The sequence below is a fragment of the Quercus lobata genome, chromosome 5 (genome assembly GCF_001633185.2).
Source record: "Quercus lobata isolate SW786 chromosome 5, ValleyOak3.0 Primary Assembly, whole genome shotgun sequence".
NCBI classification, from domain to species: Eukaryota; Viridiplantae; Streptophyta; class Magnoliopsida; order Fagales; family Fagaceae; genus Quercus; species Quercus lobata.
The window spans coordinates 71,209,916-71,268,477 of record NC_044908.1 but is presented as its reverse complement, the minus strand read 5'-3'; the positions used below and the strand labels follow the sequence as shown (position 1 = coordinate 71,268,477).

The following is a 58,562-nucleotide window of genomic DNA, read 5'->3' as shown; positions in this document are numbered from 1 at the left end:
ATGAGCAAGATCCTTAGTGGTTAGGGACACCCTTTTTAAGATGTGGTCTCTAATGTTGAATTGCCTAGGCTTGACCAACACATCATGGTGCTTGGTCATCAAGTTCTTGTAACGTGCCGCCCTCACCTCGTCTATAAGATTAAGGCTTAGACGGAGCTAATTCTCACTTTCTTCATCCTTATAGTGGGCCACCCTGAAGTTGGTTAATCCAACCTTTGCAGGTATCACTGCATCATTTCCATATGCCAACATAAATGGAGTCTCTCTTGTGGAGTCCTCACCATCGTCCTATACGCCCAAAGGATGCTAGGTAACTCATCGGGCCATATCCCCTTTGCTCCCTCAAGCCGAGTCTTAATGATCTTGAGCAAGGATCGGTTTGAAACTTCTACTTGCCCATTTACTTGCGGGTGGAAGGGTGAGAAGTAATGATTCCTAATTTCAAGTTGTTCACAAAATTCTCTAAAGGTGTGTTGTTGAACTTTCATCCATTGTCTGAAACGGGGCGGAGTCAGTGGGGGTGGAGGGGGGGCACTTGCCCCCTCTTACTCCACCCAAAAAAAGTTCATAGTAACATCTTGCAGAAGTGAGCAAAAACTCTATTAAATGTTTAACCTGTTTGCCCCCTCTGATATAAAGAAAAAAACAAAATGCAATCCCTAAAATAGCTCTGTTACCAAAAAAGAAAAGCTAAAAAAGTTACACAACAATTAAAGGATTGACGCCACTGTTAACACATGCTACATCATTTTGGTTTTAAAAATAAACTTTTATCAAGTCCCAGATTTAAGCATGTCACTACCATTCTTGGAATGTTTATCCCAACTTTATTTTCTTTTTTATTTCATAAATTTTCAATTGATGGTAGGTCTTATATTTTAATATTTTATACAAATAATTATATATATATAAAAAAATAAAAATAAAAAATAAAAAAACTAACTAATGTCCTTAATTGTACTATAGTTTCAGACCCTAAACCTCCACTATCTTCTCACTCCTCCATCTCTTAGACATTTCAATTTTAAAATCTAGGTCTAGGTTTCTACTACAAACCCAAATTTAAATACTTTGAAGAATAGAGAACAAAAAATTTGAATTGTAGATTTTATTTAAAAGCAATCAAAGCAATAGACATGTATACAACATTAGATATCTAAATTTTAAGGAATCAAATTAGATATCTAAATTTTATGTAATTAGATTAATCTCTTACTTTAATTTTCTGTAACTATAAATTGGTTATTTTTGTTTTGATATGAAATATATATTTTTAATTAATTGAAAATATGGAAAATCCTGAGTATAATAATGAGTCCAAATCAAGTTCTAAATGAATTCTTATACAATTTTTTTTTGTTTTTTCCTTTTTAAAAATAGTCTTTAAATCTTGCCCCCTCTGAATTGAAATCCTGACTCTGTCACTGGTCTACAATAAGCACCCTAGGAATCCCAAAGCGGCATATGATGTTCTTCCAAACAAAGCTTTTGACATTTTCCTCAGTGATCTTTGCCAAGGTTTTCACTTCCACCAATTTGGTGAAGTAATCAATCCCTACCACTAGGAACTTCATTTGCCTGGTTCCTATTAGAAAAGGATCAAAGATGTCAAGTCCCTATTGAACAAAGGGCCAAGGGGCTATCATTAGGGTAAGGTACTCCGATGGTTGTCTAGGCACGTTGTTGTAGTGTTGGCATTTGTCTCATGCTTTGACATAGGACTTGGTGTCTGCTTGCATTGATGGCCAATAGTATCCTGTGCGAACAATTTTATGGACGAGTGATCTTGCTCCCGAGTGGTTTCCACAAGCTCCTTCATGTACATCTCTCATGATGTAGTTGGACTCATTCAGAATTAAGCATCTCAGGTAGGGCTAAGAAAAACTCCTTTTATATAGTACTTCATCCATGAGAACAAATTTTGCTACTCTGACCCTTAGCTTCCGAGCCTCGTCCTTATCAGCAGGGAGTAGCCCGTCCTTGAGGTAAGACACAATTTGCGTATTCCAGTTAGCTTCCTCTTCTATTTGTTGTACCTTGAGAACGTCTATGCTCGGAATGTACTGGACTTTGATCTGATTGTCAATCAAGTCATTTGTAAAGGCTACTCTAGCTAAGTTGTCAGCTTTCGTGTTTTCTTCCCTTAGGATCTAGTGGAACTATGTTGTTGTAAAGCCTTTGATGTAATGCTTGACTTTGCTCAAATATTTCTTCATTCACTCCTCCTTGGCTTTGCACGTTCCATTCACTAGTCCTATGATAAACTGTGAATCTCCTTGGACGACTACTGGTTCGGCTTCTAATACCTTAGCCAAATCCAAGCCTATGATGAGGGCTTTATACTCAGCTTCATTGTTGGTTGTCTGGAACTGTAGACGGAATGCATATTCTAGAAGATCTCCCTTGGGTGACTGTAAGATTACTTCAACTCCTCCTACATGTTGGATAGATGAACCATCCACATGGATGATCCATTCTCTTGCCCTTTTGTTTTCATTCTGCTGGTCATGTGCCGGAGTAAACTCTACAATGAAGTCCACAAGCGCCTGGGCCTTTATTGCTTCACTTGGTCGATACCTCACGTCAAACTCACTGAGTTCAACTGCCCACTAGATCAGTCATCCAGTTGCTTCTAGCTTATTCATGGTCTTCTTGAGCGGATGATCTGACAAGAAGTTGATGACATGAGCTTGGAAGTAGGGTTTGAGCTTCCTTGCTGCTCTCACCAATGAAAAGGCCAACTTCTCTATTGGTGGCTATCATCCTTTAGCTCCTCTTAACGCCTTGCTGGTGTAGTAGACGTGCTTCTGTGCCTTCCCTTCTTTTCTCACAAAAGTCGAGCTCATCGCGTGAGGAGAAACAGCTAAGTAGAGGTATAGTTCCTCGCCTGGCTTGGATGAGCTTAACAAAGGAGTTATGATGAAATACATCTTGAGATTTTCAAACACTTGCTGACATTCATCCATCCATTCGAATGCTATCCTTAACACCTTGAAAAATGGAAAACACTTGTCAGTATCTCTTGAGATAAACCTATTGAGTGCTGCTACTCGTCTAGTCAGGCTTTGCACTTCTTTGACATTCTTTGGTGGCTTCATGCTCAGTATTGCTTGGATCTTGTTAGGGTTTGCTTCAACCCCCCTCTGTGAGACCATGAATCCGAGGAACTTCCCTGATGAAACTCCAAAGGCAGACTTGCTATAAAGCCAAAGAAGAATAACACCAAAAGGTTCATCTCTAGACAAAGGCAATACCTTCATCCATATGTATTGATGAGGAGTTTAACTGACGATTTTTTGGCATCATTAGTTTGGCGTCTTCTGTGGGAAATGTTTGCAAAGCCATACTGTTTCCCTTTTCTTGACAAAAGAATTCCTTTCGATACCATATGGATTCCACAACACAAAAAATTCAAGCATTGACAGAGAACATTGAAGAATTGATACAATAGAATTTGGAGTTAAGGCAGATTGTCGAAACCCAAAGTGATCAAAGAAATGAAGAAAGGCAGGAGAACAAAAAATGATGAGGAGATGGCTGATCCATTGAATCATTAAAGAAGAACGCCGGAGGGAGAAAACTCCTCTAAGATGGAAGAGATGTTCCACAAAATGGAGAGAGAAATGGACAAACTAAGAAATGCAGTGAAGGAAAAATCTTTGTCCAACCTAGATGGCATGATCGGAGAATAGCTTCACCCTTCAATACAAAAGTCCTAAATCATCCATTACCTCCCAAGTTTCAGCTTCCACTACTTGAATCCTTCAATGGGTTGAAAGACCCTTTAGACCATATTAAGTCCTTCAAGACCTTAATGCACCTACAGATGACGCCAGACGAGATCATGTGTAAAGCATTCCCAACCATTCTAAAAGGCACGGCCAAAGTGTGGTTTAGCAAGCTATCACCAGATACAATTGCTAACTTTGTAAAACCGAGCGAAAACTTTGTTCGTCATTTCATCGAAGGATAGTGCCAAAAGAGACAATCCAGATATTTCCTTCTTCGAATGAGATGCTAGAGGGATTAGACAGCCTCATGAAGATCCCTTGGTAATTATGTTAAGGATAGAGGAGTATAACATTCATCGAATCTTGATCGACAAAGGAAGTTCAGCAAACATCCTCTACATGCTTGCCTTCCAACAGATAAAGATAACGAAAGAATGACTCCATCCATTCACATCACTTCTTGTAAATTTCATAGGTGACAAGATATAATACCTCAATGGGGTTGTTACACTAACCATCATTGTAGGAACTTATCTAGCCTAAATATCCAAGGAAATTGATTTCCTAGTAGTGGATTGGCCTTCCACATACAATGTGATAATTAGATAACATGCTAATGAAAAGCAAGGCTGAAGAAGAACACCTGGACGACCTCAAAAATACCTTCAATACACACTGTAAGTATAACATGAAATTAAATCCAACCAAATGTGTTTTTGGAGTTTCTTCAGGTAAATTCTTGGAATTCATGGTATCATAATGAGGGATAGAGGCAAATCTTGACAAAGTGAGGGCCATCTTGGAGCTAACATCCCCAAAAACAATGAAAGAAGTCCAAAGCCTGACAGGCAAGGTAGCAACCATGAATTGGTTTGTCTCACGAGCCATTGATAAATGCTTCCCATTCTTCAAAACCCATAAAAAAGCGTTTGAATGGACGGACGAGTGCGAATGAAGAAGCTAAAAGTTTATCATGTATAACCACCATTGCTAAGCCCATCCATCAAGAGGGAAGAACTCTACCTTTACCTAGTAGTCTCAATGGCCGCAGCCAATTCAGCCTTAATAAGGAAAGAGATCAGAGTACAAAGACCAAAGTTGCCTACGGGTGGATGGTCTAAACATAAAGTTTCCTACGGGTTGATAGACAACCAAAGTCGCCTACAGGTGGGTGGTCCAAACACAAAGTCGCCTACGAGTGGACAAACGACCAAAGTCGCCTATGGGTGGACAGTCGAAACACAAAGTCACCTACAGGTGGACGATTTAAACACAAAGTCGCCGAAGGGTGGACGAATGATTAAAGTCGCCGAAGGGTGGACGGTTTAACATAAAGTTTCCTAAGGGTGGACGGATGACCAAAATCACTTACGGGTGGATGGTCTAAACAAAAAGTCGCCTATGGGTGGACGGTCCAAACACAAAGTCTCCTACAGGTGGAAGGTCTAAACACAAAGTCACCTACGGGAGGACAATCTAAACACAAAGTCGTTTCCGGGTGGACAGACAACCAAAGTCACCTACAGATGGACGGTCCAAACACAAAGCTGCCTATGGGTTGACGGACGACCAAAGCCACCTACGAGTGGACAGTCCAAACACAAAGTCACCTACTGGTGGACAGTCCAAACACAAAGTCGCTTATGGGTGGACGAACGACTGAAGTCGCCTACAAGTGGATGGTCCAAACACAAAGTCGCCTATGGGTGGACGGATGACCAAGTCGCCTACGGGTAGACGGTCCAAACAAAAAGTCACCTATGGGTGGACGAACAACCCAAGTCACCTACAGGTGGACGATCTAAACATAAAGTCACCTATGGTTGTACACCGTTGGTAAGATAATCAATTACCTCATAAAGCCACTAGAGGTGTTACAAGAGCCATTAAAACCACCATTGGAGGCCTCCAACGGTTAGATAAGTCAGAGATCTACATAAACCACCTCAGAACCTAAGCAAAAGCTCCTTGGCTGGCACCATTCCGGTGATCAAGAGAAGAGAAACACCATTATTATTCTCTTGCTGGTCTCAAACTCATTCACGTCGAATTTTGCCTGGAGGAACCTATCGACTAACGAATTTGGCTTCATCACCTTTCATATTCCAACTGCGTCCATAAAGATGACGACAGGAATAGTGGGGCAACTAAAGAGGAGAAAAATCACCCTCATCCATCATATAGCAAAAGAAGAAAATTTTAACATCGTCCATCAACCCAGCATCATCTATATGAGGAATGATTACATCATACATTAAATGAGTTCCTTATAAATGATATAAGTAACGGTTAACGAGCCAGATAGGTAAAAGCAAAACCGAAAAATCAATGGGCAAAATACCATTGAAGTCTATAATGCCTCCACATTCATTACTGATGAGTGTTAATTTATCAAGATCATCCATCTCTTGACAGACGAATTAAATGTTATTCAATGTAAGGCGTAACGTACAGACATCAATGACGAACAAAGCCATAATAGAGATTCAATGCCTCAGGCAACTAAGGAGTAACGTAAGGGCACCAACGAATGAATAGCCTTTGGTAGACAATTAAAGCCAGCCATTAATACCAATGGTTCCATATCTCATAAATGAAGATATTCATTCAAACAATGAAGACAAGGGCTATAAAAACCCACACAAACCAAAGGCAAAGAGGTAGACAATTCTCATCCAAAAACTATTCCTAAGTTGAAGTCTTTTGTGATATACTTCAATTGAATTCGTTTCTAACTTAATCATCAAAGGGTGTTTGGCAAACACCACACCGATATATTTCTTTTTCTCTATTTCACACCTTATTGCTGGTTCGTCTTAGGTCGAATCCAACGCCTTCATCCATTTGTATTGACAAGGAGTTCAATTGATGATTTTCTGCATCATCAGCCATAAAGCTAGAGAAGAACAACACCAAAAGGTTCATATCTAGACAAAGCCAATGCCTTCATCCAACTGTATTGACAAGGAGTTCAATTGATGATTTTTTGGCATCATCAGTTAGTAACAGGGAAAAATCTTTTATGAGACAATCATAAGACCAATGTCCCATTGACATGTGGGTCCAATACACACATAAGACCACATGTCGGTGAGACATTAGTCTCATGAGATTGTGTTAGAAGATATTTTCCCTAGTAATTGATGTATATGAAAAAACGTGAAACTTTAAAAGCTTATACATAACAAATAAGCTAAGTGTTTGTTTGGATTGCGTTGAAAATGTTTTTCAGCCCGTTTACGTCTCTGTTAATGGGTCCCGTGCACTATTCACGGGACCCACAAGTACTTTTTTTAGCAAAATTTTCATTAAAACTGGATCCCATGATACTATTCACACAATTAAAAATTATTTTGCTACAGTGTTTTCAATTTTTAGCAATAAGCGGTATCCAAACAGACCCTAAATATCTAAGTGAAAACGTTTATGGGAAAACTTTCCTGGGCCCATATTTTTTTGGGGTCATTTTTCTCAATAACCTTATAACCACACTTTGAAAAGGTATGTGTACTAGGCATGGTTTTAAAAACCGGTTCGGTGAAAGAAACAATCGAGGAGCTAATTACCAGTTTTTTGGTCGAACCAGGTTCTGAACGATGGTAGAACTGGTGATGTCATAAATAATTTAATTATTATTTATTTAAATTATATAAATAATTAATAATTTTTTAATATACTAAAACTAACAAACCAATAGTAATAAATATGTTTCCTTTAAAAAAAAATACAAGTATATAACATCTTTTTAAAGAATTTAACATAATAACATTACAAAACAATCATCTTTAATGTTAGGACATGTGTTTCACATATTAAGAACATATGTCATGATTTTATGTCATTGGCTTATCCTTTGACAAAACGCACTTTACTTGTATTTAGGTAGATTTAGAATGTGTTAAATACTTCAAGAAACCATGTTTCAAAATCAAGTATTGAAGCCTTCAAGTTTGTTCAAGAAAACAAGCTGAAAGTACAGAATTACTAAAGCTCGACATCTAGCATGTGTCGAGGTTTAATGAAGCTGTTCAACCCGTGTGCTCGACCACTACTCGACACCTCCTATCTGTCGAGGTTTAAGAATTTCAAAATTTTGATATGATTTTCTTAGGATCCGTGAATGTGTCTTTAGGCCTTCTTTTCTCCTAACCCTAGACATATAAAAGGATTGTTTTAAGGGCCGTTAAAGAGTTCACAAGTTGCACAAGCATTAAGCAAACTCTGTTCAACAAATTGTGACTGAAGATGAAGTTCTTGCCTTAGTTCGTCTCTTTCTCTTGAAGAAGATGACGTGTATGTGCACCGTAGGGTTTTGTGACCAAGCATTTTTTTTATCTTCATCGTGTGGATGAATTGAAGAATTTTGTAGCCAACAGCCTTCTTAGTTGGTGATTGAAGTCGCGTACTGGGATCTGCACAACTGGTTAGTCACGTACTTGGGAGCTGTGCATCGAAAGGGGAACTGTCACTACAGAACAAGTCTAATTTGATATTGGGGTAAGGGTTCAACTGTAGGTTGGTAAGATACTTGGGATTCCTTGACTTGTAACCGCTTGTTGTGATAATAGTAGAGTTTCGGGAGTGGTGACTTGAAAATTCCCTGGTGGGATTTTTGCCGTTAGATTTTTCCCATTCGTAAATAAATCACCGTGTTATTTATTTTCCGCTGCATATTTAGTTGCTTGGTGATTTGTTGTGCTACCACGCTCTTTGCATGTTAATTTGATTAATTAATAAACTTAGTTAATTAATTAATTAATTAATTACAAGGGGTCAATTTGTTTTTGGCCTATCAAGTGGTATCAGAGTAGGCACACTCTGATTAGGGTTAATCTTTGTTGTGTTTTATCTGTTGACTCCTATTTGTCATGAATAGAGGACAGTCATTAATTATACCTCCTTTATTTGATGGTACTAACTGTTAAGTTCTAAAATCTTATGATTTTATATATTTAGAACTCTAATTTGTATTGTTGGCAAACCATGATCAAAACAATGTGTTTAGAATTGTTTTAGTCTAGCTCAACGTTGTGCATTTATGTAAAGTTGGAATCGAGTTAAAGTAGGAAAACATTGTGCCTTTCAGCCTGGCTCAATCGATCGAAGCTCGGGCAGAAAGATTTTCTACAGACTTTTCCAACTCAGCCCTAAGTGTTTTAAAACATTTTTAGGGTTTCTTATTTGTCCTAAGTATAAAAGGCAAACCCTAGCCACGTTTTAGTGTTGCTCATAATTGCGGTTTGTGTAAATCTCTTGTGAGATCTAGAGGAGCTTTCCTTTACACAAACTTAGGGTTTTCAAGGAGAAGATTTATCTATGCCTTGACGATCAATTCAGTTGCTACCATTGAAGTTTAAAGAAAACACAAGCGGGTGTGCTTGTATTTGGTGGTGAATCCAAGAAAGAAGGAGTCCGTGGATTCGGAGTTTGCACGTGGTCGTGTCAGTAAGTTCTACTGGTTGGTAGCAATAAGAAGTCGAGCATGGGGGCTTGTAAGTCTTATTGTATGAACTTCGATTCTTTTAAGATAGTGGATTCAAGTTTACCTTGAGGATAGCTAGGTCAAATCCTTCCCAGGTTTTTACCTGTTTGGTTTCCTGGGTGATCATATCTTGTGTTATTTATTTTCCGCTGCTTTGCATGATTTGATCTTTGTTATTGTGATAACCTAGACTTGTTTAATTGGACCTAGTAACAACTTGGCTAATTACCTAGGTTAAATCAATTGTTTAAGGGGTCTAAAAACCATCACTAACTATGCATACTGGAAAGTACGCATGAGAGCTTTCTTGCAATCTTTAGATGAGAAGGTGTGGTAAGCTATCGAGATTGGCTGGACTAAGCCAAAGAAAGCGCTGGCCGATTGGGATGAAGCCAAGATCAAGGCGGCAAACTTCAACAGCAGGGTATTGAATGCTTTATTTAGTGCGGTTACCAATAAGGAGTTCAAGAAGATATCCTCTACTGAAACTACTAAAGAAGCATGGACCATCCTCCAGACAACCTATGAGGGTACAAAAGTTGTCAAGGATTCAAAGCTTCAGAGACTCATTAAAAGCTTTGAAGAGATAAAGATGGAGGAGGATGAGTCATTCGATGAGTTCTATGCCAAGCTAAAGGACATAGTGAACTCGGCCTTCAATCTTGGGGAAACCATTCCTGAACCCAAGATTGTAAGGAAGGTGCTTAAATCTCTACTTGAGAGATTCCATGCCAAGATCATGGCGATAGAGGAATCAAAGGATATTGACAAGATTCCTTTGACTAAGTTGGTTGGAAACTTACAGACCTACGAGCTAGGGTTAACAAGAATAGGCAAGACGGGTAAAGGCAAGAGCATGGCACTGAAGGTCAAGACCAGTGAGACAGATGAGTCTTCAGATGATGAAGATTCTAAGATGAAGTCCTACATCACCAAGTAGTTCAAGAAGTTTATGAAGAATGCCAATGGAAAGGGCTTTGACAAGGACCGTAGGCAATCTAGTTCTTCTCAGTTCAAGAGTCAAGACAAAGGGAAGAAAGATGCTAGGGATGGTGATCAGTACACTGTTCCCACAGGACCTAAGTGCTTTAGGTGTAAAGGCTTTGGTCACATGAAACATGAGTGTCCTACATATCTTAAGAGCATTAGGAAGAGCAAGGCACTTGCAGCTACTTTGAGCGACACCAAGCTTGAGGATGATTCCGACCATGAGGATGACGGAATCTTGAATGCCTTCACTGCCACTATTAATCCTACTGATGGGATTGTTGAAGATGTGGTTGAAGAAGAAGAATTGGTGGAATCCAAGTTTGAGAAGATGGATGATCAAGATGACATCCATACAGCCTATGAAAAACTGTACAAGCTTTCTGAGAAGCATGAGAAACTGTATAAGCTAACCACCAAGAAGCTCAGTGATGTGGAACTTGACTGTGAGGAGCTTTCCACAAAGTTTGATGAGGCTAATCAAACTATTAGAGTACTGAGGTTCGAGAACAATTTCTTGGCTGAGAAGACCAAGAAGCTTGAAGCGGAGCTGTTTCAAGTCAGAGCTCAATTTGACAGAGCTCAATTTGAGAGGACTTCAAGTACGAAGCTTAATGAGATGCTCAGCATTCAGAAATCTGCTTCAGATCGAACAGATTTAGGGTATGGTTTCTCTTCCTCGAATATTGCTTCTACTAGTACTACTGTTTTTGTTCCTCCTGCTAAGAATGTTAAAATTGAGAACAATGAGATTAAAACTGAATTAGCTAGTGAGAACTTAGACAAGGGTAAATCTATCTTAGGAGCACCCCCTGAAATTGAGAAGAAAGATGTAAAAAACCCTAGGGCTAAAAAGGCTAACTCTCAAAAGTCTAAACAGAAGAAGCAGTATCTTTGTCATCATTGTGGAGTTATCGGTCATACTCGACCAAATTGCTATAAGTGGCTAGCCACTCAACAAAGCAACGGCATGATAGCATATGGGAACCAAAATCAGTTTCAATCCTCTCTTGCTCCTCTTGGAGATCTTCTCAAAGCCCTCATGTTCCTTTCAAACTTGAATGGTTTTAACTCTTCCCCCTCACCGCCGGTTCAAGGGTTTGCTAGACGGAAAGGTTCTTCCAAGGTGTGGAAGGAAAAGGGCTCCAAATGATTTTATCACTTTTCTCTTTCTCTCTTCTTGTTTTTGTGTGTGCATTACTTGTGTGTTTTGCCTTCAAGTTTTGAGTCAGTCTAGTTTTATTCATTGTGTTGTTTTGTTTAACATGTTTTTGTTTGGTTATTTTTCTGTTTTGTTTTTTTTGTTTTGTTTTTTTTTTTTTTTGTATAAAAATTAAAAAAAATTGAAAAATTAGAAAAATACAAAAACAATGTGTGTTTTGTGTACATTGGTACTTGTGTACCTTAGATGGCCATTAAAACAAAGTTTTCTAAACTTTGTATCTTTTGTAGTTTAGATGAGCATTTCTATGCACAACTAAGTAAGTGAGCTTTGTGGCTTTTGTTTGTGATGAGTAAGATTAAATTATCTCTTGTACTTAACACTCGTATCACTCTTTTTGACGGGTAGAACTAAAAAAATCCTAAGAGAAAGGCATAAATAACCATCTCACCATTTTTGCCCGTCAATCATAATATGACACTTGTATGCTTCGGCATAGCAAAAGTGCAGTGTCAATGACATTTGTGTACTTCAGCATAGCAAAATTGGAATGTCAAATGCTTACCATCATTGGGTATTTCTTTTCTATCTCTTATACGCCCATGCATGATTTGCTTAAAAGAAAAATATGCAAAGAAAAATAAAAAGCAAAAAGATCAAAAATACTTAAAATATGATTGCAAGCGTGTATTCTAGGAGATGTGAGAGTTATAGGATGCACCTTGAAGGTGATAGTCCCCATCAAACAGTTATGATTGTGTGTGAGTTAAAGTGATTTTCTCATATCTCAAATCGTCATAACAAGTATACACTTATGAAATCTTGCGATGTTTTTCACACACAACATGCAACATTCTTTGCTACTTTTGATACATATGCAGGTACAATGTGATTTGGCCATCACAAGGTTTTACATGTGTTAATGCATGTTCACTAAACTGTCTTGACTTGTTTTTTGAAAAATAAAATCGGTTAGACTTGTTTAGTGTGTGTGTGTGTGTGTTTTTTTTTTAAGATCCAAGTGCTTAAAATTATTGTTAAGAGATGATTTTGAAAGCTTAATATGTTGATTGGATCATTTGTTGAGTTGCATGTTGGATTGCATTCATGTATGTGTTTTTCACTTCTCAAAAAATTGCTTTTAAAAGCTAGCTCGACACCTCCTTGATACCTTGCTGTTTGTTGAGCTTCTTCAGCTTTTTCTTATTGCAATCTCGTTAACTTCTCGACACCTAGTGGATCGAAGAAACTTTCTGCCTCCTCGATAGCTTCTCTACACCTGGTGGATCGATCGAGCTTCTGTTCTTGTATTTGATGGTTTGTTCCTCAACACCTCCTTGATACTTGTATCTGTTGAAAACCAATTTCTCGACACCTTCCTCGACAAATGTCTCGACACCTCTCAACACCATCATCTGTTGAGAAACTAAGGCACTATTTATTCTCCTCGTGCGATCCGCAGCTCTTTTCTTTCGATCTCTCTCTCAATAGCTCTTTCTTTTCTCTTCCAAACAATCTCATCTCACTCCAATCTTGATCCTCAAGGTTTCTTCAAGCTTTTTCAAGATTTTCCTCACTTATCTCTCATTCATCATGCATTTCATGTTTTGAAACCTAGGTTTTCGGGTTTTTGAAAAATTTTAGGGTTTTTCAAAATTAATGAGTTATTGTTGAAATTTTGGGATGGGTTTTCACTTAAATGAGTTTAAAATCTCATATATTTCATCACATTAGCATTATAATAGTATTGTCATGCATTTAGATGTGTGCAAACTGTTTGTATGCTGATAGGTTTGGATTGGGCTGAACCCATGATGCAATTTATTTTACATGTCATATGTTCATGCATTTCCCATGCATATGTACTCTCTTTTCAATATACTTGTTATATTTGAATTGCTTGGGACTTTTTTGATTTTCTTTCTTTCTCTCCCTCTCTTTCTGTTTACGTTAGTCGTGTTTATGGCACCTAAGTGTAAATGGCTCGGAACCCTCTTCATTCCGGAACTTCTTCATCTTCTGATTCTGCTCCTCTCTCTCTTCAGTTCTATGATGATGAAGCCCACAAGACAATCTTGGAGTAATTTTCTAAACGAGGTGTTCATTTGGAATGCCAAGTCATTCTGGCAGACTTCGCTGACACTGGCCTTCCCATTGTCATTCACAGTGAGGAATGGGAGTCACTGTGTGACGTCCCAGTCACTTGTCCTCTCGTGCTTATCCAGGAGTTTTACTCTAACATGCACGAGATTGATCGTTCAGTACCTCTTTTCTTCACTCGCCTTTCGAGGTATGCACATTCCTGTCACACTGCAGCTTGTTGCAGATGTGCTTCAAGTTCCTAGGATAGAGTTTCTTGACTATCCTAGTTGTGAGCGTCTGCAAACTGTATCCAAGGATGAGCTCATGGTTGCTTTCTGTGAGCGCCCTTCTGATTGGGGTATTGCTAAAGGTCCTAGATTCATTAACATGGTGATGACTTTTGTACTTCATCCACTCTCTCACTACAACTCCATCATAGAGCCTCGTGCTAGGTTTTTGTTGTCTCTTCTTGAGCATCTTACTATAGACTTCCCTTCTCATTTCATTCTTTCTATTATAGATGTTCATCTAGATTTGGCATCTCGTGATAAGCTCATCTTTCCTTCCGCTATCATGAGGATCTTACGCCATTTTTCTGTTCCTTTTCCCTCTTCCGACCATTTTTCTGTCATATGTGCCATAGACTACACTACCGTTAAACATAGCGAGGCACAGTTTCGGTCGAGGCAGTCGGATTCAGCATCTCCTCCCTCCTGTTCAGCTCCATCCCGTTTTGCTCCATCCACATCTGCTCCCTCCTCTTCTTTAGGCAATGTGACTCTAGGAGACATCATGGCATAGCTACAGCGTATGGATGCTTGTCTAGATACAATCTCTATAGAGATGTATCAGATGAACGTCCGTGTTGGCTGTATTGCATGACGACAGGTGACCATGGGCGGATTTGCTCTTGAGGCTACTCCTTCACCACCTTCTTTTGATTCTGATTATGATGATGATAATGATGATGATGATGACGATGATGCTTTTGAGGATGAAGATGATGGAGATGCTAGCTCTACCGATGAGATGTCTACTTGACACTCTTACCCTTTGTCACTCGTGACAAAAATGGGGAGTAGTTTTTGATATGAGAGTAGTCATTCTTAGGGGGAGAGTTAGTATAGGACCATTTTCTTAGGAGGAGTATTGATATGAGGGATGTAATGAGGATATTATGTATCTTTTCCTTTCTTTCTTTTATAGATACATTGTTCTTGTACATTAGGTCTTGTGACCACTTTTTCACATACATTGTACTTATTCTCTTTATATGTGGATGTATGTTTCTTTCACCTACCCTTACATGTGTTGTTTCTTTTCTCTCTTTATACACATGTTTCTTATGCTTGTATGCAATCTATTATTTTTGTTTTACACAAAGATGCCTTAATGAGTTTTGTTTAAAATGTTTTAGAAATACATGTTGTCAAAGTCTACTTGCCATAAACTCTCTTCTTGCCAAGTTTTTCAAGAGTTTGTGTTAAGATAGATTTTATTGTATTCAACAAATGAGTATGAGTTGAGTGATTTATGACTTCTCTCATATGCTCATTTGTTTGTTGTGGTTTTGTCACGGATTGCCAAAGGGGGAGATTGTTAGGACATATATGTTTCACATATTAAGAATATATGTCATGATTTTATGTAATTGACTTATCCTTTAACAAAATGCACTTTACTTGTATTTGGGTAGATTTATGATGTATTTAAATCCTTCAAGAAACCATGTTTCAAGATCAAATGTTGAAGCCTTCAAGCTTGTTCAAGAAAACAAGTTGAAAGTGCAGAATTACTAAAGCTCGACAACTAGCATGTTTCGAGGTTTAAGGAAGCTGTTTAGCTCGTGTGCTCAACACCTGCTCGACAGCTACTCGACACCTCCTATCTGTTGAGATTTAAGAATTTCAAAATTCTGATATGATTTTCTTGGAATCTGTGAATGTGTCTTTAGGCCTTCTTTTCTCCTAACCTTAGACATATAAAAGGATTGTTTTAAGCGCCATCAAAGAGTTCACAAATTGCACAAGCATTGAGCAAACTCTGTTCAAGCAAATTGTGACCGAAGATGAAGTTCTTACCCTAGTTCATCTCTTTCTCTTGAAGAAGTTGTTGTGTATGTGCACCGTAGGGTTTTGTGACCAAGCATCTTCTTGATCTTCATCGTGTGGATGAACTGAAGAACTTTGCAAGCTTCTTAGTTGGTGATTGAAGTCGTGTACTAGGATCTGCGTAATTGGTTAGTCACGTACTTGGGAGCCGTGCATTGAAAGGGGAACTATCACTACTGAACAAGTTCAATTGGGTATTGCGGTAAGGGTTCAATTGTAGGCTGGTAAGGTACTTGGGATTCCTTTAAAATCACTCGGTGGGGTTTTTGCCGTTAGGTTTTCCCCATTCGTAAACAAATCACCGTGTTATTTATTTTCTGCTGCATATTTAGTTGTTTAGTGATTTGTTTGTGCTACCATGTGCTTTGCATGTTAATTTGATTAATTAATAAACTTGGTTAATTAATTAATTAATTTATCACAAGGGGTCAATTTTTTTTTGGCCTATCACTTAACATGATTAAACTTTCAACAAAACCAAATAAATAAGTTCGTTAGTCATTACATTTACATCCACAAACAATTTCAGACTGGCAGAGGCGGACTTCATTTCACTCAACAATTTCAAACTAGCAGCAACCATTTTATCAACAAAGAAATTCATCAACACAACATACATAAACAATAGTCAACAATTTCTCAACAATTTCAGACTGGCAGCAACCATTTTATCAACAAATAAATTCATCAACACAACATACACAAACTATAGTATAATACTCTATAAACTATATTTCACAAAAAAATAATGCTTTGTAAATCAAATTCACAATATACACAAAATCACAAATAAACTAAAATGCTATTGTAAACTAATAATTGAAAGGAGAATTAACGATAGAAGTTACCACTTACCAGTGAAGTCACGGAAGGAGAACCTAAGATGAAGTTGAGAACATGAACTGTGAATCTGAGAATCTGAGAAATAAAAAAATAAAAAAAAAGAACAGAGAAAATGATCAGAATCAAAATCAAGTAATCAAAATCATAAAAAAGAAAAGAATATTAATTATTACCTGATGAAGCCGAGAGAAATGAAAAAAAAAAAAAAAAAAACTGAGAAAATCAAAATCAAAATGACAAAACCCAATTAGAAAACCCAGACACTTAGAAGTAGAGAGTAGAGCTCAAAGGGTGAGGGCGAGACCGAGAAGGGGAAAAAAAAAAAAAAAAAAACCCAATCGAACTTCAGATGTCGTGAGGATGAGAAGGAAAAAAAAAATTGAGAGCCACGAGCGCGAGACTATGTGTGAGCGTGAAGTAGAGAGAGGTGTAGAAAATAGAGTGAGGTAGAGACAGCTTGAGTTGAGTTGAGTCATGAGTGAGGTGAGTGAGAGTCACAAAGATGAGAGAACTCAGAGAAGAGGCATGATGAGTGATTCTGAGATGAGAGAGTGAACTAAGGACTTAAGGGTTAATTTTTAGGACCAAAATAACGTAGTTTTAGGTTGGGAAAGTTAGATAACCCCAACCAATCAGTAACTGATTTGACCGGTTGAACTGACCGGTTTTCAAAATTTTCCGATTTTTGCCCATAACAGGACTGAATTGAAAGTTGGTTCTCGGTTGTATTGGTCCGGTCCGGTTTTCAAAACCATGGTACTAGGTCCAAGTGAGTTTAGCTTGAAAAAGTTGATGTACTAGCTACCTTTTTAATCTTTTAGCTTTTATTTTAGGTTCGTTTGCCAAAAGCTTTTAATCTTTTAGCACTTTAATATATATATATATATATATATAAACAAAACTAGCATTTAGCTTTTGTCACATATTTAGCTTAAAAATCACCATAAACTATATTTTCATAATAAACCTTACGCAAATAAATTATCGAAAACCACTAAATACCCAAATACACTTTATTTTATTATAAACAGTTTTTAAAGTCTCAAGGTGCATCTCTATTTTTGCCAATTTTTAACTAGAAAAATAAGCAAATATGATTTTTAGCAAAAATTTATTCCACATGCACGCTACAGTCGTGAGAACATTAGCATCAGGAAATGCTACTCTATCCCATTTTACAATTTCAAAAAGCTACTTTATCAATTAGACCATACCATTTTACAACACACCTAATATCCCAAAATTCTATTTTACCATACTACACATTAAAATAATATAAAGTAAAATAAAAATAATATAAAAATATTCTCACTACAACCACAACTCAACAAGCCCAAATATTCGTCGGCGATTCGTAGTCATTGTGATTAACTGATTCCGGCGACATGTACAAAGGAGTTCCTCTAAAATCCCACCGGAACAAAATTCCCATATTAAAAAAAAAAAAAAAAAAAAAAACAGCATCACAACAGAAACCCAACAACACCGGACTCACCAACAGAAACCCAGCCTCACAATAGAAACCCAGAAACATTGACCTCGCTGTGACCCACTTCAGCCATACCACAACCCACTTTAGCCCACTCCGATCTCCGTGACCCATGCCATAACCCACGCCGTGACCCACTTCAGCCATACCCACAACCCACTTCAGCCCACTCCGATCTCCAATCTCCGATCTCCATGACCCACGCCGTGACCCACTTTAGCCATACCCACAACCCACTTAAGTCCACTCCGATCTCCATGACCCATGCCGTGACCCACTTCAACCATACCCACAACCCACTTCAGCCTACTCCGATCTCCGTGACCCACCTCAGCCCACTCCGATCTTTGTGACCCACGCCGTGACCCACTTCAGCCATACCCACAACCCAATTCAGCCCACTCCGATCTCCGTGACCCATAACTCACCTCAGTAATACCCACCATTTCCTTTTAGCACTGGTCACAGGCCAAAAAAAAAACAAAAAAAACAAAAAAAAAAAAACCGCCAGATCGCAACCCACCAGAAAAAATGAACCACTGCGAGATGTTGGGAGGTGGATGATGTTTGGGTGTGAAGAGAGGAGAGAGCAGATGATAAAGAGAGAATGAAGAGAGAGAAGAGTACAGAAATTATGAGAGAGGAGAGAGAAATGTCAGGGAAAGTTGATTAAAAAATATATATATATATATATATATATTTTTTTTTTTTTTACAATACTGCTACAGTACAATTCCAAAGATAGAATTGTACTGTAGCAGTATTGCAAAAAAATTTGCAATACCTGGGATTAACATTCCTTGATGCAGAACACTTTAAGGCTTAAAATATCAAATTCTTCTAATATTTGGCATTGACATTGTCCAACGCTGATGCTCTGATTAGCCAATATTAGGAACGATTTCATTGTGTACATACCTCTTGAAGAAAGATTTTTTGATTGGATACTCTGGCCGCTCACTGAATCTTCCATTTGACTTGATAGTGTCTGAGCTCCATCATCAACGTCATCGACATAGCCAGGAAGGCCTACACTAATAATGTGCTTAAATAAATTATGTTATTATATTTGTCCTAAAGCATGATAAGAATTATTTGGGCTGAAAGTAAATGGAGTCCTGTATAGAAATAAGTTAAAAATGCAAATTACAACCTTTAAATTTGACCCAAAATTGATTCTTAAAAAAAAAAAAAAAAAAAAAAAAACGTTTAGCCCAAAATTGATTTAGATTTTTAATGTTATTTTTGTTCAATTGAATTTTCTAATTTTCAAATTTATTCAACTAAGGTCTCTCCAACTTCCACGAAATGTTGTTATTCAACTAATGTTGCTATACATTACTCAATAAAATAATATAACCCATCTCCCTCTCTTCTCCTCCATTTCTATGTTTTCCTTTCAGATTCTCTCTCTCTTTCAACTACCCTGTTGTTGCACCACGTGCATAGTCTAGCCCACATAGCATTAAAGCCCATCTATGGACTTGTTTTGTTCTGGCCGTGACTTGCAAGAATCCAAATTCTAGTTGAATTAGGATCCGTGTGCAGTAGGTGTGTAAGGTGGCTGGGTTAATATATAAAGACAATTTTTATTAGGTTTTGTGTGTGCTGCATATTGAATAGAACATAGAGAAAGAGGAAGCGGCACAAGAGAAAAGAGAGCAACCAAAAGGTAGTTGCTTAGAGAAAAAGAAAACAACCAAGAGAGAGCTATGCTTGGAGAAGAAAATAGAGAGGAGAGAGCAAAGTGTTGCCACTTTTGAGAGATAGATAATTAGTGTTTGTGTGAGTAAAGAAAAAAAGAAGAAATTTTTTTCTATAGTCATGAGACATACACAAAAATTATTATAATTGATTTGGGGTCTGTTTGGATAGAACTTATTTTGCTGAAACTGAAAACTGAGAACACTGTAGCAAAATAATTTTTAAATATGTGAATAGTGCTGTGGGACCCATTTTTAATGAAAGAGTTACTGAAAAGTGAAGTTTGTGAGTCTCATACACTGTTCATAAGACCAAAGTCAATAAACGACGGCAGCACGGAAAAAACCGCACCTTGACAACAGTGAATTGATTCGAAGTTTTTTCTATGGTTTTTCCCTTTAAGGAGAAAGAGTTTTCTACGTAAATATTTGTATCCTTACAAGCATTTATATTTGTAGAATGATCACTGCACCAATGGTACTTGTTATTTTGAATTGATAGATTTTATGATAATATTATTTGGGAACCAACACACTCATCACCCAAACCTAAATTTAGATCAACCCATCCGCCGGCTACCACCCAAACCCATACTCAGATCAACCCATCCATCCACCACCAACAGAAACTAAAATCACCTATAGCAACCACCACAACTAGCCAGAAAAACCATAATCGCCACCACAACAACCAACCACACTACCATCCATAAAACCCACAACCCATCAACACTAATAAACCAATCTCAATTACCCATCATCTGCAGTTTACATCCACGAAAACCTACCCACAAACACCTCACACGCCACTACATTTTTACATGCCATCACAGCTTTGTCACTCGCCCCTGGTCCATAAGCTGCTTAGCAACAATTTAGGTACCAAATCAAAGAGAGGCAGAGAGTCTGAGAGTTTAGGGGTTGGAGAGAATTTTATTTAGAGAGGGGATTTGAGGTTAATTATGAGCTTGATCTAGAGAGCTAAAGTGAGATCGAAAGTGTGTAAACCAGCAAGCTACCACTGCAAGTGGTGGTGGTGACAGAGATTTGAGGTCCGGCCATAAAGACTTTGACGAGGAGAGAGATCGTGAGAGAGGGGTCAGTTTTGCCTCGGAGAGGCCACCACCGTGATGGTGGTGGTGAGTGGCGGAAAATGGAGAAGCTTAGAGCTCCGGTCATGGAGCTTCAACTTCAACGAGATAGAACCAAAAAAAAAAAAAAAAGAAAGGGACGAGAGAGACAATAAAAATAAATTCGCAACTTGCTAGAGTAAATTCTGTAAGTGTTTTCACCAAAAAAATATTTCTATAAGTGTTTAAGTATTAGAAACCGAATGCATCAATTTTTTTTTTGTTATTATTCTTATATGGGTCAATGTGTATCCTTATGATATACATTAATTATACATTTAAAAATTAAAAAAAAATCATAAAAAAAAGGCCAATCACCTTTTTTTTTTCTTATAAAAATTTTCTTAAAATAATTTTACTAATATATGCATACGTAAGTAAAACCCTTCTTATATAATAGGTTCGCCAAATTGAGGTGGGCCGTGGGCACTGATGAAATTGATGCCGGTGATGGAGGAGTTCCAAAGTTTGCCAGCACGTCTGGCCAAGTTTGCAAACCCATGTGAGGGTTTCGAGGACGAACTCATGTGGGAGATAGTTGGACGACATTGACGTGTTTTTCTTTGGTTTAATGCCTTTTTCTGGAAAATATTTTTTTAATACTTAATTGGATTTTTTTAATTTTAAAATTTTAAATTTGGACACACAATATTTAACAGAAATTGACCCAAAAAGAGTAAATTAAAAAATTAAATTACTTAATTAAATGAAAGTAAAATTAGAAACCTTAAATAAATTTTGGTCAAATTTATGGATATAATTTCATTTTTGTTAAAAAAATAATGTTGTTGTGAAGAACATGAGATAAGAGATGTAGAGACGTACAAACGTAGACGAATCTCTCCAGTGTGCCCAAGGGGGATGTACTACGGAAAGCAGTTGGCATTTTTGCTAGCAGTTGAAGACACGTCTGGCCACTTTCTCCCTCTCTTATTGTTGCCTCTCTTGTTGCAAGTGTCTTGTCCTTTCCTAATAACCATATTGCGGTGTCTGTATCGAAAGATAGAGACCGTTAAGCATGCGCTATATCTATGTAGCAAAATAATGCTTTAGGGAAGAAAATAAGTTCAAATATTTGTTCCAAAATAAATAAATAATAATAATAAGTCCAAAGATAAGCATATTTTCTCATCATTTGTACAGATGCAATAATTTCAAGTCTGTGATTAGAAAGTTCTAATTTTGAATGTAACAGGAATAATGTGTATGAGAGAGAGACCAAAGTGTTGGCCTATGACAGCAACATGGAGAATGGACACGCTGTCACTACTTCTTTGAATGTGCAGATCTATGCGGTCACAATTTTCAAGCAGAAATTTGGCCATTTTTGTATGACCATGGGCAGCGGCCCTATATACCGGGGTTTCACCTAGCTGGTTTTCAGCTTTGAGTATCTGGTGCACTTCAGCGTCATTGAGTTCATCAACCAAGAGTTTTGCTGCTTCAACATTGTCGGTGGTGGCCACCTCGTGAAAAGTATTGTTACCGTGATCGTTTTTCCTGGACAAGGCCTCGTGTACCCTTTCGGGCGGTAGGAGACCAACCAAATGTTGAAGCACATTTTTATTTCCGCTGTATGCTGCAATATGAAGTGCAGTGTCCGAATCGATAGTCATACTGGCAAACAAGAGCTGGCGATTTTCTTTTTTGGTGAAGAAACTCTTCAAGGCGTCCCAGTCTCCATTCAAGGCTGCCACATAAGGTTCCCTCAGTTTGCCCAAATCGACCCCTTCGCCTTGCCCCAACTCCAAATTGACCCATTCGCATTGCCCCGACTCCAAATCGATCATCCTGTTTGTATGTGTGTGAGGAATAATTATGTTTCATACCGCCATTGTGCTTTGTTTTACAGATGGCTACCATATATGCATCTACAAGAGAGTGGATGCCTGAAGGGTATCTACTTTGCTTATTTAAGGGGGTAAAGTTTGCAAATTTTGCTAGCATGTTACAAAGACTAAATTAGATGCTCTTTTGCATAGAATAAAAAATGTAGAATTTAAACCTTTGTGCTAGGATTTTTATAATGGAAGATTGTTAGAATCTTTCTTCACGTAAGATTTAAAACTTCTTTTTATTAGTAGAGCTGTGCAGATGAAGTCATGTCATGTGACTCACGTTTACACGATTTTTTCAGAGGAATCTTTCTTTACGTAAGATTTTTTTTTTTTGAGAAAGTTCTTTACGTAAGATTTAAAACTTCTTTTTATTAGTGGAGCTGTGTAGTTGAAGTCATGTCATGTGACTCACGTTTACACGATTTTTTCAGAGCCGAACTGGACCATACGGTCCAATCTGACTAACCGTTAACCTTTTTATTAATTTGGTTTTTTTAATCTTAAATACTGTTATATAAAAAATAAATATATGTGGGATCCAGTTAACTTAATTGGTAAAATCTTTAATAGTTATATAAGAGATCTGAAGTTCAATTCTTCCCTACACTAAAAACTGATTGATATTTTAATCTGATAAGGTTATAACTAGCCTCATTACATGCGCTTTGCACATGTGATGAGGTTTTTTTTTTTTAATTTAGTTTCATAATTTTTCATTTATTCTAATTTGACAGTTACACATTTTTTCATTAGCATTACACATTTAGAACTACTAATACAATCAAGAGTGTTATGAGGCTAACTTCAAAAAATAAACACCGAAAAATCATATTTGTTCTTTTTTTAAAGCTAGCCTCATGACACTTCTAGTTGTATTAATAGTTTAAAATGTGTAATATTAATGAGAAAACTTGTAAAACTTAATATTGGAATGAATGAAAAATTATGACAAAAAAAAAAAAAAACATCATCATGCGTGCGAAGCACATGTGATGAGGTTAGTTTAAACATAATAACTTAATATTCCAATTACTTAGAGTACATAGAAAAATGTACAAAATAAAATAGAAAACAATTCATCTATATATATATATATATATATTTTTTTTTTTTTTAAATTGTCTTCATATAACACTTTCTCAAGATTATTAATCCAAAAAAGAAACAAAGTGACACTAAAATTAAAGCTCTTAATGTAATGGATTTATTCACTTTTTTTTTTTAGGAATAAAAAAAAATCTAACATTTCAAATTCCAATAAGGAAGTCATGAGAACAGAATCGCAAAACAATCATCATCACTGCCCAAAACAATGGCATTCTCATTTTCTTGAGCACTCAAATGATCTATAATGACGTTTTTGAAGCACCAGTAAAAACTGATTTTTTTTTTTTTTTTTTTTGGTAGTGTGAATATGAGTACGAAGAAATAAAAAACTATTGGGTTTTACGTGTATGCCCAACAAAAACTCATGTATTAAACTATAAAATTAATATTTGAAACAAAAACAAGATGACTTGTAGTGGCCATTGAACGAGGTGAAGAGGCATTTTTCAACCAAGAAAATGAGGATCCCAAATAAAGGAAATCCCTTAAATAGTAGTATAAATATTAAAAATTAGCCTTATCACATGCGCACTGCACGTGCGACGAGGCTCTTGGCTCTTTTTTTTTTTTTTTTTTTAGTTTAATATAATTTTACATAGGAAGAAAGTTTTAAGAAACTAAAATTTAGGATTTAAAATGAAATAAACTGCTGAGTTTAGTGTATACTAGATTTTAGAAAAAAATGTATCAAACGTAAGTGAAATATATTAAAATAAAGAATATGCTAATTTTTAAGGAAAAAAAAATTTCTCTCATAGTATTTTTTGTTTTTAAATTTTGTTAAATTACAATTTTAATCAATTTTTTTATTTCTTAAAAATAAAAATTATTTAATTATATTTAAGATATTTTTTATATTTCCTAAAGTCATAATATAATAAAAAAGCTATTTTCTCAATACCTTATTGTTCAGAAAGCATATTTTCTTCTCAATCTTCCCTCTCTGCCTCTCTCTCTCTCTCTCTCTCGTTCTTTCTCTGTGTTTCTTCTTAGTGACTTCTTGATCTTCTTATCTTTCTCTCTCCTGTTCTTTGACTGCTTTATGCGTTTCTACCCTTTGATTTGCCCTTTGAATTACTGTCAAGCACATCATAATATCCCTGTCAACCATTCTCAATTTCTAGGCGCTTCTTGCTTTTTGTTTAATTTTTTTTAAAGTTCATGGCGAATGGCCGACCGGGTATGAGCCTTTAATAAACTTTTTGTTGGGTTTCACAACAAACATTTAATGGCGGACAAGCAAATGTCGACCTCTGTACAAGCTTTTTATTTTTTGGTTTCACAAAAATAAAGTGTATTGAGCAGTCAAATGGGCTTGTAAGAGCGTCAGAATTAGCTGTAGCAGAAGTTCTCGAAAAAGTTGCCCGCTTTCTAGCAAGGCTTCTCTCTGAGAGCTTTTGCTTGAGTGTGGCATTGTCATCCCTTCTGTGGAAGGAGTTTTTGTCCTTAAGTTAATAATGTTTTCTCAAGGCTAGTGGTATTGTTCTTTCAAGGGGTTTTGGGAAACACATTTAAATTCTTTGTATCTTCCAAAGTGGAATGGATGATCTTACAAAACACTGGAGCTCTCTTTCCCTTTCAGATAGAGAGGGTTCAAGTCTCAAATTGAAAAAAGAACAAGCTGTAAATGAATACATTATTGCAGCCAGATTCCTTACAAAGCGCCCTCTGAATATTGATGCCATAGCGAGAACCTTTTCGCCCTTATGGAGATCAAAAGCGGGTTTTAACATTAAGAATAATGGGGATCATGTCATCCTCTTCTCGTTTGATAGTGAACTAGAAGTGGACAGAATACTATCAACGGACGTGGTGCTTCGACAAACACCTAATGGTCCTCTCAAAAATCAAAAAGGATTCATCTCTAAAAGAGTGTAACTTCAACAGAGCCTCCTTTTGGGTTCAAGTCTACGATATACCACTGAGCTACAGGAACAAAGAAGTCGTTGAACAGATTTGTGAAACCATTGGAGTAATCCAACACCCAAAAGACCCCTTTGATTGTGACAGTGGCAGCTTCATCAGAGTTAGAGTCTCCATTGATATCTCACTGCTCTCTGTCGTGGCCGACTTATCACCATGGATGACAATAGAGAACACTGGGTTTCGTTCAAATACGAACGTCTCCCCAATCTCTGTTACTGGTGCGAACGGCTTACACACACCGATAAGGATTGCGAGAAGTGGATCGATAGCGAAGGCTCCCTTCAGCCCGATGACCAGCGGTTTGGGGCTTGGATGAGAGCCCCTCCATTCGTTGCATCAAGTAAAAATGTAGTGTCAATCCTCGGTTTTTTTGCTAAAAAGAAATCTGAAATTCCGGTCCAAAACACAACCGCTCCGCCACCACACCCACACGGACAGAGCCATCCGATGGCCTCAGAACCACCAAACCACCCTTTGATGACAATTAATTAGCCCTGTTAGAACCTGGCTTCCCACGTGATTCCCAAGGGAACAACTGCTGCCTCGGCCATCTCGAACTTGACAGATTCTGACCCCTCTCGGAAACCCACTCTACAAGCTGACTTTGAGCACTTAATCCAAGAGATTGACAAAGATATCTACCTTTTTGATAGTGGGAATTTGCAAGCAGGGCTTTCAAAAGAAAAAAAGCGGGAACAAACAACTGAAGCTCAATCTATGCCTTCTGCCCACTTCAACCCAACTACGAACCAGAACCAAGTCCAGCCCAACCAGCGCATCCCCTTAAATGACATTACAAACCAAGACCCATCTATTTCTTCCACTCAGGCCCAAGTTGGTAAGAAGTGGGCTCGGATCCAAAGGCCTTCTATTATCTCTAAATCACAAGAGCTTAACCTCACTCTAGGTAAAAGAAATCCTCATCCTCTCCCAGACTACATATTCTCCCCAAAACGCAGAGCCATTGAAGCACCCCTCTTTGATGAAAATCTTCCTCCAACGGCGACGGCTGACCTCTAGCCCCGTCGGCAAACATAAGTTGGCTATGCTGGAACGTGCACGGGCTTGGGAACCGACGCACCGTTCGAGAGCTCGAAGTTTTAATTCAGGCACAAGATCTCGCTGCCCTATTTTTGGCCGAGACATGGGCAGATGGAGATAGGCTTCTCAGTCTTTGCAATAAACTAAACTTCGATCACTCATGGATTGTTCCTCGGATTAACAGTACTGGGTGTCTTAGTCTTTTTTGGAAAAATTCAATCCACATCGAATTGCTTTCCTCCTTGCCGAACAATATGGATACTATTGTCGGGAAACCCGGAAAGGATCAATGGCGTTTTACTGGTATATATGGTTTTGCGGATTCAAGAAGGAAACAAGAGACTTGGTCTTTGCTCCGCCAACTTCACCGGCGTCTCTCCCTCTCCTGGCTCTGTGCGGGAGACTTCAACGAAATACTGTGGTCTCATGAAAATTTGGGTAGGGGTCCGAGACAAGAAAATATGATGAAGGCTTTTAGAGAGGTCTTGGATGAGTGCGGTCTAATGGATTTAGGCTTTGTTGGTGAGAAATACACCTGGAAAGGAAAACGCTCCGATGGTCTGGTTCTGGAGCGACTTGATCGGGCGGTTGCAAACAATAATTGGTTTGCCTGCAATCCGGGTACTCGAGTACAACACCTACACTCTCACGCCTCGGATCATAGACCAATCATTGTGAAGCCGGAAGGGATTATTCCCAAACCGAACAGGCCTTTCAAATTCGAGAAAATGTGGTTGAGTGACAGGGGCTGCTCCAATACAGTCATCTTGGCTTGGGGCAACTCAGCTCCGGATACTACCATGGCCCATGTTGCAGGTAAAATTAAACTCTATGGTGATAGACTTTCCATTTGGAGTAAACAATCTTTTGGGTGCATTAAGAAAATGATTGAAACTAAAGGTAAATTGCTTGCTAAAGCTGAACTTGCAGTTGCTAGAGGGGGTGGAGACTATGCATTAGTCAAGGCTCTGCAATTGGAGATCAATGTTCTACTAGACAAGGAAAGCCAAATGTGGGAGCAACGTGCTAGGGCATTATTCCTGAAATGCAGTGATCGTAACACCGGCTACTTCCACAGCAAAGCCTCCCACAGACACCGTTGGAATCGAATTTTCGACCTTAGAAACAATGCCAATGTGTGGTGCACGGATGAGAGACAGATCAAAGAGATAGCAGTTGATTATTACAACTCCCTCTTCACCTCTACTCATCCCTCGGACTTGGATGAAATTCTCGAAACAATCCAGCCCTTTGTCTCAGAAGATATGAATAGCCAACTTTCCAAGCCATTTTCAAGAGAAGAAGTGGACACAACTATCAAAGAGATGGACCCCATCAAGGCTCCTGGCCCCGACGGTATGCCTCCTGAGAGTTCAAATAATGTAAAAACACCCTTGAACGTTTAGACCCCCAATTTACAAATTAACCAATTCAAGCTTTATGTCAAACAACAAGTGTGCGGAAAATGAACAAAAGTTATAAAACAGAATTGGTAAACAATCTAAGCCAATTTAAAATCACAACCCACAGTAGATAATAAAAGGCAAAGATAAAAGAGAAAGAAGATGCAAATACAAGGACAACACGCGATGTGTTATCGAAGAGGAAATCGAAGCTCTCAGCGTAAAACCTCTCCGCCGCCCTCCAAGCGGTAAACAATCCACTAGAAAATGTAGTTGGGATACATGGACAGCAATAGACCCTCCAAGCCTAATCTACCCAGTGCACCTAAGCCCTCCAAACGTTTTGCTCCAACGAGGTTGCGTCGAACCTATTTCTCTTCTAGCTTCCCGTATTCCGCTACTTGACCATAGCATCAACCAATGTAAATTGGTTCCTTCCTAATTGCTTCCCAGAACACCAAACAGCCCTCTCACAGAATGGCCAGTTGTCCTATTTTGTCCCGTAGTGCTCCAGCTAGCTTGACGGTTCAACTTCTGGCATGCTTGGTACGTGTGCTGCTTCTAGCGGTTTGCAGCCACGACTCACCTGCGAGATCCAGTCGCGAGACTCTGTTTTCTTGCACACTCTTGAGCATTCAACACTCTATCTCACTCACTACCCTTACAACAAACCCACCTAAATATATGGTTACTAATTGTTGAAATACAAGCAAATTTGGCACGGAATAAAGCCAACAAGATGGTTGATTAAATTCAACCTTACAATCTCCCCCTTTGGCTATTCCATGACAAAACCCTAAAATAGACTCTAGACTTAACATGTGAGTTGGGAACAGTTGAGCAAAACTAACTCACACCTAATTCTAGAAACTGTGAGGCACTTGAATCATATGAGCATGAATCTCCTGAAATACAACAATACACCATGATCATTGTATGCAGAAAACATGAAATGCATATGAAACAGGCATAAGGTGATCAAGCAATGATGAAGTTAAGAAACAAACCATGGCTTGATCAAACTTAATCACTACAACGTAGTGATCACAATGCTCATTCACACTTGGAATAAACACTTGAACATACAAGCAAACAAGAACAATGCAAGTTACTTGTATGCCCAACACTCAACCAATGCATAATACACTAAGTATATGCATCTAGGAACAATCCTAAAAAGGCACAAGAGTGACAGTACTTAACCAGAAAATGCATGACATTTGGATAGAAGTACTAATTTAACAAAAACATAGAGGCTGCATAAAGCATGGTACAAACCATAAAGCCTACAAGAAAAGAACATAAACCCTAAAATCTTACAAAAGCAACATGGGTACAAAACACACTATATACTGAATAACATCAACAATATATATATATATATATATATATATATATAAAGAGTAAACCAAGTTTCAAAAACCATCCATGTGTTAAGAGTTAGAAACACAACATACGCTGAAACCACAGTGTATCAAACCCACAGTAACAATAAATATCCAAAAACATAAACCTATAAATTTAAAGGATAAGTCTAAAACAAAAGTATGTGTGTACTCCCTCTATTACTATGCACACTTCCCTTTGAGCTTTCTCCCCCTTACTGACTGCTCTCCCCCTTTTTGGCACGAATAGCTAAAGGCTATCGTCTAACTTTTGTTGAATAGCTTCTAGCTGATTCTCCATGGACTCGAGTCGCATTTGAACATGGTTGTTGGTGGAGTAGAGAAGTGTCACCATTTCATCAATGCGTTTCTGAATATTTTCAAGCAAACTACCCACTCTATCAGTTTGAGGATCAAACTCTGCTTGCAGAATGCTAGTTTGTGGAACTTCAGGGATGACACGCGAAGTAGGTGTGGTATGTACAGGTGTCTCTGACTCAGGAGCAGATGGAGTAACCGGAGAGATGTGTGCACTCTTTGGTGTTTTAGAGGAATGACTTCTGCTAGCTTGTAGAGTGAACAAGGAAATTGGACGCAGACAGGTCAACATTTTTCCATCTGAGGGAGGAACAATGTCTTCACGAAGAATGAACTTCATGATGAGACTGCAAAATGGAATACATCCTTGAGCTGCAGATTGAGCCGCGGTCTTCCTCATGGTTTGAAAGATGTGGGCACAGATATCAATAGGGGCTCCTGTAATAAGATCACAAAGGAATTGAGCTCTTCCAAGATTTATGAAGGTAGTGTTGGACAGTGGGTAGAGATTAGAGAACATGATCAACTTTAGTGTGGTCAGCTCTGGTGCAAACTTTGCGGTGCTTATGGATGTGCCTGTACTAGGTACTTCATGATCAGATCCTAGAACTTGTAGAATGTCTTGAGTCTCTGGAGTTTGATCATTGTACGGAGTTAGATCCACATTCTGAGGTCTAGTGATGCGGAGAATATCGGCTATGGAGTTCGGGGAGATGGCAAACTCCTTTCCTCTGACCCAGTAAATTAGTTCAACTCCAAGATCACTTGTATTAGAGTAGCATTCCTTAACCAATTCATCCATTGGATCGACAAAATTCCCAAATAAGTTTGCCCAATCTCGTGGCTTAAAGATTCGAGGGATAAAAGTGGTCCCTAAGGAGTCAAACTCAACCACCCGTTCCACTATAGGAGATGCCTTGTCAAAAATGTTTGAGTAGATGTGTGAGATAAGCGGGGTTCTGAACCTCTCCAAATTGGAGTCTTGAGATGACTGAGATGAGAGTCGAGTCCTTTTAGCAATTGGGGTTGATGGATCATCAATAACAATGTCTTTGCCCTTAGAGGATCGACAAGACATCTGCAAGAGAATAGGCACACAGCAAAGAACCAAAAACAGCACCACAAAGGACAGATATCAACTTGATTAGATTCAGAAATGAATGTAAACCATAGAAATCACACACAATTTCAAACATAAGTTATGACAATATAGAGTGAGGCAGGTGCAGCACAATGGTGAAAGTGCAATAAAGCACAGAGTAAGACAAACTTAAAGATAACTGTCAATAAGACAATCTACCATGAGTCTGAAATGCACAATGAAAACCACATACAACCAAAAAAAATGGCAGTGGGACATATCAAATAGAAAATTGAATGTATTAAAGTAATACACTCAAGACAGAAGCACACACATGTAATGACAACAAAAACACAGTGATACAAGATAGGTAATCCAAAACCACAGACACAAGTAAACTTTCATACACACAAACGAAGTAAAAACCAGAAATACACCAAACCCATTTCCCAAAAGAGTATAAACACCAACAAATGCCAAAGCACAGAACAAAGATAAGAACATTGTGACCAACAAAACGACACCAGATGAAATCAGCATCAAACACAATCCACCATACCCAGCACACAAAGAGTAAAACGTTTGAACACAATATGACAAAAATAACAACCCAAACAGCAAGAAAGTAACACACAAAACATAACATATGAAGTGAGGAAGAGAAGACTTATACCTTTTCTTGATGATTTAGAGAAGAAATGAAGCAACAATGGAGTTCAAAATGGGTTACACGAAGCGTTTGGGAAGGAGACAGTTGAGAGAGAAGATGAACAGTCACAAAAAGTTCGAGGGAAAACTGAAAAAGATTTTAAAAACTGCCCTTACTGTGCAAAACACGCGTTTTTCGTGGCTGAGGTAAGTCGCCAGATAGTCGCCAGAACCACCCACCAAAACACTTCAAGACAAAGGTTTTGAAAAATTTTCTAAGTGTTTTTCGCGACTGGAAGTTTCACTCGCAAGTTAGTCACGAGCTGAGCTGCGAAAATCTCTGTGTACTCCTCGCGACTAGACCTTCCACTGGCGAACAAGTCGCCAAAATTGACCCGTGAGCTCGTGACTGTGGCATGCGACTTGACTTGCCCGCAACTGAGTCGCCAAAACAGAGCAAAAAAGTTTTTTTTGAAATTTTCAGTTTTTGAAGAACAAAATACTTTCCAAAAACACCTAAAACACTCAAAAATCTTTTTGTACTTGAATCAACAAAGATTGAGCATGTGAAAACACATTTTATCAAGTACAATCACACAAATGAATATGGCATTTATTTAACATAAACTTGTGTGTTGTGTGTGGATTTCAATAATGAGATAGTCCTTAGTCTAATGTGAAGCTTCAATGATCAATTCAACCAAGGCATATACAATTAGCACTAGATCATGAGACCCATCTCAATTATAGAAGTATGCATATATGACCTTCCACAAAATTTGATAACATAACTTGGAACTTTACATTTGACTCCACTTTCAATCATAACATTTGATCTTTTTAGTCCTTTTAAGACAATCACCTCTCATTGTGAGAGTGATATTTGATATTTCACCTTGATGAAATAGCCTTTGGCTTTTTGAATAAACATTCATTTTAATTTTTGGTCGCTTTCCCTTTTTCCTAGTCGAATACTAGTATGTGCGACAGGCTTTTGCAGCTCAATATCTCTTTTCATTTGGAGATTTACATTTGGTGAGCTCTTTTTAGCAAAAAAAAAAATAAATAAAGAGTGGGAAGATATATAGGCACAAGTCTATGCAAGTTTCAAGATCAACATAACCATTCACTAATCATTCATGACAAGTTTGAAGATCTATTTACAATAGTCACATAGATTTCAAGATTTCTTCTACCGTGATAAGAGTGCAAAGAAACAAACTTCGCTCGAAAATGCACAAAGCCATTAGCACAAAGGTACAAGGCAAAACAAGTTATGAGACAAAACTCAACAATGTCAATCAAACTTTTTGATTTTCTATTTTTTATGTGATTTTTGGATTTTTTACACATAAAAAAAAAAAAAAAGATTGATCAAAAACAAAAATGAACAAAAGTATGCACAAATAGACAAACAAACAACCACCAACATAATCAATAAGCAAACAATCAAACACCGTCACAAAGCATAGGAAGTATTGATGCATGGACATGTTGTAATGCTTATGCATGAGTACCCTTTTTCACCCACACGTCACTTGCATTTGGGGTGATTTCCTTATAGGATTGGGTACGAGAGTTAGGGCTTTTAAACCTTCGTGTGAAGATCTCCAAGCAGTTGGTGAAAGCACCAATCATCTTCATTACGTCCATCATTCCGGTATCACCACTTTGATCTCTTGATGGTTCAATAGCCTAATTTCTTCTGTCATTTCTAGGTCCTCGTGACCTTGGAGCAATTGCATTATTCAGTGCTCTCAGCTTTTGACAATTTGGCCGAGTATGCTCTTGAAGTCCGCAATGATGACACACATAGTTCGATGTAGGACCTCTTTGTGGTCGTGGACGAGACTTGGTTCGGGATTCAGACCTGCCCATGAATTGATTACGTGGATTCAACAACCGTTCGTTCCCCACATTCCTCTTCTCCTCTATCTTGGGCTTCTCAGTAGTAGGGCCAACATCAGCTGATTCTTTGGCCTTTATAAACTTCACTTCTTTAGTGATATTGCCAGATGAGCTACTTTCTCCGGTATATCCCAATCCGAATTTGTTTGAAAAACTCTTTTGAGATGAAATAACATCATCTAGCTTCTTGGTGGTGACCCTCTCTATTTTAGCATTTGCTTGCACAACCTCTTACTCAAGAAATCTCACTTTTGTGTAAGCTTCTGACAGCTCACCATTCAGTGTTTCTATCTCACATTTGGCCTCCTTATAGCGAATTAGGAGACTTTTATAGTCCTCCTCTGCCTTCTTCATCTTTCTCACAGCTGCCTTTGCCATCCTTGTGTACTCACCCAACCTCTCCAGGAGTGAGTTATAATTGTCTTGAAGATTGGCTGTGTTTTCATCTTCTTCTGCATTTGATTCCTCAACAGCTCCAAATGATTCTTCGTCACTATGTACTCCAAGCTCTTGTACAAGCAGATTCAACTTATCTGAAGACTCAACATGGGCAATAGTCATAAAAGCTGAATAATTCCCTTCTCCGTCACAGCTTTCCTCAGAATCTGAGTCGGATGAATCCGAGTCACTCAATGTCATGGCATACACTTTGTCTTTCGATTTTAAATAATTCAAACATTCTTTCTTAAAGTGTCCATGCCCGTTGCATTCGAAACAGGTGATACCTTGTGTAGATTGGGATTCTTTTCCATCTTTCTTTTTGAATTCCCTATTCTCTCTTCCTGAACTTTGGAATTTTCCTTTATCACCAAATTTGCCATTATTCTTGAATTTCAAGAATTTTTGGAAATTTTTTACAAGGTATGCAACATCTTTGTCAACCACATCTTCTTCCGATGAGTCATGGTCTTCCACCTTTTCATTAATGGTATTAAGAGCAAGAGATTTACTCTTTCGTTGATTGGGCAGCGACATTTCATAAGTTTGAAGAGAACCAACCAGCTCCTGGACTTTTATGTCATCAAGGTCCTTGCTCTCTTCAATCACTGTCACTTTGGCATGAAAACTTTCCGGCAATGATCGAAGGATCTTCCTTACAATTTTAGAATCCTCCGTTTTCTCTCCCAAATTGAACTTGCTTACAATCACCTCATTCAGCTTGCTATAGAAAGAGTCAAAGGACTCATCCTCACTCATTTTTAACTCCTCAAATTGAGTGGTTAGCATCTGCAGCTTGGTGTCTTTTACTTTCTTCGTGCCTTCGTAAGTGGTCTCCAATATCTCCCATGCTTCTTTGGCAACAGTAATGTGAGAGATCCTGTGAAATTCATCTGGAGACACACCACAGAAAATAGCATTGAGTGCTTTACTGTTAGCATTAGATACGGTGAGTGTTGCCTTATCCCATGTGGATTTGGCTGCCTCAGGTCTGGTCCAACCTATCTCAGCAGCATCCCAAACAGATTCATCAATGGAACACAGAAATGCTCTCATGTGAACCTTCCAAAAAGCATAATTACTACCATTAAAATATGGAGGTGCATTTAGGGATTAAGACCGATCCATCTCAATAGGGAGTCAAGGATCACACTATGGTAATGAAACCACTAAAAGTGTACCCGCTCTGATACCAATTGAGAGTTCAAATAGTGTAAAAACACCCTTGAACGTTTAGACCCCCAATTTACAAATTAACCAATTCAAGCTTTATGTCAAACAACAAGTGTGCGGAAAATGAACAAAAGTTATAAAACAGAATTGGTAAACAATCTAAGCTAATTTAAAATCACAACCCATAGCAGATAATAAAAGGCAAAGATAAAAGGGAAGGAAGATGCAAACACAAGGACAACACGCGATGTGTTATCGAAGAGGAAACCGAAGCCCTCAGCGTAAAACCTCTCTGCCGCCCTCCAAGCGGTAAACAATTCACTAGAAAATGTAGTTGGGATACATGGACAGCAATAGACCTTCCAAGCTTAATCTACCCAGTGCACCTAAGCCCTCCAAGCTTCTTGCTCCAATGAGGTTGCGCTAAACCTATTTCTTTTCTAGCTTCCCGGATTCCGCTACTTGATCATAGCATCAACCAATGTAAATTGGTTCCTTCCTAACTGCTTCCCAGAACACCAAACAACCCTCTCACAGTAATGGATATGGTGAGAAAAAGGTTTTGGTAAAATGCCTCTCAAGGGTTTAACAATGGAGATGAAGAGAGTTAAGGAATTTGAAGAGACTCTTATGTAAGGATTGTAGATGAATCAATCTTATTTTACTCTAGGGTTTCTCTCTCAAAATTCTCTCTGGAAGCTCTCTTTCTTTTGTGGGTATAAGGGGTATTTATATTGGGGTGAGAAAAGAATGTGAAACGTCAGGTTTTTCAAAACAGGGGTGGCTCGCGGTTTGGCCTCGCGGCTTGACTGAATTGTGAGATCCAGCCGCGTGATAACAGAATGGCCAATTGTCCTATTTTGTCCTGTAGTGCTCCAGCTAGCATGACGGTTCAACTTCTAGCATGCTTGGTACGTGTGCTGCTTCTGGCGGCTTGCAGCCGTGACTCACCCCCGAGATCCAGCCGCGAGACTCTGTTTTCTTGCACACTCTTGAGCATTCAACACTCTATCTCACTCACTACCCTTACAACAAACCCACCTAAATACATGGTTACTAATTGCTGAAATACAAGCAAATTTGTCACGGAATAAAGCCAACAAGATGGTTGATTAAATTCAACCTTACACCTCCTATCTTTTATCAATCTTTCTGGTCTTTACTTGGTGATGATGTATATACTGCTGTCTTGGATTGCCTGAATAATTGTAAAATTCCAAAGGAAATCAACCATACTAATATCACCTTGATCCCGAAAGTGAAATCCCCAGAAAGCATCACAGAGTTCAGGCCTATAAGCCTATGCAATGTGATATATAAGCTAGTCTCAAAATTCCTTGCCAATAGGCTTAAAGCAGTCCTTCCCTTTATCATTTCAGAAAACTAGAGTGCCTTGCAAGCAAGGAAAGTCATCACTGACAATGTCCTTATGGCATTTGAGACCCTACACTATATGAAACACCACCAAACTGGGAAATCTGGTTTCATGGCGCTCAAACTGGATATGAGCAAAGCGTATGACCGCTTAGAATGGTCCTACTTAGAAGCCCTAATGAAAAGGATGGGTTTTTGTGATACTTGGGTGGCATTAATTATGGAGTGCATATCGATGGTTAGCTACTCAATTTTGGTAAATGGTGAACCCTCGAGTACAATCTATCCCTCTAGGGGCATTCGTCAGGGCGACCCTCTGTTTTCATATTTATTCATACTTTGCACCAAAGGCTTTCATGGTCTCCTAGCCAGTGCAGCTGATGCAGGTCACATAAGGGGTGTTTCCATATGTAAAAAAGGTCCTAGACTGACTCACCTATTTTTTGCAGACGATAGTGTCGTCTTCTATAGGGTCTCCCTCGCCGAGTGTCATATGATTCAAAATTTGCTGTCTTGTTATGAAAGGGCTTCGGGGCAGATGTTAAATAGGTGTAAAAACGGGTCTTTTCTTCAGTAAATCCACGCCTATTGATACTCAAAAGCAAATAAAAGACTCCCTCGGGGTTCAAGACATCAAGCTCTACGAAAAGTATCTCGGTCTTCCTGCTCTAGTCGGCAAGTCTAAGAGAGCTAGTCTTGATTTCATTAAGGAGCGAGTCTGGGCAAAGCTCCAAGGCTGGAAAAAGCAGCTCCTTTCCCAAGCAGGCCGTGAAATCCTTCTTAAAGCTGTTGTCCAAGCCATCCCGACATATGCCATGAGTTGCTTCAAGCTCCCTATTACTCTGTGCAACGACATTGAAGCCTTAATTCGAAAATTCTGGTGGGGGCAGCGAGGCAACCAAAGGAAAATCCATTGGACAAGCTGGAATTCTCTGTGCAAGCCTAAGTGTTTAGGTGGGTTGGGCTTCAAAGATCTCCAAAAATTTAATAACTCTATGTTGGCTAAACAAGTTTGGCATCTTTTAGGCAATGAGGACTCTCTTTTCCACAGGTTCTTCAAAGCAAAGTTCTTCCCTAGTGGTAGTATTCTCGATGCCATGGCTAGAACTGGTTCTTATGCCTAGAAAAGCATTCTTAAAGGGCAGGATGTGATAAGCAAAGGGCTGCAATGGAGAGTGGGCAACGGCTCGGAGATCCAGATTTACCAGGACAATTGGCTCCCTGACCCGCACCTTAAACGAGTACTGTCTCCCCCAGATTTTCTCGGCATTGATGCTAGAGTTTCAGTTATGATGGATGGTAACAAAAGATGCTGGCTTCATGATGTAATTGACAACCTCTTCTTACCTCACGAAGCAGGAATAATTAAATCTATTCCTATCAGTATGGTGGATTGCGTCGATAAAATTTACTGGCCTCTGAGTGTTAATGGCGAATATTCAGTCAAAACAGGGTATAGACTTCTTATGGATCAGGAAGCCAGCGAAAACCCGAGTTCTTCAGACGTATCCTAATTGAAGCAAATCTGGAAAGCGGTCTGGAACCTGAAAGTTCCAAATAGAGTGAAAATCTTAATGTGGCGGGCAGGTCTGGATGCTCTGCCTTCTCGGGTGAATTTGGTAAAAAGGAAGGTGCTGTGCGATCCAGTCTGTCCTAACTGTGGTCTGGAGCAAGAGTCGATCCTTCATGCCCTTTGGTCTTGTCCGGCCTTATCTGAGGTTTGGACAATCCATTTCGCGTGGCTAACCAGGAAAACCAGGTTCTGTTCCAATTTCCTGGATGTTATTCAAGCTTGCCATTCTAGGAGCAACCTCTTTGATTTGTTTGCAATCATCACTTCGCTTTTATGGACCTGCCGTAACAGATTGCGAGTTAGCGAGACAACTATTCTGCTGCAAAGAATTAATTCCCTGGCCCGTGACACTCTCCAAGAATTCCAGGATGATAATCCCCTCCCCCGTGGCCCTTCCTCTTCTCCCATCCCTGTCAAGTGGTCTCTGCCTCCCAAAAACTGGGTGAAAGTCAACTTCGATGGGGCTTTATTTAAGGAGGTTGGCTCTGTTGGGTTGGGAGTAATTATTAGAAACGACCTTGGTCTAGCAATGGCTGCCTCGTCACAAATCATTCCACTGCCTACCTCGGTAGAGATGGTGGAAGTACTGGCAGCCCGCAATGCCATCTGTTTAGCTAGGGAGCTTCAGTTTGCCAAAGTGATAGTTGAAGGTGACTTTGAAGTGGTGATAAAGTCTCTAAATAGCACAAGCTACTCCTCCACCAGCTTTGGACATATCGTTCGAGACATCAAAATTGCATTTGCAGCTTTCAGTGAAGTGATTTTTTGTCACACTCGCAGACAAGGCGACAAAGTAGCCCATTTGATTGCTAGGTGAGCATGTAATTTTTCCCCTTTTAATGTCTGGATGAAGGATGTTCCTCTAGACATCTTTCCCGTGTATTCCTCTGAATTGGTTTAATGAATCTTCCTCCCCCCTTGTCTTCTTGGGGCGGATTCTCAAAAAAAAGAATTAGCTGTAGCAAAAATATACTATTTTAATATATTAAAAGACCTATTTTATTATTTTTAGTATATTCTTTTACAATATAGGAATACCATACATTATATATTCTATTTTTTTAATTCAATACATTCAGATAATTTATTCAATACACTAAAATAACATTTAAGAAACCTTCTGCAATTTATTAAAAATAAACAAAACAAGACATACCCATTTGGTACTACCACCCCACAAACCACCACCACCCACACCTCACCACACCAGATTAGAACCCACCACCACCACTACCACAACCACTTGCCAAAATCAACCAACCACCACTACCACATTTTGTGCTAGACATTTGATTGTGAAGTGCAAATTGTGATTTTTGTTTGTGGATGGGCTATAATGGGTTTCAAGGAATCTTGGTTTTGATGGAAATAAGAGCATCTCCAACAGTTTCAGCAAATTTTTGTACTGTTTGGAGAATGAACAGTGACATTTAGCTTTTACCTACTCACTTTTTCAAATACACTTCCAACAGATTCTCTATTCCATTCTCTATCTCATTTAAATATTATTTCTTCATTCATTGTTTATTCTTTTTTTAATCGTCATTTATTCTTTTTTTAACAATTATATTTTTCAATGAGAAGTGTTATGTTCACAACATTTTACGTAATACTTTCACAACAAAATTTATGTGGAAAGTTGTTACTAGTTCTAATTTGAACCTACCACTGAAATTATTTTTTTACTCGCCAATATTAATTAATAACAATCTGTTACTTAAAATTTATTGTGAAAATATTGTGGTAATATTTTTCAATTAGAATTTTTTTTATTTTTTATATTATTTTTCTTCCAATCATTTCATTTTCATCCACGTTTCCTTTCATTTTTCTTTTTTCTTTTTCTTGTTTTTCTCCTTCACACAGATGTCCAGCCCCCTTCTTTTTATTTTCTTTTTCACCTCATCAAGAACATTCCAGCATCTCTTTGCTTCACATCAGAGAGAGAGAGAGGAGAGATCGGCTTGTCGTCTAGTCACCGCTCCAGCGACGCTCCAGCCGCCGCTCCAACATCTCCAGCGTCGCTCCAGCATCTCCACCGCCGCTGGGTCAGATCGGCTTGTTCTTTCTTTTCTTTTCTTTTCTTTTTTTCTTTTTTCATATTTGCTTGTTCTAATTCAACTTTATTTTAAGAATTGGATTTTGTTTTGTGTTTAAATTAATTTTTTTGCTCATGAACAGGTCTCTCTCTTTTCTCTTTTTTCTTTTTTTTTTCTTTAATTTTTCTGATTTCATTTGGTTTAAGAGAAAAAAAACAGCAACGACAACAGGGTGAATGAGAGAATGAGAGAGAAAAAGAAAAAGAAAAAAAGAAGCAACGAAGAGAATGAAATAGAAAGAAATCTGGAGGAGAGAGAAAGAATTAATATAATAAGTAGCTGTTCTAATATTTTATTCAAAAAATTCAATAGCTAATGAACAGTAGTCCATCAGGTCTAATGGGCTACTGTTCATTAGCAAATTTTTTTTTTTTGAAAAATAGAGAAGTTGTTGGAACATGAACAGTAGAGATTTGGAGCAAATATTCTCTATATTTTGGCTATGGATGGACTATTGGAAATGCTCTAAGGGCGTGATCTGGGAAAGTCTCATTTATGATGGATCTTCAAAATTTTCAATGTTGCTTTCATTCTCATGGAGGAAAAGATTTGATTTTTGGTGATCATTTTGTCAATGGTAGTTCATGGTTTTTAGGAAGTTTGGTTTTTAGAGAGGCAATCAGGGACATGAGAGTATTCATGTTGGTGAAGCCATATTTTTTTTTTTTTATCTATTTTAACATCTTATTTTATAAGACTTAACACTGTCAAAATCAATGGTTCTATATTTTTTAGTATTTTATTTAAATATTTATTTTTTATTTTATATTTTTATTCTTCATCTCTTTCTTTCTCAACGATCACAAGCCACACAAATCGGTAAAACCCACAAACACATCAACGATCACAGGCCACACAAGCCACACAAACCACAGGCTGATCAACGATCACAACCCACCACGACCACCACACCCACAACCCCAAGAGTCTATCACTGGGCTGGTAGAACCTACAAAGCTAGAGCTAACATCTAAACTAATCAACTTAAAACAACAAAAATTTTAAAAATCAAAAGAAATCATTTGTAATTTAGTTTCATTTATGAATATGCCAATATCCAGCAAACCACACGGCGACCCGCACCGACCCACAATTCCAGTAAACCGATTTTAGCAACCCATAATCCAGCAAACCGATTTCAGCAATTCCAGCAACCCACAACCACAATTCCAGCAAACCACAACCACCAAACCGATTTCAGCAACCCACAGCGACCCACACCATGAACCCAGCAACCCACATAGCAACCTACACGATGAATCCAGCAACCCACCCAAGAACCCAGCGAATCTAACAACCCACTCATGAACTCAATGACCCACCCATGAAGCCACATTGACCCACCACCGTGAACCCACCTACGAGAGGGAGATGAGGGAGGCACGAGAGAGAGAGAGAGAGAGAGAGAGAGAGAAAGTAAAAAAAGAAATTGAGAGGAGAGAGAGAGAGAAGAGAATAAAAAATAATTTTTTTTTTATGCCTTCTTCCTACAATAAACTGCTATTCTTGGTAGTTTACTACAGCTAGAAGGAAAGAAGAAAAGAAAAGAAAAAAAAAATTGCATTTGGCTCCACTAAAGTTGGGTACTAATTGGAGTTTGTGGTGTTAAAAATATCAATTTAATTTTTTTGCACTACCAATACTAATGCTTTAAGGAAAGAGAGAAAAAGAAGAAAGAAAAATGAAGAAAAGAAAGGGGGCCCACTAATGAATAAAAAAATAATAAAACTTTTACAATGGTGTACAGTGCGCTCTTAGATTTGAGATTGCACTATTCATTCATACCAAATATTTTAGCATTTAGAATCTCCCATGTGAGATTTTTTTGGTATTCGGTGTGCTAAATGCCAAATATTTGACATTTGGCATACTTGATGCTAGTACTTTAAGAGCACTTGTATCAGTCCTTCTATAATAGAAAAAGTGCATTATTTTACACATTTTTTTCAAAATCTACCCACATTAGTCCCTTTATAATGTTGTGCATTTCCAAAATTGCTACAGGAACCGTGCATATTTATACAGTTATCGTAGCTTTCTATTTGATTTTTAAAATTTTTTTTCTCTCTCATCTGATTCTCTCTCTCCCCCTCTACTCTCTTTCTCCTCTATCTTCTTGAATCCAACAAAAACTTATACAAATCATCAAATTCTCCAAATTTATTTTAAATATAGATCCCAAATTCATCAAACTCTCTCCTAAAATAAAATCATCAAACCCATATAACTAATCAAACCCAAAATGCAGAAGTAGTGGTAGAAGAAGAAAATGCCAAAGAGGAAGAAGAAGTAGCAGCGGAGAAATCCTCTTGAAATTTGCCCAAAATGACTGCTCATAGTAGTGGAGAAATCTGTCCAAAACCATCACCCAAAATCAAACCCAACCCAAATTGCAAACCCAAAATCACCACCCATAGTCAAACCAAAATTGAAAATAAAGAAGAAGAAGAAGGAGAAGAAGAAAAAGAAGAAATAAGAAAGAAAAGAAAGGAGAATGAGAAAAAGAACAGGAGAGTGTTAAGAGAAAAAGAAAGAGAGAGTGGTGTGCGTTAAAGGTTGGTGGGGTCGTTAGTAGGTGTGAAATAATAAAAAAATTTGAGCAAAATATTATTGAAATAAAAGAGAGTGTAGAATAGATAAACTGATTTGAGTGTTTTGTAAAAGTGATGATGTAAAATAAAAAAAAGTAGGTTCTTTTTGTAAAACAGATAAATTTTTAGAATTATTGATGCAATTTCTCTAAGTAGATCATTTAGATAGGCTTGCATAAAAATAAATAGAATATTGAGATCGAATAAAAATGTTAAGTATTCTTGTCAATATATATAAAAAATGGATGAGAGATATGTTTAAGTTGCACCTAATATAACTTTATAAGAATTACATTTTTTTTGGACAATTGATATATATTACATCAGGTGAAAGAACACTCAAGAGAATGTCATAATATTTCCCTAAAAATTAGTAATTAAGTCATTAACTCTTTTTATTAAAAAAAATTAATAATAAATAATAGCATTAACTCTCTACTCTTTTTCTTTTTTTTTTGATAAATAATTAATTTTCTACTCTCCATCATCATCTTCATCCTCTCTCACATGGTCTTGTGTTCTATGTACTTTCATGCTCAACCATGGAAATTATGGGTGAGTTTAGGAAACAAGTGAAAGTTTTTATTATTATTTTAAGTCTGGGTGTGTTTAATTGCTTCGCTCATTTGCTGCCACCAGTGAAGCTGTCACACCTCAAACTCAAAAAGGTCCAAAGTATGAGAAAAAGAACCATAAAAAATTGTAGGGGATTTATTTTTCCTCGTGATAAATATAGATAAACATACCGATTTCTCCACAATATAAGTCAGAGCTCTATAACATATTTACAATGATACAAATACAAATCATGTGCCTCCAAAATACATGAATTTATTTCAAAACTCCAAATAAATCAACGCAAGATCTATCGTTTTAATGAATGAAAACAATGGCCGTTTGGTCTTTCTTTGGTCTGGTGTTGACTCCAGGCCTACCCTAGGTGCTGACTCCTAATGGTTTCCCTGCTTGGTGTTGACTCCAAGCAAGGCCTAGGTGCTGACTCTTAGGTCATATCTTTTATTTTTCCGTTATTTCAATTTTGTTCTGGTTGTCCTGCGTTAGTTTTGGTATCAGAGCAAACACCAATCTGTTGAAGCATCACCGCAGGAAAGAACCAGAAAATATCACCCACAAAAAAAAAAAAAAAAAAAAAACCCACAAGATCAACACCCACCGCCTCAAAACCCATCAACCACCAGCCGCCGAAACCCACAAGATCAACACCCACCGCCCCAAAACCCAACAGCCACCAGCCGCCGAACCCATTATCACGTCGACCACCGTCATGTCTCGTGCCGCTGCTGCCTTCCTTGTCGTCGCGCCACCACAGTTGTCAACCCCTAGCCCCGCAAGCCCATCGCCGAGCAACCTTCTTTCAATTTAGAGATTCCGCTCTCTTTCATTAGTTTCTGTGGTTTCTTTTTCATAAGTCTGTACTTTGAGTCCGTGTCTTTCAATTTAGAGTCTTTCGTTTGACTTTCTTTTAAAGTCCGTGTCTGTAGCTTCTTCAATTTTAAGTCCATGTACTGTATTTTATTATTTTGCAAAAAAAAAAGAAAAAAAGAAAAAGAAGAAGAAGAAGAAGTCTTGTTGCTGCCAGCCCATTGCATGTATAGGCCCCAAAGCTGTTATCCACAGTTGCTGCCAGCCCGTGACTATAGTACAGTAAGTTGGCCACTATCAAGGAGAAAATCACAGTAGCTATTTGTTGAAGCACTATTTTAGAGAATCATGGAAATATTAGAAGCACCTTATTTTGATGGTTATGAAACTTATCCACGAGATTTTGTCAACTGGATGAATGGGATGGAGCGATTCTTTGAGCAAGCAAATTTTGCAGATAACATAAAGGTTAGGTATGCCAAGTCGAAGTTAGTAGGTAAAGCACAGAGGTTTTGGGAGAATCTTGAACGTTTCCGCTATATGGATTATGAACCTGCCATTACTATGTGGGAAGATATGAAAGAAAAGCTTTGTGATGAGTATTTGTCACCATACTATCGAGCTAAGTATCTACCCCAATCTTAGTGTGGTACTTTTCAAGTTGAAGCAAATGCGATGAATCCTCATCCTCATCCCATATCATGTCCTCAGTGCACTTTTGAACAATCTACCAAGGAATTATCTACTAGGAAAGCAACGGAATTAACTGTAAAGCCCATGAAAGAGATTCAAGATAGGATTGCTCAGATGAAGCAAATGAAGACTCAACCTGATTCAATTGGGAAACCAAGGATAATTGATCACAATGAACTTATTGCTGCCCCCATAGAAGACAACATTGGTGGTGATATCTTGGTCATGGAGAATCCTCCAGCAACACCAAAGCCTAATGTTGACATAGACGTACATGCCTCGACAAGTGTTGCTTTAACAAGCGTGCAAGGAAATGAATCTATTGAAGAACAGCAAGGTGAAAAGATGGCGCCTAAAGAGAGTATTGTGTTAGAGGGTGAACATGATGTGAAAGTTGAAGTTGTTGAATGTGCTTCTGATCAACCCCCCACAGTCCTTGAAGATCTACATCTTGGTGAAGTCGAAGAGGTTGAAACCAAAGTGCTTTCTATGGCTCATAAGGTTCAAGAAGAGGTTATACTGATTCCACACATTGATTTTATTATTCCAAATGAGTTTGATACGGTAGAATTCAAGGTTTTTCTTTTCCCTATGCTCCCTAAGGTGATTCCAAACTTGAAGCAAGTGTTGTTTGTTAGCATCCTAATCCTTCAATGCTTTAAAACTCGAGGTCGAGTTTTCTCCAACCAGAGGAGAATGATGCGGGAGATGAAAGAGAATTATTATTTAATATTATTTATGTTTGTAAGTCAATTGTATTTTTATGTTTTAGGTCCTAGTAGTTTATTGGGCGTTTAGTATTTTAATTTAGAAGTAAGGTTATTTTTGTAATAAGGCAATTAGGGTTTCCTAGCCAGCAAGGGTATTTTTGTAATAAGGCAATTAGGGTTTCCTAGCTAATTAGAACTAGGGTTTAGTAATCCTTTATAAACAACCTATTGTACTCCTTGAGGAAATAGTTGATATTTTGATGAATGAAAACAATGGCCGTTTGGTCTTTCTTTGGTCTGGTGCTAACTCCAGGTTTACCCTAGGTGCTGACTCCTAGTGGTTTTCCCGCTTGGTGTTGACTCCAAGCAAGGCCTAGGTGCTGACTCTTAGGTCATATCTTTTATTTTTCCGTTATTTCAATTTTGTTCTGGTTGTCTTGCGTCACTCTTGCAATTGGAAACAAGGACCAAGCTTTGTCTCCTTCACAATACTTTATGTCTGCAACTTGATGCAATAAGGTGTAGCCATTTATATTAATCCTTGAAACTAATCTACATTTCCTTATCACCATCATCTGCTCTAAGCGGTCAAAGATTTCTTTCTGTCGGTGAGCAACGGCCACATGCAGTATGTTTTCCTCATCTTTGTCGAGGTGCTCAATTGCTTGAGGGTGCGCTTCAGTTATCTTGTCAAATATTTCTACTATACCTTCGCTAGCTGCAGTAAGCAATGGGGTACGTATCTCATTTGGAGTGCAACGATATTTTCTCTCCCTGCCATCTCCTGCTACTTCAATTTTGAGCGATACTTTTTCTTTCCCTTTCTTAAGTTTTAATCCTTCATCAATGTCACCGAAGGAAATTTTCTTTTCTTCTACTGTGTCTTTGTGGGTTTCAGCCCACGTAGAATCCGTCTTTACCAGTAACTTGGTGAGTCTTAGAGCTAATGCATGATTTATCTTCATTGTCCAAAGTTCCTTGATATCCTTCGATACTATATAATCTATATATGTGGCTGGCTGTTGCTAACATGCTCAAAGCTCAAGCATGGCTCCATGCAACCATATAATACCTATGGTATTCTTTTTTCATGGTTTAATTTTGCTATGGTATTGAATTACTGCTTTGCCTCAAGTCTCACATCTTAAGCTTGGCACTTTTTTTTTTCATCTACATTATATATATTTTAATTCTCATCAACAGACATTATATATTTTGAGAAGCTTTGGTATTCTTTTAATTCTTCTGTTACTCCATTTGGTTCTGGTGAACATGTCGGATATTTGAAATAGGTACGTTTGATTTTGCGCCTGTGATTGTTTTTAATCTTTTATGTCGAATTTTTTATTTGCTTTCATATGTGCCTGAGATTTTTTTTCTCTATCTTATTCCTTTGTTATGTTTAGGATTGATTTTCTTTTGAGTATTTGGGTTAATCTCCATATTTATATTGACATTGTTTTCGTGGGTTAAAATTCTACTAATTTTTTTTTTTTTTTTATTGTACATGGTAGATAAAACATCTCTATTTTTTTGGAGAAAAATCAAAGCTACAACCTATGTCTTCCAGCCTAGGGAATGATAAATTTTTATTTGGTATGTTATATATAAATTTGTTGAATTTGGTTTGGTTTTGAAATAGTATTTGGGGATTCTATAAATTTTGAAATTTTAAGTCTTGGGGTTTTTGGTATTTGTGTCTCAATAGGTTTTTTTTGTTTTCTTATTTAAAGCTATGATTTTTGGTTGATTAATTATTTGTTTGGATTAATTTTAATTAATTATTTATTTGGATTCAACATAAAAGATAATGGAATTAGGTATTATAATTTTGATATTGTTCCATGTTTTGAATTGTCTATATTGTTATAACTAAGAGAAAGTCATATTGTTACTCAAATTTGAAACTTGGTGTGTCTTCCTATCAGGGTCTTTGTTTATATATTTACAGTTTATATTAGTTTTGAGTGTGTGTGTGTGTGTGTATAACTATTGAGAGTTTTGCTTTATTAATTTAAGAATTGTAAATTACTTTGTAGGTTTTGGTAACTATACACTTGCAACTCAATAATGTTTAATGTTAGACAACACTTCTAAACTATGGAAAAGTATAGAAGTTAAATATTTCTTCATTTTAAAAAAAAAAATATTACTAACTAGCAAAATGTCTATTTACTCATTGTTGGATTTTTTTTCAGAGTCAATAATTTTTCCGTGCATTGCACGGATTAGCGACTAGTATATATATTGTTCACATGAGAGAGAGAGAGAGAGAGAGAGAGAGAGAGAGAGAGAGAGAGAGAGAGAGAGAGAGAGAGAGAGAGAGAGAGAGAGAGAGAGAGAAAACTAGACTAAAACAATATGGATTAGGACCCTAGTTTTTAGGAAAAGCACATTATGGAGTTCAAGTTTCGTATATTTATGTATTAATTTAAATATATATGAAAATATGATAATAATTTTATTTAAATAAATGGTGTTTACAATTAATCTAACCCACCAATTTAAAATGAATGAGTAAGATTATAGGAATTCTAACTTCATTGTTTCATTTTTAGCTTCTACAAATAGAGTCATGACAAGTGAAAAATTGTGTGTAAAACAGATATATATATATATATATATATACACACACGCACATACATATATATACATACATGTATGTGTGAGAGAGGCTTTATTGATTTCTTCTAAAATTATCATATAAGTTTTTGAAAGTTCACATTTTTCTATAGAGTTAGAAATTGTAACTATATTTTCTGGAATGGATTAGGATCCTAGTTTTTATGAAAATCACATTATGGACTTCAAGTTTTATATATTCATTTTTGGAATAATTGGCCGCAATTTTGCCATGTAGTAATTTAAAAAAGATATTAAAATATGTTAATAAAAAAATTCAAAATTTTTTTTGGTGTTTACAATCTAATCCACCCATTTAAAATAAATGAATAAGATTTTAGGAATTCTCCATAAAAAAGAAAAAAAAAAGATTTTAGGAATTTTATAATGGAGTTATCTTTAAAATTCTAAAAAATGCAAATTGTACTGTAAAATGTTTATAGATTGATGTGTCAATTAATGCAATTGGTGAAATTCAAAAAAATGAACGTTTTAATTACTTTTTTTAAAAAGATTGGGAACAAATTAATTTGAAAACTTTATATTTAAAAATTTGTCATATTCTTAGTATCACTCATAAATCTAAAGAATCTTAATCCAAAAACAATTTCAACTTCATTGCTTCATTTTATCTTCTACAAACAGAGTCATGACAAGTGAAAATTTCATGTAAAACATGTGTCCCATTTTTCTATATTATAATTATTTTAACTTAAAAAAAAGATTATTCGAGTTACAAATTTTGCAGAAACCAAGTTACTTTAAACAAATTAGAACTCCCATTTTTTTATAATTACAACAATCTAACGTTAAATAATCTTTTTTAGCAAATTAGGTTTGATATTTTCTAAAGACAATTAATTAATTAGACGAGTTCTTTTCTATTCTCTAACTTGATGTTATTTATTTATTAATACTTACTGATTAAACATTTATCATATATAAATATTTCTGTCAAAACTTTCTATGCATTAGATGGGTTAGTTGCTAGATACAATTACTTAAGGGCTCTATATTTGGTTCCCTAATTAAATTCAAAGACATGATTGCGTTGACCAATAAAAAGACAATATTATCTTCTCCAAAATTCATTGTGCATAATTTATTGGGGAATATAATGTATTGCACCTGAAGAGTGACCTTCAGCTATGTCCCTCCACAAGGCACGATATGTGTTGGATGTCTCTGTAATTTTACATATAATACTTGGTCAAAAGCATATTTCAAATGAATAATGTTAGGGAAATTAATTTTTTTTTATATAGTATTTTTCAAAACTTGTTAAAATGGAAACTCAAGTTACTTTAAATTCACGTGACTCCATGATTAACATAATTTTTATTATGCATTATTCCCAATCATGTCAATAATTATTTAAAAAATGGTGAAAATTCTGTTTCACTAGATATTGATTTTTATTTTTATTTTTATTTTACTCATATTTTGATAGATATAATGGGGAGGATGGATTTGAATCTTAAATTGTCTTCATTGAAAATAATAAGAGGTGTTGATTTAGCAGCAAGATCTGGGCACTATCATTTATTTTTAAAAGTATACAAATCAGGAATATGAGCAAGTTTTTGAAGGAAAACTATAACTAGTAAATCACTAGATACTAAGAAAGGATAAAGCCTAGAGAATGGAAATCCATCTTTTAAGCATTCTAGTTGTGAATCGATCTACATTGCACCCGTTAATGTTTCCATTTTTTTTATTTTTAATAGAAACAGGAAAAAACTTTCATTGATGTTGCAACCGTGGGTGTAATACAGAGAATTTGGAATTCAACAAGTGATAATGTTTCTTTTTTGAATGTTTTAGACAATGTTTCGTTACTCTAAAAATAGGGTGTATTCTATTTTCATTTCTTATTTTCTGTGGGACTAGTATGGAGTACGAAAGAGGATTTGTATTTATATATATTAGTATGTACTATATATATGCTCGTGCTATGATTAAAAAAAATTATATGTAAATTAAAAAAAATACTATAATATAGGAGTAATTAAAATTGAATAATAAAATAAACAAAAAACATAAAAAAAAAAAACTAAAATTACTTAAAGTTATATTTAAAACCAAGATTTTTATTTAAAAATATAATAATATTGATTAAAATAATAATGAAACCCTTTTTTATTTTTATTTTTGAAAATTTTTGTATTTAGTTTTAGTTAAAGTACTATTCTAAATTTCTTGAAATTTTTTAAAATAGTTTTCCTAGAGTAAGTTATGTTTGTAATTTTATGCATTTCTTTATAAAGAGTTATTTGGAGCAAGACGAGTGTAGATTTGTGTTAAAGAAATAACAAGTAGTTAATACAAGTTATAACTACGACTTAACTTTTATTACATAATACATGATGAGTATGACTCATGGTTTTAAAAATCGGACCGAACCAACCAATTCAATTGGGAACCTAATACCAGTCCGGTTCAATAAAACCAGTAAAAATGGGGAATCGGAGGCAAGTCCAGTTTTACCTCCGGTCCGGTTTTTAAAACCATGGTATGACTAGTACACTAACATGACATATATGACTATACTAGTGATACCCGGATTGAGTTACTCATGTGATTAGTAAATATTTGGAGCGAAAATTCCTTTTGTACATACTTTGTAAAAATTTTTAAGATCACAACCATTATCCGCATCATCATCATCATCATCATCGCTGTCTTTATCCTCCATCTGGCTCGGAAGCCCTGCAATAATAACATGCTTACATTAATTATTATTATTTCTATTATGTTTGTTCTAATGTTCTAAAGCATTCTAAGAATATATGCTTAAATGGAGTCGCACATAAAAATATTTCTGCAGTTAAAGAACATGTAATGAAAATATTGGACGACGACATACAATAAAAGAGGATTTTCTTCAGAATGCCAATGTGGGATGAACTCCGGAAAGCAGATGGCATTTTCGCTAGCAGGTGAAGACACGTCAGGTTATTTGTTTCCAATTTTTTGGCAAGTTCCTTGTGTTTTCCTAGTAACCATATAGCGGTATCTGCATGTTTCAAGATACAGCAAAGTTATTTGATTCTTTTTCTTGAAAAAAAGGATAAAGCATGCTATCTATGCTGCAATAAATTTTGAATATGAGAGAGAGAGAGAGAGAGAGAGAGAGAGAGAGAGAGAAACCAAAGTGTTGGCCAATGACAGCAATATGGAGAGTGGACACTTGGTCCTTTCTGCGAAAGTGATAACTTAAATTTGAATCCCCAAATTTTTTAGCCAAAAATTTGGCCATTTTTATCTGACCGCAGGCAGCGGCCCTATATAGAGGGGTTTCACCAAGTTGGGTTCGTTCCTCGAGTAGCGCTTTTAGTCTGCTGCTTCCACAGGCTTCGTCTGCACCAGAAGCCGCCTGCAGTTTCTTAACCAAGAATTCTGCAGTGTCAACTCTGTTAGTCGTGGCCACCTCGTGAAAAGTATTATTACCGTGTTTGTTCGTCTTGTTTAAGGCTTCGAACAAACTAGAGGGTGAGGTTGGTAGTAGCTGAACCAAATGTTCAAGCAGTTCCTTTTCTTTACTGTATGCTGCAATATGAAACGCAGTGTCGTTATCAATTGTCAAAGGGGAAAGGAGGAGCCCGGGATTATTGTCGAAGAAACGTTTCATGTCGTCCCAGTCTTCCCTCAAGGCAGCCAAATAGGGCTCCTTTATCCCTGCAAACCTTTCCTCTTTCCCATTCTCTAAATCTCTCGCCATCTCTCTCTCTCTCTTAATTAGCTGCGTGGATTAATTGGGTCTCATACCATCATTGTGACTATGCTCTGTTTTATAGCCTGCTATCAATTATCATTCTTCTAAGAGACTGTGGAAGAGTATCTACATTTTTTATTTTGGCTGAAATGGTATCTACTTTGCGTAGTTTATTAATAAAACTCCGCAAGCGCTACAAGAGTAATATAAAGCCTAGAATGATACACTTTTTTCAGAAAAAAAATGTACAATTGTAGCCTTTGTTCGGGGAATCAATTATCATCCTTCGAAGAGACTGTGGAAGAGTATCTACTTTGCGTAGTTTACTAATAATAGTCTGCAAACGCTGCAAGAATAATATAAACCCTAGATTGATACACTATTTCACAAAAAAAAAAATGTATTTCGGGGATTTTTGTAATGAAAGACTGTTACGATTATTTCTTGTACTGAAAGAAATGTACTATGAACCTAAATCTAGGATCGCTTTGCCAGTTGGTTCATGTTGTCAATAAAACTTTATTATTCGTACTTGAGTTTTTGCATGAAGTTTGCACCATATTTTTATCTTGCAAATGTCATCGACGAACAATAATGTGAAATTTTAGTGCAAGTCTGGACTGATGAGCATCATAGTAAAGAATTGTGGTATGGTATTGGATTTTTGTTTTGTCAAAGCACTCTTATGTAATAGATCTCCATTATCGTGGGATGTGGGTGCACCAGTCGTAAATCGTTATCAAACTAAGATTCAATAAAACCCATTGTTGGAAGTTATAAAATAGGGAAGATATTTTTCTTTTTCTTTTTTCTTTTTTAGTTGAGAAATAGGGAAGAGATCATGTGTTAATTATTCAGCCAAAATTAAAAAAAAAAAAAGGTTCATCTGTCAAAACTTATAGTATTCTAAGTATGCACTTGGCGTTTGATTATAAAGTAAATCTTAGAAAATATATTACTCCCTCCGTCCCACTTTGTTTGTCCTGTTTGAAAAGTCAAAATTTTGAAGGGAACATCATTTATTATTTTGTCTACCTTCTAAAAATGTTTAAGTTTTCAAAACTACCCTTATATAAATTTATCAAAAAATTGAATTAGTAAATTAATAGGGGTATAATAGGAACATTAGTAAATTAATGACTTTTACTTTTAGAAACAGGACAATATTTTGGGACATCCTAAAATGGAATAGAGAACAAACAAAGTGGGACGGAGGGAGTAGTGTTTTTTATGGGGCCCACCTCATATTTACAAGACTTGTCAAACAAGTTCCATTTGGGTCGGGTTAATTGGGTTTGAGTAAAAAAGGGGATTTCCTAAATGGGTTGTGAATGGATCAGGTCAATTTGGTTATTGGTTAACTTGTATTTTTAAACATGCAATAAAAAAAGATAGAAGATAAAATGATAAAAATAAAATAATAACAATTAAGATGATCAAATTATTTGTGTCCTACTTTCAATACAATTAAGAATATAAAAAAAAATTAAATAATACATAAATTCTAAATTTTACACAATTCATAATTCACTAATGATATCATTGCCATAACATAAAAGAAAAATACTAAATGTCATGGATCATATTTTTTTTAGTATAATATATTGTCACCATAAATTCTAAATGTTGTGGATTAATGCTAAAAGTTGAATTAGAAGCGATTGTACGTAGATGATTGAATTGATTTTTGGTCAAAGTTAGAGAGTGCAATTTTCATTTTTGATTTTTTTAAAAAATTTCTCTCTTTCTTGCGAACCTTTTCTCTTTTTTTCCTTCTTCCTCTTCCTCTTTTGCCTCCATCTAAGTTCCTCACTCTCAAACCCTAAGCCTAGCTCCCACTCCTCTAATGGTGTTGATCGTTGCTCCAACCACCATGCAGTGTGTCTAAGGTTCCAAAAAACTTTACCTCGATGGTCACCAACCCTAGACCTAGCTCCCACCATTGCTATATGCTAGATCTGAACCTCTGTCCTCGCTTATGTAAGAGGTAGTTAGTTGTTAAGGCAATCATTACTATGAAACTAAAAACTTGTTAATAAGAAGGTTGATTTTTTCATTTACGTGGGAATCTCTAGGTAAATGATAGGGTTTTGATCTTTTATAATGTGGATTGGATCTGAACTGTGCAATTTATAGACCTAAATTTTCTAGACTCGTATGTAGAATGGATCTCTATTGTGCAATTTGTAGATTTAATTTTTCTAAAATTTTGTATGATTACTAGTTACTACTTTAGTTTGTGTAATTTTGAGTCTCAATGAATACAGTTTTGACCAATGAGCTCTGAAGTCAAATGGCATTTCCTTTGCTTGTTTGAAATTTTAAGACATGCTTTTTCGCATTGAAAATGGAATGTAATATTTGGATGGTACAGTATTATAGGTACTTGGTGTTAAAGGATAAAATTCGGGGTAGCTACTTTGGAAGGGTATCTACTTTGCTTAGTTTATTAATAGAAGTTCGCAAACACTACAAGCATAAAATAAAGATTGAATTAGATACTCTTTTTCACACAAAATGTAGAAATGAAAACTTTGTCCCGAGATTTTTGTAATGGAAGATTATTATAATTCTTTTCTTTGGATTTGGATCGGGTGGAATTGCTAGGGTACTGCACCCAGTGCAATTACTCCATTCTTACAATTTTTTTTCACAACTTTTACTTTTTTACTTTTTTTTTCCACTATTTATTCAATGGTTGTGATTAAAAGTTGTTTTTATTTTTATTTTTTAATTTTTTATAAACCCCTAGTCTTAGCTATTGAGAGCTATTGCTTCAGGTTGTACCCAAGTTATTATACCTAATCTCACTCCCTTTTCTTTTATGAAAGAAATCTAGTACGTAAATGTAGGATGGAGAACCGATTCTCCATTTGTTTCATGTTGTCAACAACACTTTAATATTCTCACTTGAGGTTTCGCCTGAGGGTTGCACCATATTTTTATCTTGTAAATGCCATCAAAGAACAATAATTTGAAAATTTTAGTATAAGTCTGGATTGGTGAGCATCATATGAAGAATTGTGCTATGGTTTTGGATTTTTGTTTTGTTGAAGTAGTCAAAGCACTCTCATGTGATAGATCTCTATGATCATTGGATGTGGGTGCATTCGTAGTAAATCGTTATCAAACTATCATTCAAGTTTGGTAATTTCCCTTTGGATTGGGTTAGGTTAATGAGTTTGGGTCCAATTTTTGCAGACTTACTTGCATATCTAGCTATATAATATATTTTAAAGTAAAATAGAAACTCAATAAATAATGTGGTTGGAGTATTCATTAGTTGATTAAGTAGTGAAATCACATTTTGAATTATAATGATAAGAATAAGTGATTATTAAATATAATATAATTAGGCCCAAATCGATGTCAGCTTTTGGATTAAGAGAAATGCTCTATCCACAACATTTTTACAATAAATCTTGGATGACAGGTTGTTACTAGTTTTAATTTAAATTTAAAATTGAAATTACTTTTATGCTCACCAGTAACAATCAATAACAAGCCTCATAGTGTTTATTGTGAAAATATTGCAAACATAGCATTTCTATTTGGGTTAAATGGTGCAATATATTTTGTGTTAAGTTTTAAATTAATCCAAATTTTCACACTAAAACTTATTATTAATTAAACTATATTCTACAATGAAAAACGTTATCATGTTTAAAATCTAGTTGTTTCTTTTTTAATATATTTTTGCAACAACTTCGTTAGGTATTTATTTAAAACATATAAACATTAAATGAATTCATTGCATTGTCATAACAAAAATTATCTTAAGAAGTAAAGACTAATTATATAAAGAGTTTAAAATTTTATTTCCCCCCTTTAAAATGGAGCAATCGAGAAAGAAAAATATTTTTACAAGTGCTCTACTATAGGAGTTGACTTGTCAAAGATGTTTGAGTAGATGTGTGAGGTAAGCGGAGTTCTGAACCTCTCCTCATTGGGGTCTTGAGATGCCTGTGATGATAGTCGAGTCCTTTTAGCAACTGGTGTTGATGGATCGTCAGCAACAATGTCTTTACCCCTGGAAGATCGACGAGACATCTGCAAGAAAATAGGCCCACAACAAAGAACCAACAACAGTACCACACAAGATAAATATCAACATGATTCGATGCAAATAGAAGTGAAAAAACAGAGATTTCAATACATAAATACAAACTTAAGATAGTGCAGATCCAACCAAACTTCCATCAATACTAAGGTGCACAATATGACAGGTGCAGCAAAATGGTGATAGTGCAAAAAGGCATAGAGAGACAAATTCAAACAGAACTGTCAATGAGACAATTTACCATGACCATGATATGCATACAAAGACAGCATTCGAACATTAAGAACAGATATCATAAAACATACCACATAAGATATGAACATGGAAAAAAAATTTCAAAATGAAGGATCAGCGCACCCAAACTAGAGCACAGGGCTGTGAGACACAATATTCAGAAAAGGAAGTTATTTTAAAGGAATACTTTCAAGATGCCAACATCCACACGTTATGTTAACATAAAAGCACAGTAAACCAATGCCGTAAACCAACATCAACACACAAACAATTGAAGGAGCAAGTCATATAAATACCAAACCCATTGAACAAAAGATTTTCAGAATCAACAACAGGAAAATATCAGAACAATGAAAAAAAAAAAAAAAAAACACATTGTGACCACTCAATATGAAAACAGATGAAATCAATAAAAAACATAACAAGTCATACCCATTACACAAAGAGAGGGATGTTTCGAACGCAATATCAATCCAAATGGGAAGAAAAACATCCATGAAATAGGGAAAATGAGATGAGGAAAACAAGACCCATACCTTTTCTTGATGATTTGGATAAGGAATGAAGCACCAATGAGGTTTGAAAATGGGTACACGGAGTGTTTGGGAAGGAGACAGTTGAGAGAGAAGATGACCAGTCACAAAAGTTCGAAGGAAAAACTGAAATAGATTTAAAAACTGCCCCTATTTTTGCCAAAACACGCTTTTTTTGCGACTGAAGTGAGTCGCCACAAAGTCGCCAGTTCAAGCCGCCAAAACACTAAAAGAAAAAAGTTTGAAAAAAATTTTCTAAGTGTTTTTCTTGACTGGAAGGTCTACCCGCGAGTGAGTCGCGAGATGAGCCACGAAAATCTCTGAGTAATCCTCGCGACTAGACCTTCCACTCGCGAACAAGTCGCCAAAAATGACCCGCAAAGATGCGACTGAGGCTCGCGACTTGACATACCCGCGACTGAGCCGCCAAAACAGGGCAAAACAGGATTTTTGAAATATTCAGATTTTTTAAACAAAATACTTTCCAAAAACACCTAAAACACTCAAAAATCTTTTTGTGTTTGAATTAACAAAGATTGAGTATGTGAAAACACATTTCATCAAGTACAATCACACAAATGAATATGGTATTTATTAAACATAAACTTGTGTGTTGTGTGTGGATATCAACAATGAGATAGTCCTTAGTCTAATGTGAAGTTTCAATGATCAATTCAACCAAGGCATACACAATTAGCACTAGATCATGTGATCCATCTCAATTATAGAAATATGTACATATGACCTCCCACAAAACTTGATAACATATCTTGGAGCTTTACATTTGACTCCACTTTCAAACATAACATATTATCATTTTGATCTTTTGAGACAATCACCTCTCATCGTGAGAGTGATATTTGATATTTCACTTTAAAGATATAGCCTTTGGCTTTTTGAATAAACATTCACTTTAATATAAGGTCGCTTACCCTTTTTCCTAGTCGAATACTAGAATGTGCGACAGGCTTTTGCAGCTCAATATCTCTTTTCATTTGGAGATTTATATTTGGTGAGCTCTTCTTAGCAAAAAAAAAAAATAAATAAAGAGTGGGAAGATATATAGACACAAGTCTATGCAAGTCTCAAGATCATCATAACCATTCACTAATCATTCATGAAAAGTTTGAAGATCTATTTACAACAATCACATGGATTTCAAGATTTCTCCCCCAGAGATATGAGTGCAAAGAAACAAGCAATGCTTGATAATGCACAAAGCTATTAGCACAAAGGTATAAGGCAAAACAGGTTTTGAGACAAAAACTCAACAATGTCAATCAAACTTTTTGATTTTCTAATTTTTTATGTGATTTTTGGATTTTTGATCACCTTAAGCTTGTTTCATATGCATTTCATGTTTTTCTGCTTACAATGATCATGGTGCATTGTTGTGTTTCAGGAGTTTCATGTTCTTATGATTCAAGTGTTTCACAGCTTCTAGAGTAAGGTGTGAGTGAGTTTTGTTCAACTGTTCCCAACTCACATGTTAAGTCTAGAGTCTGTTTTAGGGTTTTGTCACGGAATAGCCAAAGGGGGAGATTGTAAGGTTGAATTTATTCAACCATCTAATTGACTTTATTCCGTGCCAAATTTGCTTGTATTTCAGCATCTAGTAACCCTGTATTTAGGTGGGCTTGTTGTAAGGGTAGTGAGTGAGATAGAGTGAAGTTTGCTCAAGAGTGTGCAAGAAAACAGAGACTCGCGGCTGCAAGCCACCAGACGCAGCACACGTGCCAAGCATGCCGGAAGGTGAACAGTCATGCTAGCTGGAGCACTATAGGACAAAATAGGACAACTGGCCATACGGTTATCTTGCGACTGGATCTCGCACTTAGTCAAGTCGCGAGGTCAAGCCGTGAGCCACCCCTATTTTGTAAATCTTGACGTTTCACATTCCTCTCCTACTCCAGTATAAATACCCATTTTACCCACAAATGTAAGAGAGCTTCCAGAGAGAATTTTGAGAGAGAAACCCTAAAGAAAAAC

General features: G+C 36.7%; 3 protein-coding genes across 3 annotated transcripts; 1 reads left to right on the top strand and 2 right to left on the bottom strand.

The window, feature by feature from the left end:
• Nucleotides 1–2,216: 2,216 nt before the first annotated feature.
• Nucleotides 2,217–22,691, bottom strand: LOC115991060. Its single transcript, XM_031114809.1, has 5 exons — nt 21,940–22,691; nt 21,546–21,710; nt 18,806–18,916; nt 16,411–16,473; nt 2,217–2,602 (listed from the first exon to the last, which is right to left on the bottom strand). Exons 1-5 carry the CDS (start codon nt 22,508–22,510, stop codon nt 2,217–2,219), a joined length of 1,296 nt encoding a protein of 431 aa, XP_030970669.1. The 5' UTR covers nt 22,511–22,691.
• Nucleotides 22,692–37,934: 15,243 nt separating this feature from the next.
• On the top strand, nt 37,935–38,750 carry LOC115991059. The gene has a single exon (XM_031114808.1). The coding sequence runs from the start codon at nt 37,935–37,937 to the stop codon at nt 38,748–38,750; it is 816 nt and encodes a 271-aa protein (XP_030970668.1).
• Nucleotides 38,751–50,442: 11,692 nt separating this feature from the next.
• On the bottom strand, nt 50,443–51,778 carry LOC115991058. Its single transcript, XM_031114806.1, has 4 exons — nt 51,182–51,778; nt 50,898–51,047; nt 50,652–50,740; nt 50,443–50,454 (listed from the first exon to the last, which is right to left on the bottom strand). Exons 1-4 carry the CDS (start codon nt 51,750–51,752, stop codon nt 50,443–50,445), a joined length of 822 nt encoding a protein of 273 aa, XP_030970666.1. The 5' UTR covers nt 51,753–51,778.
• Between the last annotated feature and the right edge of the window lie 6,784 nt (nt 51,779–58,562).

Coding starts and splice junctions, on each gene's coding strand:
- LOC115991059 (XM_031114808.1), top strand. CDS start 37,935: ATGTGGCGGGCAGGTCTGGATGCTCTGCCTTCTCGGGTGAATTTGGTA.
- LOC115991058 (XM_031114806.1), bottom strand. CDS start 51,752: ATGGCGAGAGATTTAGAGAATGGGAAAGAGGAAAGGTTTGCAGGGATA. Junction 51,048..51,181: donor TGTCATTGGCCAACACTTTG/GTTTCTCTCTCT, acceptor TGAAACATGCAG/ATACCGCTATATGGTTACTA. Junction 50,741..50,897: donor GAAGAAAATCCTCTTTTATT/GTATGTCGTCGT, acceptor TTATTATTGCAG/GGCTTCCGAGCCAGATGGAG.
- LOC115991060 (XM_031114809.1), bottom strand. CDS start 22,510: ATGATCGATTTGGAGTCGGGGCAATGCGAATGGGTCAATTTGGAGTTG. Junction 21,711..21,939: donor TGTCATAGGCCAACACTTTG/GTCTCTCTCTCA, acceptor CTTTCGATACAG/ACACCGCAATATGGTTATTA. Junction 2,603..16,410: donor CTCCTTCCGTGACTTCACTG/GTAAGTGGTAAC, acceptor TCTAGTGGGCAG/TTGAACTCAGTGAGTTTGAC.